The 63,063-nt window shown below is 36.1% G+C and overlaps 12 protein-coding genes across 17 annotated transcripts in view; 9 read left to right on the top strand and 3 right to left on the bottom strand.

The window, feature by feature from the left end:
* The first annotated feature begins 6,575 nt into the window (after window positions 1-6,575).
* Window positions 6,576-7,458, top strand: LOC126756576 (protein Fer3). Its single transcript, XM_050469767.1, has 2 exons — window positions 6,576-6,826; window positions 6,902-7,458. Exons 1-2 carry the CDS (start codon window positions 6,694-6,696, stop codon window positions 7,354-7,356), a joined length of 588 nt encoding a protein of 195 aa, XP_050325724.1. The 5' UTR covers window positions 6,576-6,693; the 3' UTR covers window positions 7,357-7,458.
* A 4,859-nt stretch (window positions 7,459-12,317) lies between these two features.
* Window positions 12,318-13,853, top strand: LOC126757315 (uncharacterized). Its single transcript, XM_050471120.1, has 4 exons — window positions 12,318-12,477; window positions 12,534-13,042; window positions 13,110-13,473; window positions 13,541-13,853. The coding sequence occupies exons 1-4, from the start codon at window positions 12,321-12,323 to the stop codon at window positions 13,738-13,740; spliced, it is 1,230 nt and encodes a 409-aa protein (XP_050327077.1). The 5' UTR covers window positions 12,318-12,320; the 3' UTR covers window positions 13,741-13,853.
* A 1,079-nt stretch (window positions 13,854-14,932) lies between these two features.
* LOC126767782 (uncharacterized) lies at window positions 14,933-17,493 on the top strand. The gene is made up of 4 exons (XM_050485410.1): window positions 14,933-15,153; window positions 15,258-15,787; window positions 16,114-16,486; window positions 16,551-17,493. The coding sequence occupies exons 1-4, from the start codon at window positions 14,982-14,984 to the stop codon at window positions 16,757-16,759; spliced, it is 1,284 nt and encodes a 427-aa protein (XP_050341367.1). The 5' UTR covers window positions 14,933-14,981; the 3' UTR covers window positions 16,760-17,493.
* Window positions 17,494-21,858: 4,365 nt separating this feature from the next.
* Window positions 21,859-28,614, top strand: LOC126768099 (uncharacterized). The gene is made up of 8 exons (XM_050485991.1): window positions 21,859-22,191; window positions 22,280-22,776; window positions 22,854-23,220; window positions 23,320-23,507; window positions 26,803-27,043; window positions 27,138-27,628; window positions 27,849-28,215; window positions 28,281-28,614. The coding sequence occupies exons 1-8, from the start codon at window positions 21,966-21,968 to the stop codon at window positions 28,469-28,471; spliced, it is 2,568 nt and encodes an 855-aa protein (XP_050341948.1). The 5' UTR covers window positions 21,859-21,965; the 3' UTR covers window positions 28,472-28,614.
* A 1,663-nt stretch (window positions 28,615-30,277) lies between these two features.
* On the top strand, window positions 30,278-32,259 carry LOC126767783 (uncharacterized). Of its 3 annotated transcripts, none has more exons than XM_050485412.1 (4): window positions 30,278-30,580; window positions 30,914-31,410; window positions 31,496-31,859; window positions 31,922-32,033. In XM_050485412.1, exons 1-4 carry the CDS (start codon window positions 30,376-30,378, stop codon window positions 31,945-31,947), a joined length of 1,092 nt encoding a protein of 363 aa, XP_050341369.1. In that variant the 5' UTR covers window positions 30,278-30,375; the 3' UTR covers window positions 31,948-32,033. The 3 variants fall into 3 exon arrangements, with proteins under 3 accessions (XP_050341369.1, XP_050341368.1, XP_050341370.1); XM_050485411.1 differs by having other exon boundaries at window positions 30,281-30,580; window positions 31,941-32,259; XM_050485413.1 differs by having other exon boundaries at window positions 30,490-30,580; window positions 30,931-31,410; window positions 31,941-32,259.
* Window positions 32,260-32,740: 481 nt separating this feature from the next.
* Window positions 32,741-42,510, top strand: LOC126768098 (uncharacterized). Its single transcript, XM_050485990.1, has 7 exons — window positions 32,741-32,911; window positions 32,971-33,202; window positions 33,271-33,882; window positions 33,939-34,155; window positions 34,221-34,411; window positions 40,567-41,743; window positions 41,815-42,510. Exons 2-7 carry the CDS (start codon window positions 32,972-32,974, stop codon window positions 42,018-42,020), a joined length of 2,634 nt encoding a protein of 877 aa, XP_050341947.1. The 5' UTR covers window positions 32,741-32,911; window position 32,971; the 3' UTR covers window positions 42,021-42,510.
* Window positions 37,566-39,500, bottom strand: LOC126767781 (uncharacterized). The gene is made up of 2 exons (XM_050485409.1): window positions 38,168-39,500; window positions 37,566-38,100 (listed from the first exon to the last, which is right to left on the bottom strand). Exons 1-2 carry the CDS (start codon window positions 39,303-39,305, stop codon window positions 37,901-37,903), a joined length of 1,338 nt encoding a protein of 445 aa, XP_050341366.1. The 5' UTR covers window positions 39,306-39,500; the 3' UTR covers window positions 37,566-37,900.
* A 2,107-nt stretch (window positions 42,511-44,617) lies between the features above and the next one.
* On the top strand, window positions 44,618-50,979 carry LOC126768097 (uncharacterized). The gene is made up of 4 exons (XM_050485989.1): window positions 44,618-45,835; window positions 45,913-46,109; window positions 49,538-50,651; window positions 50,718-50,979. Exons 1-4 carry the CDS (start codon window positions 44,758-44,760, stop codon window positions 50,915-50,917), a joined length of 2,589 nt encoding a protein of 862 aa, XP_050341946.1. The 5' UTR covers window positions 44,618-44,757; the 3' UTR covers window positions 50,918-50,979.
* Window positions 50,980-51,457: 478 nt separating this feature from the next.
* On the bottom strand, window positions 51,458-53,556 carry LOC126767780 (uncharacterized). Its single transcript, XM_050485408.1, has 6 exons — window positions 53,411-53,556; window positions 53,213-53,354; window positions 52,776-53,154; window positions 52,520-52,711; window positions 52,286-52,457; window positions 51,458-52,225 (listed from the first exon to the last, which is right to left on the bottom strand). The coding sequence occupies exons 1-6, from the start codon at window positions 53,474-53,476 to the stop codon at window positions 51,527-51,529; spliced, it is 1,650 nt and encodes a 549-aa protein (XP_050341365.1). The 5' UTR covers window positions 53,477-53,556; the 3' UTR covers window positions 51,458-51,526.
* Window positions 53,557-53,702: 146 nt separating this feature from the next.
* On the bottom strand, window positions 53,703-58,507 carry LOC126767778 (uncharacterized). The gene is made up of 7 exons (XM_050485404.1): window positions 58,362-58,507; window positions 58,143-58,278; window positions 55,363-58,080; window positions 54,997-55,293; window positions 54,815-54,936; window positions 54,094-54,752; window positions 53,703-54,020 (listed from the first exon to the last, which is right to left on the bottom strand). The coding sequence occupies exons 1-7, from the start codon at window positions 58,395-58,397 to the stop codon at window positions 53,822-53,824; spliced, it is 4,167 nt and encodes a 1,388-aa protein (XP_050341361.1). The 5' UTR covers window positions 58,398-58,507; the 3' UTR covers window positions 53,703-53,821.
* A 453-nt stretch (window positions 58,508-58,960) lies between these two features.
* Window positions 58,961-60,732, top strand: LOC126767786 (uncharacterized). The gene is made up of 2 exons (XM_050485420.1): window positions 58,961-59,159; window positions 59,705-60,732. Exons 1-2 carry the CDS (start codon window positions 59,103-59,105, stop codon window positions 60,488-60,490), a joined length of 843 nt encoding a protein of 280 aa, XP_050341377.1. The 5' UTR covers window positions 58,961-59,102; the 3' UTR covers window positions 60,491-60,732.
* An 850-nt stretch (window positions 60,733-61,582) lies between these two features.
* Window positions 61,583-63,063, top strand: part of LOC126767785 (FAM172 family protein homolog CG10038) — a 1,913-nt gene continuing 432 nt past the window's right edge. Inside the window, exons 1-6 of one of the 4 annotated variants that reach the window (XM_050485414.1) lie at window positions 61,583-61,677; window positions 61,965-62,070; window positions 62,135-62,250; window positions 62,308-62,495; window positions 62,581-62,839; window positions 62,904-63,063. The exon at window positions 62,904-63,063 is cut by the window's right edge and continues 432 nt beyond it. In XM_050485414.1, coding sequence (XP_050341371.1) covers window positions 61,618-61,677; window positions 61,965-62,070; window positions 62,135-62,250; window positions 62,308-62,495; window positions 62,581-62,839; window positions 62,904-63,063 — 889 coding nt within the window. In that variant the 5' untranslated portion in view covers window positions 61,583-61,617. Of the gene's footprint in view, window positions 61,678-61,703; window positions 62,071-62,130; window positions 62,251-62,307; window positions 62,496-62,580; window positions 62,840-62,903 lie in introns of those variants that run through there. The other 3 variants (XM_050485415.1, XM_050485416.1, XM_050485417.1) reach the window with 3 other exon arrangements.

Raw genomic sequence — 63,063 nt, 5'->3', positions numbered from 1 at the left:
ATGCGCCTACACATACATACATATATACACATAAAGGTAAAGATTTGCTTCGATTGCCATGGCAATTACCCATAAAGAAGCCTTAAGTGGTAGTGGTATGCCAATTATACCAGAGAAGCCTTCATTGGAGATCTACTCCTGCTGAGGGAAGTATGTATGTAGTCTAAGTACACACATGCATGTATCATTTTAAGTGATGAGTTTTGCAATAAATGTCAGCAATCAATATTATGGTTTACCATGAGTTCGGCATACTCATAAGCCGAGCAATATTGCAGGGTTATGCATGGCAGATATTTGCATGGAAAATTATTTGATTGCTTTTATATGTAGAATGTAATGAAGTCTATTTCTACTCCATTTACCATGTCAAATTTTCAACTTGTAATTAATGCACTATTCCATCAGCTGCAACATAAGCTCCTTGAGCTACTTAAACTTTCACTCCATTGTTGTTGTGTCAGCTGCAAGATGAAGTTGTTGTTTTGCTTAGATGTTGGCGGGAAAGTCGAAGTTTTATACGCGTACGAAATTTCGTTTGGAGCAAAGCAGGGCAGCACCAGTGCACTGCGTAAGAAGGATTTCTGCTTATATGCCTCTCTGACTCGACACCACAACAATAATGTTTTGTCGAGCAGGGTTGAATGCGGCAACCACGCATGAAGCATGAATTAGTGGGATTACTGGGTCAAGATGTTTGCGTGCACCTTAACTGCTAGGCTGCAGAGCTGTGACTCTGCTGATTTACGGGTCTACGGGCCTGCAGCTCTACATTCTTACCATTTCGTTTGCAGCAAATCGGAGTAAGTGCATTTACACTTCTACTATTCTTCTGTTCGCTTATGTAAATGTGCTGGTTATTATAACACTCCTCAAATACAGAGCGAACACTAAATCAGCAATTTATTTTAAGTGTCGCTTTATGCGTATGTTGGACCTTTTCTTATTCCCTGAACAAGGTAACGATGTTTGTAACATCGGAAACGAAATATCGGAGACCCAATAAAGTTTATTGATCAGCGTGACGAGCTGAGTCGATTTATCCATGTCTGTCTGTCCGTCCTTCTGTTTATATATATGCAAACTATTTAGAATAAAGTGTTTGTATGGAAGAGGTATTTTCACCACGGCAGCTGTGCAATCTCCGAAAGAATTGTTTAGATCGAGTAATTATAACATTTAGCCGCCAAACCAACTGGCAGATCGAAGTTCTTTTGTATTTGGGAAGGGTATTACAGCTTCAGTGCAACCGAAGTTACGGTTTTCCTTGTTAAGCCTTAAATGAACACATATATGTATTTATAGAAATGACGCAAGTTGAAACGCCTGTCAAGTCATGCGAGTCCTTTGCGTATACTTACTTGTGAATGCGCCACTCAGCCATTCAATTCATCAACTCCGCAATACAAATGTGGAGGCGCGAGTTTTCTCTAATGTGGAATGACAGTTTTTAAAAAAACTGACCTGTTCGGTAATTACGTTCTAGTTTTCCGAAAGTATACTTTGGAATACAACAATTACAACTGATTAATCAGCTCTACAAAAAACTTTGTTGCTCTGGATATACATATGTAAGTAGTATGTATGTATATGTAGTTATCACCAAATTTTGATGTTTTCAGAGCCGAGTTTACATATTCATTAAAATGTTCAATGCGTTGTTTGTTGTTTTGTTGCATATCTTATATTTCGATCAACTATCAGCTTCTAGGTAATACGATTTATTTTTTCTGCTATAGTTAGGGTTCTGCGCAGCTTTTTCACGAATACGAACATCACTTGTGATCACTACTTTCACCTAAAGCTGTTTACTGCAAATATTAGAGTAATTATGTGGAGGGTATTAATAAAGATCTAGCGCGGAGATATGTCGTATTACATCTACTGTTTTACTCAATGAAAGTCTCCCTCTGTGTTCTAAAATTAATAGGATATGAACTCAATATAATACGCGATCGAGTTAAGAATGAGCAATTTGTCCAAGTTTTGAACGCGGAGGGAGATTGTTTAACTATGGTTGTCGAAAAATTCCAAAGCTTAGTAAGGAAACGTTGGAAGGTGGAAAAATGTTATGGTTCTTAGATCCGGCAATTTTGAAAGATACAAGTTACGACTGTTCTGGAAATCGAAGCTTGGATATGTTTTATGCTGATACTCGAAAAAATTCTTAACTTGCCATAAAGCACCAAATCATGAAGAAATGGTGAAAAATTTGCTGACTAACTGTCAGACTCTAGCAGCAAATATGAGTATCAAGTTAGACTACTTCCGCAATCATTCGAAAAATTAAGGAAATTATTTTAATGAATCGGGAGAGCCGTTCCACCAGTATCTATAATTCATAAAGGCCATTTTATTCAAATATAAAATATGTTTTCGTTATTTGTCTCTCTGTTAACTTCGTGTACTCTTATTTTTCGAAAAAAAAAACTAACATTATAAATATACATACATATGTATATGTTATTTTGTTTCTGTTATTTGATTTTTGTAATGTAAAATGGAAATAAGGATTTAAAGCAAATCGATAGTCAACTCTGCAAACCCTTCTTGTTTTCATGATTTTTGAGGACAAATGCTATATATCCAAAACCAATCTTATATCCAGGATAACAAAACCACTGTAGACTAGTGTAGACAAGTTCTTTCATGAAAGAATATACTATACAAATAGAAGTAATCGAACATATTTCGCTTAGCCTTATGTTATGCGGTACCAAATATGAGTAACATTGATCCTTATTTCACTATGTAATAATATGAAGACTATTTCAGTTAGTTAGATTTATTACGCTTTTGCATCATAGAGTACATATAAGAGTTTTGTTCACCTAACGGCTGTTTGTATCATCTAAAAATAATCGAGTTAGAGATAGGGTTATGTATATATGTTATTAATGATCAGGATAATGAGTCGAGTTTAAATCCGAGTGACTGTTTGTCGCCTGTCAGTCAGTGCAAGCGATAACTTGACTAAACGCGGATTGCTTTACAGAAATGAGAGGATGACTTCGTAGATGCGCATAATTCTATAACTAAGCACCAAATGAAGGTGTAGAACTGCAGCAAGGGGCCCCTGTGGCCTAAAAGTCTTGAAAAAGTGGGTGTGACCCCCTCCCTAATAGTACATATCTCCAAATCATCCAAATTCGATCAACAGAATAAAACTTAGACCATGGGCGTGGCACCGCCCACTTTCGGGTGAAAATACGTTGTTTTAAAATTCCTATATCACAGTGCGAAAAATCAAGAAACAATTAATCTAACAAGGTAAAACTTTGCAGAAATAGTATTGAACATCTCTGTGGCATATTAATTGTACCGCCAATATGAGTCAAAAATATACCAAATTTTATTGTAATTTTCCTTGTCATACAACTGATTGTTAGCTCAACAAAAAGTCTAAAAGCTGCTTTACTGCACAATTGGAACAAATTTCCATCTAGACCATTGCCATATTCCGCCTATGCAAGACAATATATACAAGTGGGGAGTTATTGGAGACCTCAAGACGGCGTATTTTTTTTAGTGGAATGCAAGATGGGTGTCCTAAATGTTCCGGTTATCTTGCCTGAGGGATAGTATAAATCCTCACTGTCGCCAAAAATATTGGCCGGTAGAAATTGTCGATCTCAAGACTATATTTGTATTATTGTTGTCAAAGCATATTAAATTATCTTCCGAAGCTTTCAAATATTTGAAGAGTTTTTCTCCAAAGCTTTCAGAGACATCTATAAATATGCACAAGTTAAATTCTCATTTGATAAATTTAAAAACAATATAGGGGCTTATTCGGAAGAATAAGAAGATATTATGTAATTTGAAAAGCGTTAGGGGGCTATATTTGTGGGTTAAGGAAAAGTAAAACTGTTCATTTGTAAACATTTGGAGTCTATTTTAAAATGCCTATTGTAAGAATGAATCTTAAATGGATAGGCGACATCTTCTAATAAAAAGGTAAATTTTTATTTAAATTTTTTGTGAACTTTTATTGAGTTGAAATTTAAATTTTTATTCATAAAAACAAATTAAGAGCTATTTTTATACTCTCGCAACAATGTTGCTAAGGAGAGTATTATAGTTTTGTTCACATAACGGTTGTTTGTAAGTCCTAAAACTAAAAGAGTCAGATATAGGGTTATATATACCAAAGTGATCAGGGTGACGAGTAGAGTCGAAATCCGGATGTCTGTCTGTCCGTCTGTCCGTCCGTCCGTGCAAGCTGTAACTTGAGTAAAAATTGAGATACCATGATGAAACTTGGTACACGTATTCCTTGGCTCTATAAGAAGGTTAAGTTCGAAGATGGGCAAAATCGGCCCACTGCCACGCCCACAAAATGGCGGAAACCGAAAACCTATAAAGTGTCATAACTAAGCCATAAATAAAGATATTAAAGTGAAATTTGGCACAAAGGATCGCATTAGGGAGGGGCATATTTGGACGTAATTTTTTTGGAAAAGTAGGCGTGGCCCCGCCCCCTACTAAGTTTTTTGTACATATCTCGGAAACTGCTATAGCTATGTCAACCAAACTCTACAGAGTCGTTTCCTTCAGGCATTTCCATATACAGTTTAAAAATGGAAGAAATCGGATAATAACCACGCCCACCTCCCATACAAAGGTTATGTTGAAAATCACTAAAAGTCCGTTAATCGACTAACAAAAAACGGCAGAAACACTAAATTTTACGGAAGAAATTGCAGAAGGAAGCTGCACCCAGGCTTTTTGTGAAAATTGAAAATGGGCGTGGCCTCGCCCACTTATGGATCAAAAACCATATCTCAGGAACTACTAGACCGATTTCAATGAAATTCGGTATATAATATTTTCTTATCACCCTGATGACATGTACGAAATATGGGTGAAATCGGTTCACAACCACGCCTTCTTCCAACATAACGCTATTTTGAATTCCATTTGATGCCTTCTCTGTATAATATACATATACATTTGGAACCAATGATGATAGCGGAATAAAACTTTACAAAAATACGGTATTTGAAAAATATGTAAATGACGTATAATGAAATCTCGATTATCACTTTATCATGCGAGAGTATAAAATGTTCGGTGACACCCGAACTTAGCCCTTCCTTTATAGAAAAGTGGGCGTGGCCCCGCCCCCTACTAAGTTTTTTGTACATATCTCGGAAACTACTATAGCTGTGTCAACCAAACTCTATAGAATCGTTTCCTTCAGGCATTTCCATATACAGTTCAAAAATGGAAGAAATCGGATAATAACCACGCCCACCTCCCATACAAAGGTTATATTGAAAATCACTAAAAGTGCGTTAACCGACTAACCAAAAACATCAGAAACACTAAATTTTACGGAAGAAATGGCAGAAGGAAGCTGCACCCAGGCTTTTTTTTTAAATTGAAAATGGGCGTGGCGTCGCCCACTTATGGACCAAAAACCATATCTCAGGAACTACTAATCTAATTAATTTTTACAGCAAAATAAAAAAAATATGTAAAGGACGGATAATGAAATCTCGATTATCACTTTATCATGCGAGAGTATAAAATGTTCGGTGGCACCCGAACTTAGCTCTTCCTTACTTGTTTCCCCTAGGTTGGTGCAAATGTCCTTAATTATGATGCCAAAAATTAGCACAATTTGTCAACCAGTGTGTTCACAGTAGCTGTTTATGTCAGTCGACCTCAGTAGTATTTGTCGAATTTTACAAAATTTTTTAAAGTTTTTTTGTTAAATTTTGGCTAAACACTCAACAAATATCACTGAGCAATCACCATTAGCTCCATGTGACTTCTGACTATTCTTGTAACTCAAGTAACCGCTCCGGGGAAACTGTTTTGAGTTAATTGAAGACATCAAAACAAATTCGACGCGAGAGCTGAGGTCGACTGACATCGACAGCTTTTGTGAACACACTTGTTGACTGATTGCGCTGATTTTTGGCATCATAATTAAGGACAGTTGTACCAACCTAAAAAAAAATAATTTACCTGTCTTCCATATAAGCGGGAGATTTAAATGAAGAATTCCCGATACTTTCTGGACAGGTTGTATGTACATTAATATCCGATTAATAAATTTAATTAATACTTGTATAACTTAAATAGAACTAACAGCTGTTGATTGTTTTCTGACCACTTCCGATTCTTAACTTTGACTTCAGCCATCCGAAATGGTTTCGCAAGTTCAAAATCCCCACTTTCTTAATTATATTTCAACTATTCTTCTCACAATATTCTCAAATAATATTGGCAAACATTAATATTGGCATCTGGTAACTCTAAAATTCTCAAAAGAATCACCAGACCATATTTAGCGAGTTCACTTACTTAACTTTCAGTCTGTTCAACAACCATTTTCCGCCACCTGTGTGCCATATTTCTTCGACTGAGGTAGTCTCAATTTTTTTTTTCATCCGCTCTTTCTAAATTTCTACCCTTAATAGAGAAGTGAACATTTCCACCAATCAGAGAGATGAAAACTGTTGCCTGAATAAAAATGGCTGCCACATTAGGATATAGTTGAGGCTCTGTTAATTTTTATATTAAATAGAAGAGACATTGCCTTTGCGACATTTCAACTTCAGCTTCCAAATAGAACTGTGCAAGAGGATTTTAGTCTGATAAGATTTAGTGAATTTTGGATTTTCTTTAACATTAATTTATAACGTGTGATAGAAATTTACGGAAATCGTGGAGTTGTTTAGAATGCAACATCATCCCGAACCGTCTTATATGCCGGAAGTGCCGTTTCAGCCTTTGTGGGGGCAGGAAGCCCCTCCTCCGCCCCCAATTGTGCCATATCAAGAATTAATCGCTGGCTTTCCCTGTACCGATTTAGGTGTGTAAAATTTGGGAAGACTCTTTAACTGTTACATATCGCTTTTGTGGAAATTTTAATGTTTGCTCTCCACAGCTCTTTGGCAACGCTCACAGGTAAGCAATTTGGTAAGTAATCACCGATCCACAAACAGTCGCAGCAATAATTCGGAATCGACCAATGGAAGCCTAACGAAAAAGACTCGTCGACGAGTGGCATCGATGGCTCAACGACGGGCGGCAAATATTCGCGAACGCCGTAGGATGTTTAACCTAAATGAAGCCTTTGACAAATTGCGACGAAAAGTACCAACATTTGCATACGAAAAGAGACTGTCTCGCATCGAAACTCTACGCCTGGCAATCACATACATAGGGTTCATGACCGAACTTTTGACTGGTGCCCCGATGTCGACGCACAAACCGCGTTCGAATGATCTTTATGCGGGAATGAATGGGCACCATCATCCCGGCCCGATCGGTCACCACCATCTTCATCCGGCGGCATTTCAAAGGGATTTCGTATCGCCCTATAGTCACAGCTTAAGCTAAGTTGTAAAGCTAACTTACATAAATGGAAAAAGGGCGGGGTGAAAAATAGCTTAATAGTTCTGTTGATAAATGTGCATTGTTTTTATTTTACGTAAGCAATAAAAGAAGCAACCCAAACTTTATTGTTAATTCATTAGCCGCCGTCATTAGCAGACATAAATGAAAATATCTCTGACTCACCAATAATAAATACAGGAGTTATGCATTCATATGGGTACAGTCTTCACAACGAGGGCTATATATCGCCTCAACGATTTTATCCCAGTATATCGAGTATCTAATTATTCTCACAAGGGCCATGTGTAAAACAAATTCCGATTTTTTTCTTGCTGATTATCCGAAGTGGGAAGTTGACATATTGCTCATGAAAATATGGGCATGCGCAAGCTTTCGTGGGATGGCAAATAATCTAGACAATACATATACCGTGACACAAATCATTTAATATGATAACTGATGCTAAAACGACTATTATTAATATGGAATATTCTATTAGCACAGGATCAACTTGATACTGTTATCATAACCTTTCTTAGTTCGGAAAATATCTTTCAGGCTACACTGCATTTCCTATTATTGCAGAATTGCACTTACGTAATATACTACATAATAATGCGGTAACGAAAATATAATATTAATTTATGTTTAAAGTAAGCTTCTATTTTCATTAAATTTATAGAGGAAGTCGAAAGGTCTTTAACACAAGCTTCTAGCCGTTTTAGTTGATGAGTAGCCTCCGCATTCCTTAGTTCGTTTGCCATGGTCGTCATCAAGAGAAGGGTCTCTCATCCGATACCGTTGACGCTTTTTCATTGGTAACGTTTTTTACGTGGCGGATCCCAAACCCAGCGCACAACCCTATGTAGGGGATGTTTCGCCTTCTCACTTTAGCTCGCCTTCGAACGGATGTTCTTAGGCTACCCAGAGGATACTTGGACAAAGACCGCAAGTCGTGAGCTACTTGAGCCATATGTAAAAGAATCGTTTCTGGTCACTCCCAAGTGAATGGCAATCAGAGAACTTTCCTCACTTGCGTGAACTTACATATACACATGACTCCAACCTCCGAGCAGGCACAATCTTCAATAAGAGTGTACAGCTGCTGGGGTATGCCGATGATATTGATATCATTGGCCTCAACACCCGCGCCATTAGTTCTGCTTTCTCCAAACTGGATAAGGAAGCGAAGTAGATGGGTCTGGCAGTTAAAGCGGGCAAGACGAAATATTTCCTGTTATCAAACAAACATTCGTCGCACTCGCGACTAGGCTCCCACGTTACTGTTGACAGTCTTTGACAGACTTCGAAGTTGTAGATAATTTCATCTATTTTGGAACCAGCATTAACAGCAACAACAATGACAGCCTCGAAATACAACGCAGAATAACTCTTGCCAACAGGTTCTACTTTGGACTGAGTAGGCAATTGAGAAGTCAATTCCTCTCTCGACGAACAAAAACCAAACTCTACAAGTCGCTCATTATTCACGTCCTGCTATATGGTGCAGAGGCATGGACGATGACAGCATCTGATGGGTAGGCCTTAGGAGTTTTCGAGAGAAAGGTTCTGTGAAAGATTTATGGTCCTTTGCGCGTTAGCCACGGCGAATATCGCATTCGATGGAACGATGAGCTGTATGTAATTGCCAGGCTAGGTAATGTTGTCCGAATGGACGAAAACACTCCCGCCGGGGGAAGCAGAGGAAGGAAGACCTCCACTAAGTTTAAAAAGATCAGGTGGAGAAGGACCTGGCTTCGCTTGGCATTTCCAATTGGCGCCACGTAGCGAAAAGATGAAACGACTGGCGGCTGTTGCTAACTCGGCTATAATCGCGTATCTACGCCAGTAAAGAAGAACACAAAAAAGTTATAATGTATTATACGAACAATAAACTCCTAATACAAGCAAATGAGTTTTCATAAAAACATTCATACTTCTGCATGTATGGACTCGTAAATAGGTACGATTATTTTATTTGATCTGGCGATATATAGTAGAAAACGGTCGCAGAACACACGCCAACGGAACGTTTTTTACTTGTTCGTAAAGAACCAAAATATACCTGATAATCCCGCTACGTAATTGCCATTGATAAAAGGAATTATACACTTGTTAGTAAACAATGCGCCCTAACCACAAATAGTAAGAAGTCAGCCGGATGAGAATCGCTGCACCTGACCGTGAGCAAACAGGAGGAGGAAAGCGAGGAGAGACATGTTAGCAAAGCGTAAAATTATAATTAAATTAAATGTAACAGATTGAGCAATATTTTGACGAATGTGTGGTAGTGTGTGGCAAACGAGACAAGGGATGCGTCCAAAACCAACCCTCTAGTAATAGCTAATAGAGCGAAACCAAAGAAATGCCATAGAACTTACGTTTTGCTAAAAGGTATATACATACATGTATATAAATATGTATAGTATATGTAAAGCATATGTATCGTAACCAAATTCAAACACTTACATACATACATATGTACATATATTTAGTTATGAACTACATATATGAGCGCATTTACGTGAACGAAAGAATCAATATATTTTATATTTAATTTATATTTTTCTTAATTGAATCCAAATTGGCAGATATTACTTGAAAGCTCCTTACAAAAATGCTTAATAAATCCTTCACAGTATTTCCATTGCCAATTTTAATAGGGTTGTTGCGTAATATTCGAATGCAACATTTGTTTCAAATCTTCTAAGCAATAAGGGAATGTGTATGCGCCTCAAAAAGGCGTGAAATATGTTTTGTGGAATTAGTGACACTTCATGCATAAAAGTGAGCACCCCGCCAGGCCAAACACTTGTGCGTCCGTGTATGCATGTCGAACAATGATCAGTCCCTAAGTAGAGTAGCAACGCTCGGCCGCGCCAGCGAGCAAGTGAGTGATGAGTGCACCCTCATTCTGCCAATTATGAAGGGCGGATTATCGTGCGCATTTGGCTTTCGTGTGCGCGCCGCAGTGAAGGACGTTCACGTGCCACCGATTAGCACATGGGGAAAACATGACTTTTGATAGTCTTATTAAAACATTATTAAGTAAAACTGTAGCAGTTTTGAGAACTCCGGCGTAGGAATGTCGCAATATGGACGGAACTTCCAGCAGTGAAGAATGATACGGAGTTGTGAAAATTGTAAACGATTATTTGTTGGCACTTACACGCCTCGAAAGGCTATGCATGAAACAAATTACGCTCATATTGAATTAAATATGCCACCGAGGCGCTATGTTGTCTAATTCGTTCATATCAATCGTATGTTTTCCCTGTTTTCCCTCCCATAACAAATTAATCAGATTAGCACTACGAGGCCTCCGAGTATGTTCATTGATCTAAAGCACCCTGACTCTACCCAGACTTAATGGCACTCCGTGACAACTTGATTGCACTTGCAATTTTGTGCAGATTTTATTACATTTAGCACAAAAGCAGTAGAAAAATGTGAAGTAAATTAAACCGATATGATGAATTGCTTTAGCTTTATCTATTGAACAGGCGTACATCATCTTTATATGTTTTTCCTCATAAGTATTTTAAGCTATGGCTTGAGTGATTTTGAACAAATAAGGGAGCACTAAGTTCGGGTGTAACCGATCATTTCATACTCTTGCAACTTGCCAAGATCAAAGACTAACAAATACCTTTAGGTGTTTGCAAAACTTTATTTTAAATGTGTTGCGAAGGAGTTCAACATTATTTGTTCTACGAAATCGATGTTATATGAAGTTTTGGGCAAGCTTTCACCCAATCGTACCCATTTCAAATTTTGGTCATAAGTCAGCACACCTCAGAGGCACTAATCGCGTTTTATCCCAACACATTGATTGGCATCGCTCAATTTCGCACTGCACTGTAGGAGTGTCAGGACAATATTACCTATCAAATCTGGTTGAAATCGCTTCTGCAGGTCCCGACATATGAATTTTCATCTAAATGCGCCCACCGTCCAAATTTGGCACCGGCCCTTATAAAACCCTTTCGTAACATCTCGGGTGTAAAATTTAATGTCCCTGGCGGATTCAGTTGTTGATTTATCGAACAGTAGTTTATATTATATATGTATAGAAGTTTTAAACTAAACGTTATACGCGAGGCGGACGGTGTTATCAACCGATTTCTGCTATTTTTGCAAAATTTGGGCGATATATTTGTATTGGTTTGAAAGATTTATAAATTAAACTTATTGGGGGTGGGACCACGTCAACTTTGTTTAAGGTTTTCCAACCACAGGTGCCCTTAATGTGATGCGTTGTGCCAAATTTGTATTCCGTATCTTAGTTTACGGTTTTGTTATGAGGCATCGGTCCGATTGCGACCATCAACAAACTCTTCTTTACGTTTTTGCCAAGGAACATGTTCTCCGAGTTTAATAAAGATATCTTAACTTTTATTCAATTTACAGCTTGCACGTACAAACGGTCACCTGGATTTCCACTGAAATATCTATATATAACCTTAGATCTATCTCGATTGATTGATACAAACTGTCGTTAGGTGAACAAATTATGTATATTCTGTAATAACACGTTACAAGAGTATAAAAATGGGGTAAATCATCTCTTCCCCTTCTTCACCTTCTTTCCATCATTTAACGAATTTATTGTTCACTAAAGCAAACTGATTAGATATTTGGGCAAATTTATGGAAAGTTTAGGATAATCATGGAAAATGTTGAGAGCGATTGAAATGATATTAGGAATAAGTTGCTGTATGAACTCAAAATTCCGTATTCACGAGCAACAACAGCATAATTCGACACCTACAACTGTTATGGTAAAAATTTCCTACGGGTAACGGTAGAACAGCCTGAAGAGAAATACCTACTTTATCTAATCACGTTGAACGATACTATAAATTGCGATATATGTAGATGATAAGCTGATATTCTCAATAAATTCGAATTATGTCAGTTAATAAGTTGAATGCTCGTGCCATTGAATGTAGTTTAAAGCATTCGTCATGTCCACAGTACAATCGATTTGGTTAAATGAGACATTCTTAACTCGTCTGCTACAGCAAAATGTAAAAGGTTTTCGCAAAATTTCAAATTTCAATTGCCAATGGAGGAACCCACGTAACTTTTCCTACTCCATTAAAATCGAAATTCAGTTAGAAGGTGAGACGATAATACTCCTGACTATATATTCGTAGTACTATTTTAGATTTTCGTAGATGGAAAATTACGAACAGGTCAATACGTGCTCAAGGCTCAACCGTCTGAGGAAATGAATAGTTCAGACGCATTAACTAGAGAATTTTTCATGTATACCGAGTTGACGCCAGCCTTTGAGCAGCTCTATGCAAAAGTTTTTAGGGACGTTAAATTTTCACAAACTGTACAATCATTTTACCAGGGATTAAATGAAGGATCTATAAAAGAATGTATTCTATTAGAAGACGCACTTTCAAAGGGTTACCGGAATGCCAGCAGCCCTGAGGGGCTTGATGTTATGCACATTGAATCTGCTTTGAAAAAACTGGCTGCTTTCCATGCAGCATCTGCTGTTTATGCATCCAATCATCACGTCGCTTTATTTAGACAGTTTAGACAACGTTTTCAAACTAGCACTTCTGACCAGAACCATGGAAGCGCTTTGCTCATTGAGCGCGATGTAGTACTAAATCGTAAATTTATTGAAGGACTTCGCTTTTACGACATGCGTGAATACCAGGATAAGATTGTGAGTACTATCTAATGTGCACCGAGTTCAAAAAAGTTATTCCGTTAGAATAATTTCGCTTTTGTAGAGGTCTTTCGCAAAATCCCTCGAGCAGCAGAAGCAGTTAAGCGCTCCTTATGATGTCAGCGACTTCAATGTTCTATTGTACGGCAATTGTTGGCCAAACAATTTTCTCTTCAGCTACGACGCTTTTGGCAATATAAAAGATGTATTATTCACTAACTTTACAAACTGTCAGTGGGGCTCACCTGCGATTGACCTGCTCGCTCTGCTGCTATCAGCTTGCTTGGCAAATAAGATAAGCAAATTTGATTATTTCGTCAAAGTGTATCACGATGAGTTGTGCTTAAACTTGAAGTTACTGGGGTATAATAAAGACCCGCCAACGTTAACGGGCCTACATCTGGCTATATTAAAGTTCTATTGGTGGGGTAAATGCGGTTACAACTGGTATGTCCGAATATATACAACTATCATTAAAACGGTTTTACTTGACAGGTTTTGAAGTGATCCAAAAAATTCTGCCAGCTGTGATGCTGTCGTTTGGCGTTAGCGAGTTCCACTTAAATGAAGCCATAATATGCAACCAAGAGCTAAATAGGGTATTTATCAATGAAGCTTATGCGAATCCCCGGTATGCCAAGGAAATTGCTGCGATTTTGCCTTGGATGGAAAATCGAGGCTTCCTAGAGGAATGACAGCGATTTAATTATACGGAATTCCTCTGACTTCTGCATGATTTGTGTCTCTGACCATCGATTATATGAACATATAAAGTTAATATATCCCAAACATGGAGTAAAAACTTTAAGGCAATGTTTTATTAGGAGGGAGTTTTTATTTTCGTAAATTATCCACAAACTCGCTTTTTCACGAATGTTCAAGGGCCAAAAAAGGAACCGAAACATACAACTTTATTAAACAGAAAATACTAATATTTAACAGCAATTTGTAGTTTCGGGTGATAATTACGTTTCGATTAGTTGTGTAGGTTAGGTGAGGTATCATTTTGTCCTATTGTTATTGAATCATAGAATTTAGAAAATATATAATTGTACTTAAATCCCTAGGTTTTGCTAACATCTAAAGTTTTGTAAAATATATTTTTAGATAGTACTTGCACCTATAGCTAAGTAAAAGGCATTGCTTTCAAGAATCCCATTCGCAAATATCACACTTTAATGTTCACAACAGCGTTGTGGTTTTGGCCGATCGGACCAAATTACTTTCTTCTTTACTATTCATACTAACTAAAAAATAATCATGAATGGAAATCATCAGCTCAAAGTGTGGAAAATGAGAGACCTAACTATAGTTGAAACTATGAAATAGAACCGGAAAGTATTATGAATTTGATATACTCGCGCATTTCTTCAACTTCATTCATCGAATGAAAGATAAAGGGGCTTGTAAATACTTCGGTTTGACCATGGGGTTTCGGTATAGCAATGAAGTACATGAAACCTGCGCAGTAAACAAACTAAATTAGATCGATGCCAGGTAAATGAAGACTTAAACTTTTCGACATGTCAATTAACAAGTTGGTGATCTTATGTAGTGATGATTTGCTTGAAGAAAATTAAGAAAATGTAGCTAAATTTAAATGACCTCTAATGTTTATTTGTATGTACATACATATTTTTCGAAATGTGAAGTGAAATGAAACTCAAAGCTTTGATGATAAGAAAATTTAATAGTTTTAAAACATATTTGGTGGGCCTATGATACCCAAAGTTTTTCTCAAGTGGCAACTCTGGTTAACTCTAATAAGTAGGCGTCGCTGAGAAGATTTCTCTTTCTGAGAACAATAGTTCGTGAACGTCGAAGCTTTGGTTTTTGTCTGTATGCACTCTTGTCGGTACGTATGGGGCAGTAGGTATTTCATCTCGATCAGTCAGTGTCGTGCATGCATTGCGAGTGAATATAAATGTGAGCTAAGATGAGCAAACAAACTGCAGCTTTGGTGACATGTGAACAATTTAAACTTTTTCTCCGTGAGAATTTCCAAGATTTTGATGATCTTATAAACTTTTCTGCAGTTCGAGCCTTAGATGACGGCGAAAACTATATTACTACGATTATAAGAATTTGTGCCGATATAAAGCTGAAAGGTGAGATAAGATTTTCACATACGAGCGCAATTCACACTGAAATTGTTTACATTACAGTTTTTACTCTGATTTTATTTACTTTTATGGTGTGCTTTCGTTTTTAGATACAAGCCTCCAACGGGTGCAACTCATACTAAAAATTCCGCTGAAGGTTAATGAAACAAAGGAGAACGAAAACAACGAAGAGAAAGTGCCATCGTCAGCTGATGATTATCATGAATTATTTGTCACCGAATCGGATATGTACGACAACATCGTGCCAGAGCTAGAGGAGTTATGTGCAAATTTCGATAACAAATTGCATTTCAAACCAAAACAATATCGTTTTGCTCACGAACTAACTTGCAATTATATTCTTCTGGAAGATCTTCAGGAGAGAGGATTCGAAAATGCACCAAGGCGAGAGGGTCTCAACGAAGAGCATACTAAAGCGGTGCTTGCAAAGTTGGCGCAGTGGCATGCTGCTTCCGCTAAGAGAGTTGAAATAAGAGGCGATTACCCAGAAGAGTATGTAAACAGCTACTTCTCACAGCAGAATTTGCCCTTTATTGAAAATATGAATGCTGCATTCAATGAGCCGTTTGCTCAATGTTTGGAGAGCTATGATTTGCTGCTTCCTGAAAAGGAGGTCATTGTAAGTAATTCAGTGTTTTACGAAAACCGAAAATTTCACACTTTTAAGGTTTTTGATTGTTTTTGTTTAATGAATAATATTTGAAGAATATTTTGTCATAAATTCAAGTATATTGGAGCAAAAATGACGAAGTTACGAGTATTTTTATGCCTGTCTTATGAACGTTTTACATCAGTTTTGAAAACTTAAAAGCGTTTTCCTCACAACCACGTTTTCAAAGTCAGTGGTCCTCATAACTTCAAATCTACTGCGCCAATTCGTTTGAAATTTTGAACACTATTGTCCGAATTAATAATTTATAATTTAATTTTTTGTTGTCTCCATAGTTGAGTTACATGAAAAACATGAATGAATTATATTTAAAATTTGGCAATATCGATGCACAAGCCTTTAATGTTCTTAACCACGGCGACTTTTGGATAAATAACATAATGTTTCGACACAGCGAAGATGACGAAGAGACAGTTCAGGAGGTGCTTTTCGTTGATTTTCAGCTACCCAAGTATGGAAGTTTCGCAATGGATGTATTTTGCTTTTTGATGACTTCGCCACAATGGAACATTAAATTGAAAAATTTTGACAATTTCATAAATTTCTATCATACCGAGCTGATTCGAAACTTGAAAACCTTAAATTACATGAGACCAATACCTACACTCGAGCAGATAAATGCTCAACTGGAAAAGTATGGTTTGTGGGGTATGTATCAAATATAAAAGTTTGTATTTACTTTCATATGAACTTTTATTATTTACCCTAACAGCTTTTGTTTGTGTTCAACGGATGCTTGCAGTGGCTTTACTAGATCCCCATGAAAATTCCAACATTGAAACTTTCATGAGCAATAATGAGGCGGGAAAAGCTTTTAAAAAACGCATGTTTTATAATCCCAAATATGTTCAGCAAGTGAAAGAAATCTTGCCGTGGCTAATAGAGAAGAATTACATGCATTATATGACACAGATCTCATAATTGAATAGTATTTTACGATGAAACACCTATGTACACCCGCGGCCAAGCGTAACTTACCACTTGATATTTTCTCACTATCTTAAATTTTTTCGTTCTTTGGGTAACTTTTTTATGGATTTAATAAAATACGGGGAATATATAGATGGCTCGAATATATTTGTTTAACTGTTGACTTAAATCTTTGTAAAATTAAATTGAGACAACTTTTTTTTATTTGCACAAAAGTCTTTGATTTCATTATTACTAATTCTTGTAATAACTTAACAACATTTTTTGTTTCAATTGAAAATGGAATTACAACATATTCAAAAAGAATAACGGGAAATCTAATATGGCGTCGGTCCACCTCTAGCGGATATTACAGCTTCGATACGAGCAGGCATTGACCCAACAAGTTTCTCCAAAACACTGCTTGAAATTTCCTCCTCCCAAACACTTTCTAACATTTTTTTTAGTTCTGGTTTACTTTTACTTTTTTGACAGAACTTATTTTTTTTTTAATATTTTATATTTGTGTAAGTCAGAGATCACTTCGTTAAAACTTAACGGAAAAATTCCTTTACCGCAACAAGTACCGTTACAATGAGTGATAGAACACGTTTTCGCTAGAAATTTATTAATGGTAAGTTACGCTTGGCCGCGGGTGTACCTAGAATAGTAAGTAGGTATGTATTTTGTGGAGAACAATTTAGGTATACTAAATAAAACGCTTTAAAATCGTATTAAATTTCAAATCACTCAGTTTATTTATTAATGTAGTAAGTAAAATATGAAAATTGATTTGATTGATGCATTTGGCAGTTTATATAGGCTTAAGTTAATTTATTGAAGTAGTTATGATCATGCTGTCATCAAAGAAACAGTCGTCGCATTCGTAACTTGGCTCACAAGTCACGTGTTCGACAGAAAGGTTTTGTGGAAGATTTATGGTCCTTCACGCAATGGCGCTGCTGTTAACTTGGCTATAACCGCGTAAGCTGTTTTACACCAGTAAAGAAGAAGAAAAAGAGGTTTGATCATGAATATTATATTAAATCTTGGAGTCCACCATTAAAACTGTTTATTTCCTTGAGAAAAATGGAAAAATTTAAAATATGTCGTTTTAAAAAGGTATTTTTCCAAATGTCAGAATAAAGATGTAAGTTCAAGCGAACAGTTCAGTTTTTCCTGCCATGTTTCGTAGAAGTTTCTCATATTAACCGCCAATTATATGGGCGCGAAAATCAAAAATGGTCAAATCGCTATAATTGCCTCAAAAGCAAATTCTTTCGATTTGTAATCATCCTTTCCGATATATTTTTGATTATATAACCAGAATATATTAATAAAAAAGGAACGTAGCTTTGAAGATATTCCAAATGAAATATATCACTTTGAGATTAAATATTTTCATCTAATTATAGTTTTATATTATCAAAGCCGAAAAATTAGTTTAAAAAATTTTAACTGTTAAATAACTAAACTAAATCAAGCGTCTGTGGTTGAACTCTGGAAAGCGATAATCTCAATCTTCATATATACATACATATATGTATATATAATTTGTGCAGGCAATGAGCTCTTATCTCTAAGAGTACGCTTTTAAGCTCTTAAAATCTCGACTAAGCATTTCATTTAAAGCTTCGAATTGTTGCTCGCTCCCTTAAAGTTGACTAGTTAGGCGTTATTTATCACGAGTGCCACATATTAATTCTAAAAAGAATTAATCACGAAAATGCCGATGACAAAAGGAAACGCTCAAAGAAGTAAGTAGTATCTGATCGGCGACGAAAACGTCAATACCAATGATGCTAAGGATAGTGTTGGGCTTTTAATACCCTTTTGGGCAAACGCCGCTCTGTTCGTAGACTTATTGAAAACGAGACAAAGTTTCAGGAAGTGAAGAATTTTAAAATGAAACCTACGATAGCGCCGGCAAGAATTACGCCACAATCAGGTTGTACTGCCGAGTAGAAAGTACTATCCTATATGATGAAAATACCAATTGCTTCGATGCAAAGCATTTTGGAGAAGCACAACGTATTTGACATTGAGTCCATCATGTACCGTTCAGTGGAATCGTGAATATATTACAATTAAAGCGAAAATTATACTAAATCATCCTTAATCGATTTCATTTATTTTAGCCAATACCACATACATATGTACTATGAACATGCTGTTTATAATTAAATGCTCGCTCTGTTTCATTAAGGTACCTTTACACACCATCACCAATTTATATGGGGGAAGGTCAGCCGGATACTCGAAAATTCTGAAATTAGTTATATAGGGGTTTAGCCAAGTTTTCACCCAATTCTATCAATTTTTGGCCCAAAGATATACTGTTATTAGTAAAATATGCTCTCTCATTTTTATATATTGGTACGTGGTATAAAGTTACCCGGAAATCTGAAAATCTTTATGTTAGGTATGTATATGGGGCTAAGAGAAGTATTGACCCGATTTAACCCATTTTTGGCATTAAGGCATATTGCTATCATGAAAGGGTTCTCTTCGAATTTCAATTATATATCTCACACATTGATCGATATTTTCGTCAAAAAGCCCACTTATTCGGTTCCTAAGTGTTTGAATAGTTTTGGTTCCTATCGAGAAGGTTTGATGGTCGATTTTTTTCAAATGAGCGCTTTGGAATTATGAAGCATATACATATGTACATATGTATGTACATATATGAAAATTTAAACAACATTTTTTTAGGATGTGCCAAGCTGTTTAAAGATAATGAGAAATATATTGGTTCGATCACAACACAGTTTTCTGTAATGAGTTTATCGAATTCCATATTTTTAAATTATTAATAAAAGGGTAAGAATATAATTATTTTGTTTGTCGTCTTACTATTCGAAAGCAAATGAGTATCTGTTGTCAGCTTTGGAACGAGGGATTCGAAATTATACCGGCTTGAAACAAGTCATCAAGTAGAATGGAATAATAGTAATTATTTGTGGAATTCATGCGGAAACCTATGCAAGCATACTTTTATTGCGCTCTTATACTAATTGAATTTTGTTTGTTTTTGTTGTTAACTAAATAAAACAAATAAAATTGTCACTATTAAGTGGTATTCATGTTTTTTGGCAAATGTGTTTAGTTTTCAGGTAACGCTTGCTTGGTATATCTGTCACTTTGGCTCTTAGCCATAGCATTTATGAACACAATACTTGTATGTACATACTTATATGAAAGTGTATAAGAGTATTCGTGTACTTTATATTCGCAAATACCTTTCTTTCGGTCATAAAGTTGATATGATATTCTTATTACGAGCTACTTAGTGACTATTTACTATCTACTCATATCGTTAACGAATTTTAATTCATGTACACACATATGTATGTATGTATATATGTATATGTATGCTATTGAAATATATATGTATACATTAAACTGATTGGCATCACAAGGTATTCGGAACTCAGATATGTAGTATATGTACATACACTCCGAGAAAAAAAACCAACGCAGTAGAAAATTTTACAATATTAAATTTTTAAACTGTCGCCATTGGCTCAAAATACACTATTTCTCGTGTTTGGCTTTTTTGTTAGGTAACTATATACATTAGCTTATCGTTATTTCTGAAACCGTTAGTCTCTGCACTTGCGGTATTTTCTTTTGGGTCAGTTGCAAAAATAAGTGAAGTTGGACATGGTGTTAGAATAGAGAAGAAAGTACATATCTTAGCTTCAAGTCAAAATAAATTATCCTCAAATAGCTCGTGAAATGGGCAAAAGTGATATCATTAAAAATTATACGAGTTTTAATTCTTTAAATCGGAAAAGGATAGGGGACATCCGAAAAAGTAAAACCTGGTTATGAACGACAAATTAAATGGAATTGTATTACTATACTATGTGAACATGCTGGAATAATCAATTCAATTTTTTACGAAACTATAAACAAATATAAGTATAAATAAGCCGTTCAGCCAAAAAGCCATAACCCGAATGACGGAACAGCAGCTAGAGTGGGTAAAATCACACACAACTTGGACTACACTAGACTGGGGAAATGTTATATACTTCCGGCGAATCCAAATTTAATTTGTTTGGATCTGACGGAAATTCTACAGTACGTCGCAGGAAAGGAGAGCGTTTTTTTGGAAAGCTGTGTTTTATAATCCGTAAAGCATTCGCCTTATTTAATGGTGCGTGTTGGCTATAACTAAGTTTGGTGTTGGGCAGCAAAAATACATCGCGATTTTGAAAGAAGTCGCTTTGCCAACTATTGAACAGCTGTTCGAACAGACTATAAAAGTTTATTTTCAGGATGATTCAGCTCTTTGCCACAGAGGAACGGTAATTAAAGCATAAAAATACTGAAATATATTTTTCAATAATTCATTACAAGCATTTACATATTACAAACCAAAAACATTTTATGAAATTGAGTCTCTCACGTAGCCAGGAAACAGTCCAGATTTCAATCCAATGATTTAATAGTTTTATTTTGGTTTGTTATGGTTCTATTGTTAAATACAGAACATATGAAATGCAAAATATTTAAATAACTTGTTTTAAAGTTATATTATTGTTCATAACAAATTTTAGTTGTAAGGTTTGTTATGTGTGTGTGTGTTTGCATTTCTCACTAAAACAAGTGCTAAACTATAAGTTTATTATATGATTTTCATATGCTTTAAACATGAAGTAAATAAAAGACTGTTTATCTTTAGATAACATGAACCTTATACCTATTTATTCATAGTCATTCTATTAAGTGCGTGGGTTTTTTCGCCGAGTGTACATAAGTATGCATACGTAGTACTTAACTACTGAACTTGCAGAACACTTATGTATGTACATATATTCCAACTCGCAATGAAAAATTCAAAAATATAGCAGGCGTACATATGTATGTATGTAAAATGTGACGAGTGTTTTACAATGTTAAGCACCCAATTATTAAATTATTCCTTACAATGAAATGCAATGTGGTGTTTATGACAACAAACTTCGTAGATAATATTTCACAATTATTTTTAATTTGTATCAGTACTTAATGATTAAAATGTTTGCTGATGCGCTCTCTATACAAAGAGAGAGGCGAGCGATCCGATCTGATGCGGTACAAATAGTGAGGCAAGTGATTGGCAAAATTTGAAATAGTCGTGAACGAACCGTTGAACAGCATAAACGCTGTTTATTAACAAGAATATAAAAGTTTATTGTTATAATACATACTATATAAAGAGTTTAGGATGTCATCCGTAACCGATCAAAATCAGAATGAAGCGTCAGAAATAAAACCAGGTACAGGTTTCGAAATTCCAAAATGGTTAACGGCAGAACTATTTGAAAATGTTCTTATCGAGTCCATTCCGAAATTTCGAAAAATCACACATTTTGAGGCTAAGCCCGCATTGGCTGCTGGAGAAAACTATGCCACTGTCATGCTACGTATTCATATAGACATTGAATTAACAGGTTAATGAGTATTTGTGAAAGATGTAAAATATACAATTTACTAAATTATATACTTTTACTGCATTCGATTCCGCCATTTGAAGTGCAGATGCCTTAACGGATTCGATTTCGCTCATGATGAAGCTGCCGCAGGAAAATGAAATTCTTAAAGATATGATGCGCAAGCATAACATTTTCGAAATCGAGTACAAGATGTACCATGAAGTTCTACCCGAGTTCAAGAAGATGTACGTAAATGCCGGAGTCAATGCAATGTTTTCCGCCAGTTGTTATAACATCGATACACCTTCCGAATTTGGAGTAATATTGCTGGAAGACCTTCGACCACTTGGTTATAAGAACGCCAATCGATTGGAGGGACTCAACTTGGTGCATACAAAGGCAGTGCTTGAGCGTTTATCGCAGTGGCATGCTGCTTCGGCCACACGTGTCGAGACTAAAGGTATATTCCCGGAGATGTTCATTAAAGGTATATTCAGCGAATCCCAGCGACAAAATATGGAAAATTTCAGTGCAACAATTGAATCACAATTTTTATCCTCTGTAAAAACAATTAAGGGTAGCGAAGATTACATGGACGACTTGGTAAGTGACTCACTAGAAGCTTTAGCTGCTATTTACTTCCAAACTTTCTAATCGGCTTGAATCATTTGAATACTCAGGTTAATGTTTTCGATTATATTACCGATTTATTGTTCGATACATCAAAGTATGATCCAAATGAATTTAATGTTTTGAACCATGGTGACTGCTGGAGCAACAACATCATGTTTAAATACGATGCAGAAGGCAAAATTGTAGACACGGTCCTCATCGACTACCAAATGGTGAATTATGGCTCTCCTGCGAAGGACTTGCTGTACTTCTTGGTATCGTCTACCGCATATGATTTAAAAGTCAATAAATTCAACTATCTTATTAAATTCTATCACGAAAACTTAGTGAAAAACTTAACAATTTTGAAGTACCCCAAAAAATTGCCGACATTGAAAGAAATTCATTATGCAATTATAAAATATGGAATATGGGGTAAGTAGTTTCAGAACAATTTGGCTTATTGCAATTATGTGATGTCAAAGCTAATTTATTCATATTATTATGTTTGTATATATTTCACCATATCAATAGGATTATCGACGTCTTTCGGTGTTATGGCAGTGGCTTTATTGGAATCTAATGACGATTCTAATATAGATAGCTTCATTAATGATTCGGATGCTGGTGATCGGTTTAGAAATTTGATGTTCTCCAACCCCAGGTACCGCAAACATTTGGAAATTTTGCTGCCCTGGATGAGCAATCGCGGAGTTTTCGAAGTATAAGTGTTAATTACCTCAATCCTTGCGTATCGAATGGGAAACACCGAGTGGTTTTGTAAATACAAATAGATTGTTTAGGCATTAATGCCATTCAAATAATCCATTGGAGTACTAAACGCTCTTCTGTGATGCAGCGGTGGGCCAACTCTTGTCTCTATATCTGCTTATTGTATCTCCGCACAAATATCAACGGAAATATGAATGTTAAATCAAGCTCACATAATAAAAGTTTTCGTATTTTTTATAAATGTATAACATTGTAAGTCAAAATTACAATTGTAATAAAAAGTAACTTTCCAAAACTAATTTATAATTTTGTACTTCCTTACTAACTGCTAGCAGAAGCTTAGTTTGCAACTCTGCTGAATTGCATTGCCATGACCTCATTTACGATCAAAATATGCACTTTCAATGCTTCATATTGTGGGATGTTCACGATGCTTTAATTTTTAAAGAAACACACAAAAGTTTATATTTCACTGATACTCATCCAAGATATTACTTACGAGCTATCGAAGTTTTAAGAGTAAATTTTTGTAGGATCTCTTAAAAAAGAGATCAAGTACATGAGTACCTTAAAGTTAGCTGAAGAATACACAACATGTGCTTGGATGCGAAAGCTTTGGCGCAAAAGCTCTTTTTGAGCAAAAAAATATACAAACTCGTATTTTTAAATGTTTTGTTTATCAACTCATCGCTTCAATTCAATGTCGTCGTTAGGCCGGATTAACGAAGCATTCTGAATTACCCAGGAAGAAATCGAACGAAGCTGGATAGTGAAAATACAAGTAAAATTATAGTAAAATACAAAGAATACAAATTAATATTCCAGACACCGTTGTATTTACTACTTTGTATTCTTTTTTAGAACCGGATGTGATTTTGGACGTTTTGAAGTCATACTGACTGTAACTTTTGCGAACATATTATATTTCGATAGCTTCGTTCTTTTCATATAATTAGTAAAATTACATTTCCACGCCTGCCCAAAGAACTTTTTTTAGTAATTGAAATTTTCAACTAAAATCTTTTAAATAATTTGCAATCTTTTCTTCAAGAAAGATTTGTTATTTCAGTTTAATGGAGGCCAATTCAATAAATAACAAGATAAAAGGTTAACTTCGTTCGTACCGAAGCTAGAATATCCTTCACAAGTACAAAAGTTCCTATACAAGCACTTGATTCCGATCGGAGCAGCTATATGCCATAGTGATCCGATATTGGCTGTTCCGACACATTATCAGCTTTTTGGTGAGAGAAGAACGTGTGCAAAAGATCGATATCTTAAAAACTCAGGAACTCGCGTATATACAGACAAACGTACATGGCTAAATCAACTCAGCTCATCGCTAAAGATCTCCGATGCTTTTGGTCTGTTACATTTACATTGAGGATATGAAGATACGTATTTATACATAGCTTACGAAGTTTACTCAAGTATTGTGTAAAAACCGTTTTAAAATTCAAGCCACATATTTTAAATGCTTTAGTGTCATACCTAGTGGCGCACATCAATTAACACCAATTAAAACTAAATTGAAAAGCAAACGAATAAATCTAAAATGTTCTTCTAAGTTGAAAGTGAATCACAACCTGGAACGCACACATCGCAGCAGCAGGGGATTTCTACTTTTCATATTCGAAACAGTTTCAGAGACATATGTATGTATGTGTGTGTGTTAAGAAATCGCATCACATGTCCCGGTAATAAGCAGGCATTCAATGTACATATGTATAAATATATGCCAAATTTATAACGCAAACAGGCCACAGTTCTAATCAGCCAAGTACGCTCACAAAACAGACTTATCAATCAAGCATTATTAGTGGCACTCACGGTTCTTGTGATATGGTCACTTTGCCTATCGCATAGTGATAATGATACTCGTACCATACATAGCAAGTGTCGATAGTGGCCCAGGTAGGGGGGAGTGCAGTTGGTTGCGGAGGCATGATGAATGATTGTTGTTGCTGTATTTTTATTCACCGGCTATAATTCAGAGAATAATCAATTGGTGTGTGGTATTATTTTTCAACGAATATAATTCGACTTATGCGAATTCGGAGCATTCCTAACCGAACCAACCACATTTCATACCAGAACCAGCAATCTTTCGGCAAACATTGGGTGCGACCGCTGCAATTGGGCAAATAATATTCAGCTCTATCTTTATAGCAAGAGGTAAATGTTAATTATCAAGTTTGTCCAATTTATACCGATACTTTTAATTTATTTTTCACCATAAATGAAATGTAAGCAAACATGCTATGTATGTTTCTTTTGATATAAAATAAAGGAAATGTGCTGAGAAATTATCAGTACCAAAAACGCCATTGGGGTGTGAATTGTGATTGATAAAATAGTAAAACTTGTTTAGTTTCCATGTATGGACAACGTAAAAATAAAATAAGTTCTGATTTACTACAATCGTTAATAATAGTAATTTAAGTTTAAAAGATAGTGAAAAGCGATTATTATCTGCCATCATCAAGTACAAATATTAAATGGACTTAATTGCCGACACTTGTGACGACATTACCTGAACGTGCTACTTAACGCAGAGTGTGATAGCATCGGATAGAAAGTTATCAATAATTTTGACTTTTTTAAAATAAAATACGAAAATTTTAAATTTCATTTAATTGGAATATAATAACATAGTGAATGTGAATATAACGAAATACATAAACCAAAAAAAATTGCTTACTTGACGCTTTCTCCATATTTGTGGTAGATATTATCCTCCAGCCAGCTTCAAATATTGAACTCTAAGAACTGAGCCTAAAAAATTAACTCTTTTCAAATGAGACATTGGGTAGATACATACATACATATATAAGGTATGTAGTATATTATCACAAGTGAAAATAAAAAAAAAAAACACTTAAAACAATTTAGGCGTACATTTATGGTATTTAGCCTTTCTATAACGGGTTTTTCCTACATCCGCATAAGATACCAAAAATACCATATACGTAATGAGTTCAAAGTTACTTACTAACGCACGAATTGTGAGGGTATACAATGTTCCACACATTGTTAGTCACCTGTTACATTTTTTTTTGGCGAATTAGAAGTTGTACGAGGGTGGGATTTTAATATTCGTTTATGTATACATACTCATGTATTTTTAGGGATGACACGCTAAGGTGTTTTGCAAGGAGGGCTGTATAGCTCCACCCACAAACTCAAGCGACATCTGTCTTTCGTTGATCCAAAAACGTTACCATCAAAAAACTACTTTTCCAATTTACAACTTCAAATGTGTTTAATTAATAATATGCATATGTTTACATGTATTCTTCTAAGGTTTACCAAATTACAATGAACAACACACCAAACGGAAATGTCGAGAATGATGTTGGCAAAGTACCTGAGTGGTTGGAAGCAGTCACTTTTGAAAATGCCGCACGCACCCATATTGGAGAAGATTTTAGCAAAATTGTCAACGCTCGATGTGATATTGACCCGAGTAGCAACGCCAACTATTCATCTTTGCTGATGCGTCTCCATCTGGATGTAGAGCTTACAGGTTTTTATGCGCATATAATATTAGATCTTGTGCTCTTTACATAGTCTCTTCTTAGAAATGTTTTATCTTAACACTTTAACAATTTCACATACAGATGGCAGCTTAAAAACTGATACTTTCGTCCTTAAAGTACCGCATAGCAACGAAATGATGTCAAAAATAATAAATCTGCTAAAACTGTTCCCGAAGGAGGAAAAAACGTACCACAGTATTATACCGAAATTCGAAGCGCTTTACAAGCAAGCGGGCAGTGATATTAAATTTGCTCCGAAGGCGTATCAAGTCGATCGCGACATAGGTGTCGATTATGTTTTGCTGGAAGATCTACGCCCAAGAGGTTATAAAAATGCTAATCGAGTCAAAGGTTTAGACTTGGAACATACCAAACATGTGCTCCAGAAACTGGCTGAATTCCATGCTGCATCCGCGTGCTACGTGGAACACTTTGGAATGTTTCCCGAGGAATTCACTGTTGGAATTTATTCAAAGAATAATACAGAACTACTGAAGCAATTCAATTCGTCTAGTGCATTCTTAGCCCAATTGAAAAAGTGGAATAATGGTCAAGCGTACTATGAAAAGTTGGTAAGTGGCACGTTATACATTTGCATTAAGGACATCTAATTGGACTCGTTAAATTCTCGAAAATTGTTGCTATACGATTGTAGTATGCACCTAAAAATCTACTTGACTAATTCTTAGAATGAGCAAATCACAATTTCGCTAATAAGCAGATTACTTATAATATTGTATAGGATGCCTTTAGAAAAAACTTATACTTATATATTCACATCTTAATTTTTAGGCTGACAGCGACAGCTACCTGGTGGATCGCCTGCTGCAGAATCAGACTTATAATCCAAGTGAATTCAACGTACTCAACCACGGCGATTGCTGGGTGAATAACATTTTATTTAAGTATAGTGCGTTCGGCACAATTATGGATACTCGTTTTATTGACTTTCAAGTGGGCAAATACGGCTCGCCAGCTAATGATCTGTATTACTTCATCCTATCCTCCACTGCCGCAGACATCAAAATAGCACATTTTGACTACTTGGTTCGTTACTATTTCGATAACCTGGTTGAGAATTTAAAACTTCTTCAATATCACAGGCCTTTACCGAAACTTCGTAACCTCCACTCCGTGTTATTGAAACATGGTCTAACAGGTAAGAAAGTAGATAAAATCTATTTGTGCCCCTTTAAATTATAGACATGAATTCATATTTTTTAGCCTATTTGGCGGTCGCTAAAATATTGCCCGTCGTGATGTTGGAGAAAAGTGGTGATGAAACCAACAAAAATGGAACGCAAAACGAGGATAAACTTAAATTTGCCATGTATACTAATCCAAAATATGTTGAGTCTGTATCGAAGCTTTTACCATGGTTGGATAATCGTGGTTTGTTGGACTGGAAGGTCTAGCAACTTTTAAATTCACCGAGCTTTACATAGATGGTATCATATATCTCTCATGTACTTGTATAACCTTCTACGCTGTACATATAAAGTGTATTAAAACAACAAAGAGTGTTAAAAATAAATTCACCTTGTCATTATGAAAATTACCAACTTGTCTATTTATTGTCTTCAATAGAGCTGGCACTCTCCGCATATTTGAAAATGCAAAAAAATCGGATTTACGAAGATCCAGTAAATATTTGTGGTTTCTAGTATTTTGAATAATATGACACATTCATTATACCCGGAACAGGGTAGGTATATAAAGTTTCTTTTATTACAACATCTCCTTAACCAAATGATATTTACGACATAAACCCACCATTTCCAGAAGAAAGAAAGTGGCGTAAACGAAGAGTAGCTTAGTAATGTTCTTCTTGCGCCTTGTTGCAAATGCTTTAATTTATCCCGTCATATGAAGAGTTGAAAAACTGAGGTCTGAAATTAACAGTCTTAATGTATGTATGTTGCGCTCATAAGGTTAATGATTGGATCCTACAAAATTTGAATATGGAGCAAATGAATACACCTTCAACGCGCTATTTAGAATTAGAGGGTGTTACGGGAAATTCTACAAGAACAATTATCACGAAAGCAAACCGTCGCCTATATCTACATTTACAAAGAGCCAGAGGTCTTTTATTGAAAAATGTGATGCGGAAGTGGCCACTCGATGATTCTGAAGAATACGTATGTATGTATATTGAGAGCCTTCTTGTAGGGGAACAAATTTTTAACGAGGGCCCGCGCCTAAACTATGCGAGCCCTAATGAATTAAATGTCTTAAACCATGATTTAAGGACAAATAATATTTAGATATGTGTCCTGCTCACATCCTAGTCATGATGATGTCCTATTCGTTGATTTTCAAATACGCAAATGAGGTACATCTGCCATGGACCTTCGGTTATCAACTCAGCAGCATAAATGCATCAAAATAATTGACTAGTTAATGTATTTATCAACAGCAATTGACAAAGAGGTTGAATTGATGCTGGCAAGATAGTTTCGCTGATAATACGCTTACATTAAATTTTTCTTATCTTCTTTAACAATGTACACGATTTAAAATAATTCACTTTAATAAGCTCAGGCGAGGCTGATCAGCGCTTTTGGATAAAGAGTTTCACAAACCCTTACTTTAAAGAGGCTATTTTAGATATCTTTACATTTTATCATAATTGCAGATAATTAAATTTTATAAAATAATTGCTAGTGTCTTACTTAATTCTCATGAACATTGTGATACTTGTATATTAAACGTAATCTATTGATTCAAACTTGCTATAGGAGTCCCAATAGCACAAGATATCTTAATGAAACTGAGTAGACTGTGAGTTATTGCAAGTAAAGAAGCGCGATTTCAAATGCTAAATTTCTTCGGAAACTCTGTTATCCTCACTTATTTCTTTAAAATAATTTTGTAGATACTCAGTTGCCCTTTGAAAGGCAAAGAATGAAAGTTTAAACTAACGATAACTGAAAACAGAGCGTAGTTGAATAATAGAGAAATTATTATAAAGTCATTAGGAATCAATTAGGCAACTAGTAGAGTAATAACTGTTATTATGCTCTCTATGTGAATATTAATTAACTCTCTGAGCTTTTTGCAAGCTTATTTGTGCCATATAAACAACAAGTGTACACAACTGACGCACGCTCAACTTCAGTGGTTTTGCGAGACAAGTTAAATAATGTATACAAATATGTACAAATACATGGCTACGAGCGTTTGCTTGCATCTAACTGCGGTAATTGAAAGCTAGCCAGAACTCACTTTGTACGAGCATCTAGTTGCCGCTCAACATTAGGTTACGAAAGAGCTCTCAAAGGTTTTAATATAAAAGTCAAAAACAGAGAATAAAATAATGCCCGACAATAGCAACAAATTCAATAACAATATACAGTTTGATATTCCTAAATGGATAAATGCTAAATATTTCGAGAAGGTATTGCTCCGGGAAGATTCAAATTTTCACAAAATATTGAAATTGACCCCTATCCCGGCTACACCGCCGGGTGAGAATTACACATCGCTCATGATGCGCATTTTAATGGACATTGAACTAAAAGGTACGTGTTTTCGTAGTCGGATAAATATTAACCGAAATTCAGAAGATCAGGGTATTTTAGAAAAGCCGATTCCATGAAAACGTGAAATGAACTTGAAACAAAAAGCAACAATAAAAATATAATTCAAGACAATATCGGCTATTCACAAAGTCTTATGAAACGAAACTTAGAAAATATTGACAGTCGTGATAACGGTGGCAATTATTTAATCACTTTTACGCCCCACACCCAACTGCTAATAAGAAGACTTTAAAATATTAATAATTATACAAAGATTATAATATATTGTTTTTATATTACTTTGTTTTCTTTTATTTTCTAACTATATTCGAGATGGTTACACACAACAGAAGTCGTATATCGTTAAAACAATGCTGGATGATGACAAGGGCGGAACACTTATCAATTCACTGAATCTCTTTCCGAAGGAAAGACTTATGTATGAACAAATTCTTCCTCAACTGGAACAATTTTATCATGATCTCGGCAAGAAAGTTAAATTCGCACCCAAGTGTCAATGGATCGAGCAAAAATCCAGTCGCATTACTATCGTTCTCGAAGATTTAAATACAAAGAAATTTCGAAACATTAATAGACTCAAAGGATTCGATATGCCGCATATGAAACGTGTTCTAGAGAAGTTAGCTGAGTTCCACGCTGCCAGTGTTATGTGGCATGAAAAGTACGGTGCATACCCAGATGACTTCCAAAAAAGCTATCTACCCGCCAATTATGAAAAGTCGAAATCTTATCAAGCGCGTATACAAAGCTACAAAGTAGCAATGACGACATGGGGCTTAGAAGATTATGACAAATATATGGAATGTATTGTGAGTATAACTAAAAATAGACACCGTCGATTGCAAGTTGATGGCAAATTATTGGTAAGCACCTCTTTCTACCTTTTAACTTCAGCCAAATGCTGAACAATTTGTTAATGCAGCCATGGGCTGTTTCAACACAGATCCCGCCGAGTTTAAGGTACTGAATCATGGAGATTTTTGGTCTAGCAATATTATGCTAAATTACACCTCAAATGGTGAGGTGAATCAAATACGCTTCGTAGACTTTCAACTATGCAAATGGGGCAGCCCGGCACAGGATCTATGGGAACTAATAATATGCTCCGTTGAGAGCAACTTGCGCATTTTTGAATTTGACCACTTCATACGAATTTATCATACACATCTGCTTAAATGTTTAAGACTATTACATTATGCCAAACCAACTCCGAAACTCTCCGACCTACATATTAGCATGCTGAAATACGGATTTTGGGGTGAGAGTTATTGTCTATATACATATACGCTATGTTGGGATATATTCTATTTTATCTAACAGATATGTATATCTTTCACAGGGTATAGTACAACATTTACACATCTGGTTTTGATACTCATGCCTTCAGATAAGGACGCCAGTTTATTAAAGCTTATACAGCCAGGGGACGAAGGCAACAAATTCCGACACAAGGCCTATACCAACCCGCTCTATGTGCGTGCTATGTTGGATATTTTACCGTTTTTGTATAGACGTGGTATTTTGGATTTTTAATAGATTAGAAGACAATATGTGAGAAACAAAAGCCGGTACACCTATTTATCAGGTCATGCATTCAAACAAGGAATATTCATTGAGTGATAAAAAAGAGTTTAGTGCATAATAGCTTTTTCAATTTATTTTCGCTTTTTATTTAAAATAGTTAAGGTTTGCCGATATATGTTACAAATATTTACACGTGATAAGAACTTATCTACAAACTTTTACATATACTACATACTTATGGATATATAAGTATGTATATGCAAGCTTTGTATAGCCGATGCCGATTAAAAAAGCTTGAAATTATTTTATGTATATTCTGCTATGAATACACCAAAGCGCCAAAACAAGATACTTATCGGCGCACACACTTTTGGTTTTGAAAGTATTTTCTGATTAACATTAGACTTTCAAAGCTGCATTTTCATTTTCTATCACTTCAAAAGAGCTTTCTGCTGCTATCAAAATCAGCTGTTTACGCGTAGGCCGTAATAAAATGTACTATATACATACATGGATTTCTTATAAATTTCATTCAGCATAGAGAGAAGTTATAATAAAATACAGAAATACAATCGTAAGTAAAATAAATGTGTGTGAACAACCAAATATTCAATGGGAATGAACAAAAAGCTAACTGCTGAAGCACGTGAGAGCCAGCAACTCTCACTCACTATCAAAGGCAGGTTTTCAGAAGCACAGTACTATTCTGACCGTCACTAAGTTATAAGCAGTAACAGATCTAGACGTAGCGCGCCAGTATTAACAAATTGAGTCAACTTCAGTCAGGTGACAATTAAAACAATTATAAAAGTGATTTTATGAAAATTTTACCGGAATTTTGTTAGAATGGGGACAGGTGCCAAAAACTACCAGCCACCGGAATGGATCAATGCTGAATTCTTGCAAGATGTGTTGAAGGAATATTTCAAAGATGAAACCATAGAAGTGCAGGAGATAGTGGTGAAAGACGCGTTGCTGACAGGTGATAATGGCAGTGGCTTTGCGAGCGAAATGCATCGGGTGACATTTAATTTGGCGCGGAAAGACGGTACCGGTCGCTTCTCGGTCATAATTAAAGTAAGTTTGAGCTTATTATGATTGTTGTGCATATTTGTCACAGTTAAATTAATCAATTTTTGTGTTAGGATCATCCGAAAGGCTACACTGGGGTTGTTGCGCACAAAAGTAAATTATTTAAACGCGAAATTCTGGCTTATAAAGAAATTCTGCCACGGGTGGAGGAGTTGCTGGCCTCCATTGGTGACAAAACGAAAATTGCGCCTGCATGCTATTATACCACCGAAACACCTGAGCCCTTCCTTGTGCTGGAGGATATGCAACTAACGGGTTATGAAAACTTTGAAAGATGTCGTTTGCTTAATCTAGACTATACTCTGCCGACCATCGAAAGGCTGGCAAAGTTACACGCTTGTTCCGCGGTCATTGCCAAAGATACACCGGAAATCTTCGAATTTTTTAAAGAAGCCCCCATTTCCAGGAATCCAGACCGCAAGGAATTTCTTTCATTCTTTCCTGTAAATATAAGATGTATTGCCGAGGAATTGACACACTGGAAGGGTTATGAAGAGATCACAGAGAAAATGTTCAAATTGGCTGAAAATGTGCTTCAAAATGCACTTAAAATGTATGAGTCACATGATCAGGGCTTCCGAGTTTTTAACTTGGCCGATTTGTGGATTGACAACTTAATGTTCCATATAAATAATGACACAAAGAATCCCGATGATGTAGTCATGGTGAGAATTCAGTACGTCGTATATTTGATAAATGGAATTGACATTTTTTTTTGCAGTTAGACTTCCAGCTATCTTACTACGGCTCACCGGCGGTGGATCTAAATTATTTCCTTTTTGGTTCATTAAATGAGAATGTGCGGAAAGTACATTTTAAATTCATCGTGCGCGAATATCATCGGATATTAAAAGAAACATTAGAAAAGCTTCAATATGACGGTTATATACCAACGTTGAAGGACATAAATATCGAGCTTATTAAGAATAGCCTTCAAGGTACACATATGAGTTACGAGTATAAATTCAGCGTATGCCCGATATTGTTCATATTTTAATTCCAGGTGTCATCGCTGCCACATGCCTCACACCACTTATTTTCATGGAGTCCACAGGAGATGAGAAACTGGAGAATCTTACCTCACGAACGGAAGAAGGCGATGAAATGAGACGACAAAATGTTGAAAATCCCAAATATCGGGCATTTCTGCAGCGCACTGTCAAGGAGTTCGAGTTGTGCGGTTTTTTGGACAATTAAAAATTGTATATCCATATGTTGTGCATCAAATATAGAAATAGAATATACAGAAAGTTGCAGAAATCAAATATACTATACAATACGATAAAAAGGCAAGGCAGAATTCCTATGTATTGTATTTAAAAAAAAATATAGTTGTCTAATTTCGACCAGGATAACAACATATTTTAATGTCTTAATCACTAAAAACTTTAAATCCACACTATTGACAAACTTAAATCACTGAATTATCAAAAAATAAATAAATGAGAAATTCCAAGTCAGGGTGATGGTACTAGGTCAGTGTAGTAAAACCCTCAAAGGGTTTGGCGTTCGTATGTGTCAGTTCTTTTTTATGACCTTTTAAATTTTTTCTTATGTTATAGTGAACGAAAATTGGGTACCAAATATAATGTGTAAAAGCTGCTACAACCGTCTAATCTGGGTAGCCTAAGAACATCCGTTCGAAGGCGAGTTAAAGTGAGAAGGCGAAACATCCCCTACATAGGGTTGTGCGCTGGGGTTGGGACCCACCACGTAAAAAAAACACTCCCAATGCAAAGGAACAACAAGCCTCGGATGAGAGACCCCCCTTTTGATGACGACCATGGCAAACGAAATAAGGACTACGATTGCAGAGGCTTGGACGATGACATCAACCGATGAGTCGACGTTACGAGTTTTCGAGAGAAAGGTTCTGCGAAAGATTTATGGTCCTTTGCGCATTGGCCACGGCGAATATCGCATTCGATGGAACGATGAGCTGTACGAGATATACGACGACATTGACATAGTCGTCCGGATGGACGAAAACACTCCAGCTCTGAAAGTATTCGACGCAGTACCCGCCGGGGGAAGCAGAGGAAGAGGAAGACCTCCACTCCGTTGGAAGGACCAAGTGGAGAAGCACCTGGCTTCGCTTGGAATATCCAATTGGCGCCACGTAGCGAAAAGAAGAAACGGCTGGCGCGCTGTTGTCAACTCGGCTATAATCGCGTAAGCGGTGTCTACGCCAATTAAGAAGAAGAAGAAGTATAATAATCGAGAAGTATACCAATTAAAGCAAGTAAGGATGGGCTAAGTTCGGGTGCAACCGAACATTTTATATTTCTGGGAAGATGTAAAACGTGAACCAGAGGATCGAAATCCAATCAATTTTATATGTATGTATGTATATACTATTTTTCCCATTACCACATACTACGAGTATTAACATGTCACATCCTAAAAGCCAGAAGTTCAAAAATCTTAAGGCACTAAAGGCATTATTCTTGCAAAGTTTATCCCGTTATACTAATTACTTCTTGATTTGTGTACTGGAGAGTGAAAGAATCAAGTGGAATATAAAATTGTGCTCTATGGGAAATAGGCGTGGTTGCTGTCCAATTTCATCCATTTTAACACTGTCGCTAGGAGTTCTTGTAATATTCGAGCATAGCATTGGTTGTTGGAGTTTTAGTGTTTTAGAAGATATGTACATTAAACATATTAGAGGGCGTGGCCACACCCTCTTTTTAAAAATGATAGCCCACCACGATCCTCTGTGCCAAATTACAGTTTCATATCTTAATTTAGTGCTCAATTATAACACTTTATAGGTTTTGGGTTAATGCGTTTTGTGGGCGTGGCAGTGGTGCGATTACGCCCATCTACGAACTTATAATTTTTTTTGTACTAAGGAACCTGCATACCAAGTTTCATTAAGATATCTCAATTTACAGCTTGCACAGACGGACAGACAGTCACCCAGATTTCAACTTTTTTCATCATCCTGATCATTTATATAGTAAAACCCATATCCGCTTAATTTTAGGTGATAGGTAAAAAGGTTAGGTGAACAAAACTACTATACTCTGTAGCAACAAGTTACAAGTGTATAAAAGTGTACTAAGATAGCTAACACATTGACCGATTAAGTTACAAAGTAAACTAGAATAGTTATTTAAGATTTTAACGGCAACAGTTATTTGAGAGATATTTTATACAAAATATGCATATATGTACATACAAGTACTATATACATATATTTTTTCCATGCCATGCCATAGTTAATTAGGCAACATAATATAAATTAACGAAAAATTAGTTTTGCTTATAGTATAATAGAAATAAATTAATGGTGCTCCGGGTATAGATTGCATAAGGTGATGCGGTGATGCGGCTTTTTTAAACTCTTGCAACATGTTGCTATAGAGAGTAATCGGTTAATAACAATACAGAATTTTTGTTCACAATTATTTAAACTTTAAAGAAAACGTCTAATGGATCAAATTATATAGTAAAAATGGTACAGCAGGGCTGCATGTGACTAGGTGTGAAACCATCTAGCACCACCCAATTTTAAGTCAAAACCCACATCACAGCAACTGTTTAACCAAAAACTGACCGAAATCGGACTATATTCACGCATAAATTCTATAGAAATAAAATAATTTGGAATTCCAACAGATTATTTACTTTACAACAAATAAATCAAACGTTAAAATCGGAACGAAAATTTTTCACAAATGGTGTCAGCATGGATTTGCACTTCTCATGTGTGTGTGGCTGACTTTATAAATTAATCTAATTGAGAGGTCATCCTTTCCCGGTGATAATGTGTCTTGGGACCAAAACTTAATTAAATCGGTTCATTGTTCCTTCACGTCATAATATAATTAAACTTTCTACCGATTATTAATACATAATTTAGAAAAACTATTATCTTGGATGTACTGTAGTTTAAGTCTGAAAAATGTTGATATCAGTCGACGAATTATAATACAATAGATACATTGATTTTCGTTATTTTAGTACAAACTACACAAGGACGAAAGATATCGAATAAAATAATGTTCCATATCTCGATTAATTTAAAGAGACAATTTTTCCGGGTCACAAGGGGTTTGGCGTTAACCACGATTATAATAGGTATAAAATTCTAAGCCAAAACCACATATATGTTATTTTAAGAATTCCTCTATTCTATTCCATCCGGAATGTATCGCTAAATATAGAATATATTTTCATGAAAACTTAGTGTGGTTTGGTGGTAAAAGGGGCCTCTTACTTGAACATCGACAGTAAGTTCTCAGTTTCTACGCCAATTTGTGACAAAGTTTGAGTCCTCAAATCTGCAGCCTGCTGAATAGTACAAACCTTCCATCGCTCCTGAAAATACAAGACAACTAGCTGAACACTTGATATTACCAACATTGGCTTTATTGAGAACAAAAGAAGCTATAAATCGGTTGTTTTATGATGACGTCCTACACTAGAAGAAACGAACAAATAGGTGTTGAACCGCACTGGAAACAGTTTGTAAAAACTTATTCATTGAAACTTTGTATCTCTTCACGGCTCTACGGTCATTTTCAAATTATATACTGTAAGATTTGGTAAATATTGCCATGTATGGAACATTTTTACATTTTTATTGATCTTAAAATATTTCATTATTCGTAGAATGTATCTTTATTTTCTTATTTTATAACAAAAGGATTAGGTATCACAAGAAAACAAATTAAACTATTGCTCAAGATCTAGTAAACCACGTCGTTCATATATGGGTAGAAGAGTTTTTATTATATGTTGAACATAAATATTTCTAAAGCATGTGTCTTTGAAGCGAGTAGCTCGCTGGTCGTTCTGCATAATCGCTTTAAAATCTGCGTCTTCGGTATCTTCGTTTCGCTGAACCGCTAAAATAACGCAAGTTGAGTGAAACGCTATAAAATAAATATTAAAGTTAAATATTTGAACGGCAAAGTTAATTGTACAAAAATTACAACTCACCGTAAAATGCTTTTTCTTCAAGCTGCAAATGAAACTGATGTAAGCTTGGAATTTTAACTCGGTACTGCAATTTGTTTAATGTGTCCGAAAAAGTTTCATAATAACATTGAATGAGCTCATCTTGATGATTCAAATGCATAGCCTCCTCCAATGAAGTATTGAGAAAATAGTGGAGATCTAATGCCGGTGATCCCCAAGCAGCATATTGAAAATCGATAATCGTCACATCCAAAGGTTCGCCAGTATTCTTGTCGTATTTAACCATTATATTGTTTGTCCACAGATCACCATGCGCCAATACATTCACATGACCTGGAATAGGATCAAATACTTGTTTTCCCAATTCGGCATACTTAGATTTCAAAGCCATTAACTTATTCGCGTAATACTGATAGCTGTCCCACTGGGCAACACGTCGACTGCAAGCCATCAATAGGCCTTCAAAGCCAGGCATATAATTGTCTGTATGCCTATTGAAGAAACCACGATCAAAGGTTTCAAGACAGCCATTTTCTCGCTCGTTCAATACTGTGGAAGAAGCGTGCATTTTTGCTATTTTGCGCAGCACCATCTTTGACAAATTCATATTCAGCCCAGCTAAGCGGTTCGGCATTACAAATTCCCGTACATTCAAGTCTTCGAATATGAGGGCAGAACGTTCACGATCAACAGCTATAGTCTCAGCAAAGATTTTGTCGTGGTCACCTATTTCTCCCAACAAGGCATTCAGCCGTGGCAACACATTTTCGTAGATAGACATTTCACGATTGAAAATATCGTACGGTTCCATAGTTTTTCGTGCAAACTCATCAGCTTCGAAAGATGTTTTCACGACATAGTGTCCAGAGACTACGGCGCCCAAGTGTGTTTGACATTCGGCACGAATGCGAGTTAAAACCCCACCATAATTTTCACCTTTTCCCAGCGCTGGACGAACGTCCCATCTGAGAATTTTTAGCTTTTTATCCTTGTAGTGCTTACGTAGACACTGTTCCAAATAGTCTTTTGTTAGCCAAGTAGGCGTATCTGACTGCTGGAGATCTTCGCTACTTTTAACGAAGGGAGCGCTGAAGGACTCCTTGGATATATTTAGTAAATTCTCTGAAGAATTTATTATACTAACGTCAGACGTCGACATATTGCACACTAATTGAAACACAACAAATAAACAGTAGACACTATAGAAATCGTTTAACCCACTCAAGGCCGTACATTCAAATAACGATGGAAATACTGGAGTTGTAACCTTTTATATTTCATATTTGCCTGCCCGAGCTGAGACGACACGACTTAGCCAATTTTTATGACCGCCCTGATTTACAACATTGTGGAGGAAAGTATAATTCGTTTGTTAGGAAAATGGATATATACAGACACTTGTGCATTAAAGTAAAGCAGCGAGCAGTCACAAGTGTGTAAAACAGAATTAGATTTCATATAAATATTTCTAAAGCGTAAATTAGCATTTAAAGCAATAAGTTCTTATGTATTAGTACGTACATTCATACCTACACATTCGCATATCTCATGAATTCGCGAATTCAATGAAAGAACCTCGCCGGAAATTTAATAGCAAATGTTCTGACAAGCGGTGCGAATAGAATTAAATAAAATAACGAACACAATGATTAAAATGAAATAAAAGTTATATTTTTTCCTGTTTCAAAAGTACCGAGTCGGACTAGTGCCACTCCTTACAGAGAGGATTGTGGCCCCCTTTCACCTTTACTAGACTTCATACCTTATGTATTTTTCGATAACAAAGTACTGGCAAGGTCTCATAACATGATGTGTACTAATTGAACGTTTCATTGTATGAAGAATTGCTGAATGCAAACTCTATTTATAGAGCAAATATTAGTGCAAATTAATCCAAAGGCGGGCTGTCGGTCTGGGATTAAAAATTATTGTACTGTTATCCAATGCGCAAACTTATAAAGAAAAGTTGTGTATTTATTTTGCAATGTTTGGCTATGCCGGCTTAACCCTCTAAATGACACCATAATGATTATACATAAACTGCGCCAAACCATACAAATTAACATTCAAAAATGAACTTAGTTCTAATAGACAGTTGTACAGCAGATCTTTAGCTCTCAATTTTGGTTATATTTGGTTATTTGTCTAAAAATATTATATTTTTATTTAAATTTACTGTTGTGTATAAAAGTAATATTTTTATTTGTGTAAGTAATTCCGTCTGGTTATAAGACTTTCATCGTCATTCAAAGGCGGACGTCAAGCTCCTACAAATACGTGCTACGACAGCGAGTACTTCCAAAAGTTAATCGAGCTTGTACATGAAGGAATGCAAATATAATTAACTGTACCAATTCTCGTGCAGTAAATTGTTTAAATCTCTTTTGCAGTTTTTTGTTCAAATTAAAACACTTATTTAAACAAATGTAGCCCGAAGTGTTAAAAGACTAGCGCAACATTATGTTATCATTGTGCGGAAAAATTTTACACTCTGGGATTTAGTATATAAAGGTGTGTGCATGAGAAAGCTTTACAAAATTCAAATGGCATATCAGAGGCTGAATTCGCCTGAGTGGCTGACAGAGAATTATGTACAGGAGGCGTTACGTGTTCACCACAAGGATCCCAGTCTTCACCTATACTCCATACACGCCCAACCGGCTATGGGGAAGGGTGAGAATTTTGGTGGAGTTTTGACTCGCGTCATAGCAAAATATCAACTTAGCAGAAGCCAACAGCGACTCGAGAAGAGTTTAATTGTGAAGACTTCTTACGAAAGCGATCCTATTGCAAGCGCTATCATGGCTCCTTATGATATATTCAATCGTGAAATGTCCATTTATGAGGAAGTGCTGCCTAAGTTAACTGCGCTGCTTCGCGAGATCGATGATTCTGATGAGTTGTTTTCTACAGCCATCCATGTAGATCACAAACGCCAATTGCTGATTTTCGAGGATCTCAAGGAGAAGGGCTTTATCATGGCGAATCGCTTGCAAGGCCTAGATATGACACATACAAAACTAATATTGCAGAAGTTGGCTAAATTGCATGCCACATCGGCGGTGCTTAATGAGCGTGAGAATGGTTACTTGGAAAAATACGATCGCGGCTTCTTTAATCGCTACACCGATAATTATAGTACCTATTTTGTTGGATCCCTGTTGTTATGTGCTGAGTTTATATTGAAAAATATGCCCGACCTTGCGTTCTATGGGGATAAACTAAAAAGACTGGCACCGCATTACATGGAAATCGGAAAACGTTGCTTCACACCCACACCGGGGCAGGTAAATGTGTTGGCCCATGGCGATGTCTGGATCAACAATGTTATGTTCAAATACGACCCGAAGACAGGTGAACCAGTAGATGTGCGCATCATCGACTTTCAGTACTCATTTTGGGGCTCGCCAGCACTAGATCTGCACCATCTCTTCAACACCTCGCTGCAAGAGCCATTGCGCCTTCACAAACAGGATATACTATTTCAGTATTACCATGGTATTTTCAGCGATGTGCTGAGAAGACTGAGCTATAGTTCACTCCCAGTACCTTCGTTAAATCATTTCCGTCAACAAGTTGAACAGAAACGTTTTTTCGGTAATTGGTTTAACATAAATATTTTATATTCACACACACATATGTATGTAAATACTTTTTCATTCTTGTAGCTTTTCATTCGGCGTGTGTCATACAACCGGTGATGATAAATGAAGACACAGCTGATGCAGATTTTAATTCTTTGGTAGGCGAGGATGAGCGTGCAATTAAATTCAAATACAACTTGTACCGCAACAAGAAGGTTCAGAGAAACCTTTCCAACTTACTACCAGTATTCCATAGACGAGGACTTTTGGAAGTGAATCAGACAGACTAACAATTTCAACATAGTACCTTAAATATAACTGATAATACCAAAAACGAATCATTACAATATATTTACTACAGCTCTTACGGAGAAAATCTGTTTTTTTTTTTTTAACTTAAGTAACCGAAGTCTTTCCACTTAGAAAATATTAACACATTTAGTGTACTTGCAGCCGATTCGAATAAAATACTTATTAGGAAAAAAAGTTGTAATTCAGCAGATCGCACCAAATGTTTTACTCAACAGCTGCAAATGGAATGACATGGGAGCATTTACACGACTTGTAAAACAGATTTAAACAATAATAATTTCATTTAATATTTGTGAAATGTGTTTGTAGCCAAATGTTTATTTCTCAAGGAAATAATGTGATCTTAGCAAAATTATAAATTGATTTAAGTAACGATGTTTTTGGAACACCACCTACAAGGGTGGTCCTTAAGTACATAGTCTACAAATTATTTGATTATTTTGGAAAAATAAAGGATTTATTTCTGGACGTGGTCTCAGTAGTCTGATGACGGCTCTGAAGTTTGCAAACAAAAATAAGTCTTTGCGAGGTCAAAGCTAAAGAAAAGGTTGATGGGCACATGTTTGTAGTTTAATTCGAATTTTTTGTCCGGGTTGAGTAAACGCGGTTTTTTAATATGCATACTCACATTACGTACATTTTCAATCGGAGTTCTGCCAATACTACATGGTGGATTTTTGTCACGTGATTTTACATAGTTTTGTTTGTGGCAAAAGATAGGGTCACATTAGAAAATCATATTGGCAGTTGTATACCCAGTCATTGTGGCTACTTTTCTAGACGGTGGTTGAACGACACAACAGCATTCATGCTTCCATTAGACATTCATAACAAAGCAATAACTAGCGCAAGAATTTTCCGACAGACATTTTCAAAAATCACGTTTGGGCAACAAAAATCACCGGAAGTCTTCTTGAAGGAACCATTTTGACTGGAAACCTTCATGGAGAAATTCTTCAGATGCAACGTATTTCTATGACCACGTGGGAATATACGTTGCTTTGAGAAGGCTACAGTTGGCTCACATTGGTTTAGGTTTCGCCAGTCTATAAACAAGTATCAAAGCAAAAGAATGTTCATTTACAGTTAAGATTTGGAAAATTCATAGTTTTTTCCATGGACCAAGCAATGAACGTTTTCGTCTTTAATTGCAAATCATATTTCACTGTTTGAATACTTTAGTAAGCTACTAAAGGGCTAGCATATAGTATACCCTCCCCGCAATGCCTACATACGTATGTATGCAGGTACTTGTGTATGTACCGCATATGAAACAGCGGTATATGTGCATATGTATGTATGTATATTACACTCGTGGCCACGCAAACCTTACCACTATACTTTCTTAATTTTTTTCGGACTTTTTCGTTCATTCATTATTTTCACCAATTTTGTATTTTTTATTTTTTTAGTAAGCATAAGTAAACTAAATTATATTATCATATTATAATTATAGTTTTTAATTTATTTCGTTTAATGAGTAAAACACAAATTAGCTTTTCTGTGCTTATACAAAAGCGGCCGATTTTATTGTTTTTAAAGTGTTACACCTACTAAACTTCGTGTTTCAATTAAAAAAATATATAATATTAATTTCAAGTATAGTGTAAATGAAATTATATTAAAGAAATAAAAAATATAATTTTTTGATCACATGTCAGTCTCTTACACTTCGAGCTCATTTTGTAAAGCTCACTATCATTCAATTGATTTATCTATAGTTGAATGTGTTTTGTTTTCAATTTTTAATATTTTGATTAATAACAAGTCATTAAGTTATTTTTAAATAAAAAAATTTCTATACCGCATAAAGTATCGATATAAAATGTAGTTAAATATGCACAATACTTGAAAATTTTGCGTGGCCACGAGTGTATACATATGTATATGGTATCTACACATATTTAAGATTTTGTAGGAATAAAAGGCATTTACATTAAATTATTATACACGAAGCGAAGGAATAGAGCCGGAGCTCCTATTCCACTACAAAATAATCTGAACATGACTGATTGTGCGGCGACAAAAGCTATTATTTATTTCAGTTATTTAATGTATTTACCGATGAACATATGGGTTGGGATATAATTAAACTAGCTCAATGGACGGCAGGGGTCGACGATTATATACATACTATATGGTCATTGCCGAACATTAATCCATTCTACCCTACTTACTTTAAGTTATCTGATATTGTACAGAAGTACGAACAGATCAAGTGAAAGTACAAAAATATTTGAACTATCTATTGAGCAAAATGTTGCTAGAGTATTTCGTATGGGTGAGATCTCTATTCTCTTCCCTTTTACTTAAGTAGGTGCATACTTACACACATATATACATATATACATATGTAGTAATATAGTAATAATAAAAATACTATCTACAAAAATTACAAACTTATCTTTTCGAATATTACAACGGAACAGAGGTAAGTGGGTACTTAGCTATTTCAAAGTTGGCATTCGCAATTTTAGTTATTACTTGCTGAATTGGCACACACATAAACACACACACATGTTAAAGCCTATGGGTTTTTCATTTCTATTAGTTCACTCTCAGACGGCAGATATAATTGATAATATATGTTTGTAAAGTGCGGCCAGCTAGTTATAAATGCCAGTGTCCGATTGAAGAAAGCTTCCAGACTTGAAGAAAAACTTGCTGAGTGAAGACAAACAATAGAATATAAATTAATTTTAATTTCTTTAAACAATGAAGGACATAAAATACCAGACAGCCCCACTTTGGTTAACAACGGAGTACGTCGAGTCTTTTCTACGAAAGTATAAAAAGGATGAAGGACTTTCAATCACAAAACTGGACATAAAACCAGCCACAAAAAAGGGTGACAACTATGCCAGTGTGATGACACGAATCAGCGTCGATTTCAAGTTAAGCACCAAGGAAACCGAACATGGTTTATATATCGTGAAGACCTCACATGAAAGTGATCCCTTCACAGCAAGTATCATGAGTCAATATGATATCTATAATACGGAAATGTTAATGTACGAAAAAGTCTTACCAAAACTGACCGAGTTGCTAAAGGAAATCGGTGACACAGATAAACTATTTGCCGACACCATTTATGTGGACTACAAGCATTCAGCTATAATTTTTGAAGACCTTGCAGTGTTAAAATTTGTTATTCCCGATCGGTTAGTTGGGATGGATGAAGCGCAGACCATGTTGACACTTAAAAAACTAGCAAAAATGCATGCAACCGCGGCCGTACTAAATGAGCGTGAGCCTGGCATTCTAACTAAATTGCAAAGGGGGATATTTAATCGTGAGACAAGTGGGTTTGCACCGTTTTTCGAGGGCGTTCTAGAAGCTTGTGCGGATTTTGCTGGAGAGTGCGCGAGTTTGGGATCTTATTACAAGAACAAACTGCACAAGTTAAAGTCACATGTGATGGAATATGGTACGCGTGCCTTTGATCCCCGTCAGGATGACTTTTTAACACTTAATCATGGTGATATGTGGACCAATAATGTAATGTTAAGATATGAATATTGTGACGGTAGTGATGAACGATCAACAACTGGAAGGGTAATTAAAGATATCCTGCTGATCGATTTTCAATTCAGTGCATGGACGTCGCCGGCGCTCGACCTTCACTATTTCTTTCAAACTTCATTGCCTTTAGAATTTAAGCTGCACCGAGAGGATGAACTTGTCAAGTATTATCATGGTTTTTTGTCTGAAACTTTGCGTCTACTCCATTATAAAGGACACATACCTAGTTTACATGAATTTACTGTGCAAATGGAGTCTCACCGATTTTACGGTACGTAAATACATACGCATACATATTTCTGGTATTTGAAATTTGCATTGACAATACATTTTCTGTTCTCTCCGTAGCGGTTGCTTCGTCGCTGACATGTCAGGCTCTCCTTATTAATGACAAAACTGATGAAGCCGATTTCAACATTATGATGGGAACTGGGGAACGTTCGCATGCATTTCATAGGCTTTTATACACAAATAAGAGAATACAAGATAACGCTATAGCATTACTGCCTTACTTCGATCGCAAAGGACTACTTGATGTAACTAAATAAAATATAATAGTAAAGGTCTTTGGATTGTATATACGTATGTACCATATATACATATGTAAATATACGCAATTTTATCAATATGTGAATAAAAGAAATGTTCCTAAATAAATACAATATCGTTTCGTTCTTTATCCCCAAGGTATTATGGCAGTAAGTATTTAGTAGAATAACTGAATAATATGTTTTGTAGTTATGTTTGTAATGTTTGTAATGTTTATATTTTTTATGTTTTAATGTGTGAATTCTAACATATTCATTTATACAAATTGTATAACGACTATTCAAATTGAGTCAATTTTAAACATCAATTACATACGCATTCTATTATTATACTACCTTTACCCGGTGCTTCGATCGCATGAATTTCTTAAAATAATCAAAGATCATAAACAACAGCAAATAACTAAATATAGTATGTACCCGTATACTTTACCGCGCCGATCATCTTCGTGCCGGAGGTGGTTACCAGAAAACTCCAATTTTGTCTGATTTTTAGAAATACTAGCTTTGCCCGCGGCTTTGTGGACATTTGACACTCGCGAACAGGCTAACCTTGAGCTTAAAGAAGGATAGCTTTTCTGAATGCACCCCTGCCTCCTGTAATGTCTGCCCTTACGCTTTGCTGACAGTAACACCAAATCTGAGCTTAACCGGAAACTGAACAGATTTTTATTTTTTTCTTTAACTGGAACTTCGGCACTAATATTTTGTCGATTTGTATGGGTAGTAGCTTCTATCATTTCTTTAAAAACAAAATTTAACAATTTTCCAAAAGCATCAAATATATATTTTTTAATTTTTCAAAATGTCACTTTTGTTTACAAACCATAACATCTGCAAAAAGAGATTTTTTCTCAGTCCGTAAAAAATATACTTTTTTTTAAGTTATAAGTATTTTATGTCCTTTCGAAGGCCATTATGGGTACTAAGTTTCATGATGATACGGTTAAGCGGTTTCGGCGTGAAAGCCTAACAAACAAATTTACATTCACATTTATAATTACAAATATTATTAAAGTTATCTGTATGGATATACACATGTATGTCAGTATGTATGTGTGCACAATGTACGTATAAAATTCGTTATCGAACTTCAGAATTTCACCACAAATGAGCAAACAACTTTTACACGGTTTACAACGCTCAACATTACTACACTTACACTCGCATATGCATGTGTGTCGGACAGAGTTAACAGTAAATCGCACAAGGCTTGCTTTAAGTGGAAACGAAAATGAAGACGAGTTCTTCGACCCTGTCCCGACCAGTTCAGTACATCCTTTCAGCTGAAATCAGGCAGACCACTACGCCCTGCGGCTCGTTACTTAGCATGACTGGTTTTAGTTTAAACCATAAATGCAAAACGTATAAATTTCTAAGATATTGTTTCATATAAAACTGTTGCTTTAACTTTAGGCCGACTCTAAATTTTGACTCTAATCTAACTCCGCTATGAGAATTTTGAAGAATAACTTAAATTAAGGGACAAATATGCTCCAACTAATTTAGAAGCGTCTTTAATATGAGTACGATAATTAGAAGTTGAGTACTTAGATCTGTCGTTAAGATAAGTCTATTTCACAATATTCTGTGCAAAAAATTGCGCACAGATACTTACGATAATAAATATAAATTGTGCGGAATCCCAAAATTCATGAACAAATACAGAGAATGTAAGGTGGAATTAACGCGTTTGCGGGTAATATATGGTTATTATGTCGTAAAATGTTAGCATTGTTTAATACATATGTATGTAGGCATATCTCAATCTCATCTTTACGTAGAGTACAGAAGTAAATGATAATCATTGCAATGGTCTTGAAAATTCGCCTTCTTATACCCAGAACAAAAGATTTTTTTGTACACGACAGACAACTTAAACATCGTTTTATATTTAACCATAAAGTATATATGTTAGCGCTGTCCCCTTGGTTTTTAATGTTTCGATCGGATTGATGTATATTTCGGTTGGTGCTGGGCACCATAATTTTATTAAATATTCCCCTAATCCGGTGCAGAGGCTTGGACGATGACAATAACTGATGAGTCGACGTTGCGAGTTTTCGAGAGAAAGGTTCTGCGAAAGATTTATGGTTGTTTGCGCCTTGGCCACGGCGAATATCGCATTCGATTACTACAAGGTAATAACATACTTTTGTTCACCTAAAATCAATCGAGTTAGATATACATAAGTAAAATCGGATGACAGCCACGCCTAATATATGGAAAGTAAAATCCATCTGATTCTTTCACTTTACAGCATACAAATCAAACATGAATGAGGTTATCAAAATACAACTTTGTACAAACAATGCCCTCAAGATATCGGATTTAAATTGAAGTTCGGGGAGAATATTTTTGTGATGACAGTATTCTTTGTGCCAAAAATCGGGTCTATACTCCCCTTAACGTCCATGTATCTAACAAGAACATTTTCGAACTTCGGGTTGACATTATACCGCATCTATAGGTTAATACTAATGTTGTTTCATTTGATCTATCATAATCTCAACCTGGGGAGGCCAAATTAGTATGCACTTTTGCTTTCGCAGCGACTTTCATTGTAAATTTAACATGATCACGATATCTAATAAATAGTAGTGAGTACGAAAAAATATTTATTTAAGTGATGATTACAATACCAACTACTATCAAAACGTATAGGAGACAGCTCCTTGACAATGCACTTATTTCTTATATACATATGTACATATGTATGTATATGTAAGATAAGGCTATATGCAAGTGCCCAGCGGAATAGCAATAACAATTTGTAATACGCTTCGAAACATCTCTGTGTTATTTCGATTTAATAAAACTTAACAAATAGTTAATCTGTCATATATTTGTACAGAAGTTTTTCAATGTAGTATATGTACAAGTGGTTACTATGATTAAACAAATAAGTGTACATGGGTATTAGGGGATTGTGCACATAGCTAACTTCACTCGTTTAAATGAGTGTAAATCGTAAGAAGTAAGCAACAAGGTCTAAATTTATTTTAAAAACTTCCTCTTTACGGACGTAATTTGGGAAATCTTCAATAATGTTATAATTGAGTAGAGCTTAGAAAATTTCATCAAAATTATTCGTCTAAAAAAGCTTTATTGTCATCAAAAGTACCTTTTAAAATGGTGTTCCTTAGTCAAAATTCATTCTTGATATTTGGATGAGTCTAGAGATGAAGAGCTATGATATTCTACAATTTTCGCACTTTATTAAAATTGTTACTCTTGAAAGATCGGAAAAGTTAAGCACAACTGCGAACAATTCTCAAAGTTACTACCTTTTGTTACCACCATAATGTGAAGAAATTACTGCTCTCATTGCACCCATTTCTATTCTTATCAGCTCACTGTAAAACTAGGTAAATTATAAGAGGCATCTTATATAAAAGATTCATCAAATATTTTGTTGTCTCTAGAACTCGGTTGTGCTTAGCAGTGATCGCATTGAATTTGATTTAATTAAAATGAAGGAAACAACTGAGTCAGTTTTAACTTGGTTAACAAAGGAATACTTCGAGACAATTTTGCGTGAATACAAAAAAGACAAAGGACTCATTGTAACAAATCTTAGTGACTCTAGCGGAACATCAAAAGGTGATAGTTTCATTAGTACTTTAACGCGTTTTAAAGTAGAGTTCCTGGAGTCAAACTGCAAGGAGCCGCGTCAGGCATTTTACATCGCAAAAACTAATTATGAGGGTGATCCAGTCATTGCTAGATTTATGAATGATTTCGATGTTTACAACAGAGAAATGCTTATGTATAAACAGATTCTACCACAAATGACCGCATTATTGGTAGAAATAGGGGATGATGAGAAGCTCTTTGCCGATACAATACATGTGGATTTCGAACGATCAGCTATAATTTTTGAGGATTTGTCGGCGTCGGACTTTATCGTAGGTGATCGTATAGCCGGGCTGGATGAGTCGCAAGCTCGGCTAATCTTGAGGAAACTGGCTAAATTTCATGCTACTGCCGCTGTGCTTAACGAACGCACGCCAAAGATTTTGACAAATTTACAAGGTGGGTATCTCAGACGTTCAAATCACGCCTTTGAACCTTTCCACGAAGGCATGGTTGAGGTATGTGCAAATTTCGCTGACAATTGTGAGGAATTGGGACATTACTACAAAGAGAAATTACTCAAACTGAAGCCCTATATATTCGAGTATTCTGTGCGGAGTTTTGATCCTAAAGAGGGACATTTCCTCACGCTCATTCATGGCGACGTTTGGACCACTAATATAATGTTCTCATTTGAAGAGCATGGCGACAATAATCGCACAAAGCACGTTAAGGATGCACGCTTAATTGATTTTCAATTTAGTAATTGGTCATCGCCAGCCGGGGACTTACATTATCTAATTAACACTTCATTTGAAAACCAACTGCGTTTGCATCGTCAGGATGAATTAATTCAATATTACCATGAGGTTTTAAGTAGCACACTACACAAGCTCACATATGGTGGGCATATTCCTTCCTTACACGAGCTCTGTATTCAATTGGAAGATCGACGTTTCTATGGTATTTTTTTACATTTTTTACTCTTTTTTTATATAAATGATACATTAAAATCTTCTTACTTTCCAGCATTAACATCTACGATAGTAAACCAACCGCTCCAGATCAGTGAAAATAGTGACGATTCAGACCTTAATAGCTTAACCGAGGTTAATGAGCGTTCCAAAAATTTTTACAAAAGATTGTATACCAATAAAAAGGTGCAAAGTATAATCAAAGCACTACTACCATATTTCGATCGAAAAGGACTTCTAGATGTATCTGATTAGATTTGAATGTAAGAATGATAGATTGCTCTGTACAAATAAAATAATCTTAAAGAAACCTTCAATGCGACTTTAGTATTTTTATTGATTCGCAAACGCTTCACATTGATCATTTTGCATCAACTCATGTCCAAAAACTTTCGGAAAATAAATTATTGATTAGTACCTTATAGCAAGTCTGTCCCAATACTGATTACAAAAAGCATCTGATGAGCAATAATACTCAAATCCACATAACAACTAAAGGTATATGCTGTTTATATGATAAATAACATTTAAGTAGATTTGAAAGCAACAGTTTTCATGGATCGGCTTTCTTTAAGGTAGTTAGGTAGGTGGATCCATGAATGGTGATGCCCTCCACTAATAAAATCATCCGTAGCCTGATATTAAAATATTAAAAAAGTACTTACATCAAGTGACATCCATATTAAAGAAAGTGTTCATTGAAATATGTATGTATGTATATAAAATATTTGATTGGTGAATAGAGCAACTTGGAAATTATATTTTTAACGAAGCAAATATCAAAAGAGCGATGTCTGTTTTTTTTAATTTCGTTAGTTCGTTTATTTATCACTCATTCGTTTGGAAATACAAAATGGAAGCTCTTCAAAAGTCCCATCCAGCATACTCTTTAACCACATCCTTATTTTCTTTGCGATGCCTGTGCACTGCACTGGCCTCGCCTTTCGCCACACAATGCTTACGCATTTCACGTTTTTCTTTTGCGCCCATATTTTTTCGAATACGATCAGTTATAACTGATGGCGCTATAGTACTAGCAGTGGTTGAATAAGATCGCTGACTGCGTGTATCATTCAAAAGCTTTTCCACCAATTTTAAACGATACATTCGGGAATTTGGATCCATGTCGTGCAGTTCGGGAACGTTATCGGTTTCCAAATCATTAGAACTCATTGATGCAGCATCTGAATCATTAGCGTTGACACACACATTAGATCCGTTATCTTTTAAAACTTCAGCTAAATTTTGGCTTGGATGAATGTTGTTGGTTTTACCTTCGTTTGAGTTAGTGAGCATTATTTGGGAGGGCTCATTTGTCAGTTCGGATAATGGATCTAGATCTATATTCGCCAGATATTGCGAGCATGATTCAATATAACGTCGTATAGAATCGTCGGTTTTCTGCGTGTTTTTCATTTCGCTGAAATTCACTTCGTTTTGAAGCTGAAGACGATACTCTTTAAGAGTATCCTTGGGATAATTATCAACTGGCGTTTCTTCCAGCTCAGAATCATCGCTTTCAAGAATTGTTTCATCGGCGTCCTCGGGGATCATGCCATATTCCTAGAAATTCATCAAAATTATGTTACCATAGAGTTATCTTTACGCATTTAATCAAATTACCTGCAAAATGTCTCTCTCCATTTCCTTGGTAACACCGTAACCTGTGCAATGTACTTCTGCATCCAAGTTGTCTTCGCGTTTTAAGTCTGCAAACTTAGGAAAGTCTACACTTTCGTAACCAAATTTTCTACGGAACATTTCGCGGACGCAATTCACATCCCGATCGAAGAAACTAATTAACACAAATAATAATTAATAACTGATCGTCAATAAGTATAAAAGTATATATCTTACAATTCAGCATTTTCATGTGAGGTTGACATCATTTGTGGAAAATCAATTAAAATTGGCGTTCCATCGTCTGTGAGCATTAAATTGAATTCATTGAAGTCCCCATGGATAACCCCAGCATTACCAAGACGAACGATTAAATTCATAAGATCATCATAAACTTGTTCAACATCTGTTAATTCTTGAACCTGTGTCCTTTGTAGAGATTTAATTGAATTAAAATTTTTGTTCATATGCTTTTCATTCTCATATAACTTACATTGGCCATCCGTTGACAAGCTCCATTAACACGCAATGTCGATTGAAGTCTATTGGTTTAGGCACTGGGAACCCACGATCGTGCAAGGCACTCATATAAGCAAATTCTCTAGTTGCCGATATACGTGATAAATATAGCCACGAGGCTTTGTGTCGACGACCATGATAATCTCGCTTTGATTTAATATTTCTGAAACAGGTCCTACCTAGTCGATGAAGCTTTAAGCATATAGATTTACCGTCTTCGTCAGCAACCACGTATATATTTGATTCCTTGCCCACACCTATTTGGTTACCAAATGACGATACAGAACCGCGCAACGTAAGAGATTTCAAAGCCAAATAGTCATACCCCGTGTTTGTTAGGCGATATCCATCATCTGTGCGAAAAACTTATTATAATAGGCGTATTGTTTAGCATTTTTCTCGTTTCCTCACATTTTTTTCCACGTTCGTATGAAACCAGTTTATGTTTACATAGCTCCCTCAGTAATTTATGGACGCCGCCAGCCTTTAAATTAGCAATAGATGCAGCTAATTGTCCAGGTACAAGCTCATGATTCTTCATTCCCATTTCGATCTAAAATATAAACAAAATTAATCGAATTGTACATTATTACATTAGGGAAAACAAACCGCTGTAAGCACACGAAAATCTTCCTTGGTTAAATATCGTAACACGGTAACATCGAGCTTTCCCATTATAAGATTTTATGAAAAATTAAAACAATATACAAATTTTTACAAAATACTACCAAACACGTTGCATCAAAAGGCAAACAATAGGTATATATTTTTTACAGGGATGCTTTCTCAGAAAACAGCTGCGCAAACTGACATACTAGTTACGGCGTCATCTGTTTGCCAGATATGCGTTCATATTCTATAAGGAAAGGAATCGGAAACGAGTGAATAAAACGAACCCGTGAAATATATTAAAAAATTCTTTATCGTAATTTTATTTTATATTGCAGAAAAAGAGCGAGAGCAGAAGTTATCACAAATACAATTTCACTTATAAATACCATTTTTTTAATTTTTATTGGTCTAAGTTTTGCAATCTTCCTTCTTGTATATATCTTTGTCTTCCTCCGTACATCTTATTACAACTTTTTTATTACCAATATTTGATTCATGTAACGCCTTTCGAAAAGCCTGCTCAACTTTACGCCATTGAAAGACGTTTGCAATTAGTCGACCAATAGGTGCTTTACCCCCATCAATCAACTGTAGCGCAGTTGGAAACCTAAACAGGTAACAAAAGTTCAAACGACATGTAAACGCTTTGCAGATGAGTGAATATTGAGGCAATGACTTACATATTAATTGAACGGAAGCTCGGAATCAGTTTCAGATTTTTCATAAGAACGTCCATTGCATTGAAACACGCACACTCCGCATCACACTCCGCTAGGATGCATATGCCGCATGGCTTCAGTGCCATTACTGATAAATTCATTGACTTCTCTGACACGGCACAGTTTATAACAGCATCCGGCCAATCATGTAACGCGCTATACAAACACTCAAGTATCATGCAATACTGCATGTCCGCATCATAGTGCATGCATTTAAAGTGGAAGGTTTTCTCAATTGTTTCGAGGGGTTCCTTTATTGTGGACGCTACACAGATGTTACCCACCCCGATCGCGCGGGCGCACAATGCCGCGGAAATGGCAGTGGGACCCGCTCCGATGATTAGGACATTGGTCGTGGGTAGAACTTGTGCTTTGAAACAAGCCTGACATCCAAGCGCCAACGTTTGCGTAAGAGTTGCTTCGATCATATCGACATCGCCTGGGATTTTGTGGCATAAATCAGCGGGGTGAACTTGGTATTTGCGTAGAAATCCATTGAATATTAAATTGTTACAGATGTTGTAACAACCTTTCTTGCAATAGTCGCAAATGCCACATGCTAAGCCCGATTCAACAACAACACGGTCGCCTGGTCGAATTTTCGTTATTGAGCAACCAACCTAAAAAAGGCAGAAGAAGTTCGTGTCCTACAATTTCCAGAAATATAAATTAGTGAGCATACTTCTTGAACTATTCCAGATGCATCATGACCTAGAGTCATGCCGGGATAGGATTTCCCTCCGGTTTCATAGTAATGGAGATCAGATCCTGAAAGCGCAACTGCTTCGGTGCGTATCAGTACATCTATTGGATAGATTATTCTTCGAAATCACAAATTCCTATATAAATAGTGGATTTTTTTACCATACTCATTAAACTTTGGTAATGCTTCTAAACACCGTTCGACTGTACACGGTTCCAGTATTCTTATCACTTCGTTTCTTGTCTTGTTTATAAGATATGAATCGGTATTGTCTTCATCAGTATATTCCTCAATTTTCTGCTCTTTTTCGGATTCATAATTTTTTGTACCTTCTTCGTAACATCGGGCTCGATTTTCATTACAGGAATCCGTTCCATAATTTCTTTTGTGAAGGACAGGGAAGCGATTAGTCATATGCAAACACGTTCTAAAGCTGAGAGGTGAGGGATTCTCATTTTCTGCCTTATTTTAAAAATTCAAATGTAAGTTTATATTTTGCAATATCTTTTCAGTATTTTTGCTCTTACCCTTTTTGCTATTGGCACAGCTTGATTTCATAGGATCCTTACAGGCTTGTTCTTGGCACTCATCAGGATCGCTATAACAGTCTAATTTCGGTTTCCTCCGTTCGAGTTTATCAATGCGTTTGATCTTTGGTTTTGATTGATACTGCATGCACATTCCGTCATCCTTGCTGCCTTTCTTTTTCCCTTTACCACTTTTCTTCGAACTGAATTGTCTCCATGAAATGAGTCCACGTGGAATAGAGTATACGGGAATAGTGCTGAAGTAACGTTTAATGGGAGACATTTCCATAAATGACTTATTATTCGCCAAAGTGTTGTACTTCCTTGCAGAAGAACCAGGTTTGGTTTTGCAATTGGGTTTCGTTGACTTTTTCTTCGTCTGACAATGATCTTTCGAATCACTCTTAGGCGACGACGATTTTGCTTTCTTGCAGTCAGCCGATTTGCTAGAAGACTTTTTGTCTGAAGATGCTGATTTCTTTGCATCGCATAGACTTTTAATGGGTTTGCATTTTGAAGCACCCTTCGGCACACTTTCAGACTTGCAATCGGGCTTTTTGTCCGATTTAGATTTCTTTGCATCACACAGACTTTTAATCGGTTTACATTTCGATTCTGATTTATCTGCATTTGATTTTTTACATGGGTCTTTATCAGATGAGGAGGTTTTCGAATCTTTGCTTTTGCAGAAGCCTTCATAACGTTTACATTCTTTGTTTGTGGCTGATTTAGATGGTGGTTTCTTTACGTCGCAAAGGTTTTTTGCTTTTCCACCTGATTTTCCGCCTGATTCACATTTTGACTTATTGCTATCTTTAGAGCTAGCACTATTAAATGGCTTGCATTTACTTTTGGAGGATACGGATTTTTTCGCTTTTGAGGATTCGCATTTGCTATCAGTTTTTTTTACGTCGGTGGTGCTCTTAGATTTCTTCGCTGCCTTATCGCTAGCACAAGTCGAAGATGGGGATTTTTTCATATCACATAAACTCTTTACCATCTTACATTTGTCATCTTTTCCAGAGGAGAATTCCTTTTTGTTCTTGTCAGATTTTTCATTGATGTTAAGACACGGATCCTTACAAGGGTCACCTAAATCACATTTCTTCTTCTTTGGTTTTGGCCGCTTTTTCTCCTGTTGGCATACATCAGTTTCGCTATTACATCTATTTCCTTTCTTCGAATTTCCACATATGTCTTTTTTCCCCTTATCCTTGGTCGGCTTCTTTTTACGCTTTCCGGCACAGGGTTTCGGTACACCCGGTGTGGTACAAGATCCTTCGTCTTTACCAGCCGCCTTTTTACAAGGATCACTCTTGCAAGGGTCCTTCTTCTTATCTTTCTTTTTCCTAGTTGGACAATTCTTTTTTAATTCGTTACCACATTCGTCTATCAGAGGTTTGGTACAAGGATTGTTTTTAGTGTCGCCACACTTATCTTTCTTCTTGAATGCTTCTTTTTTCACAGATTTCTTATCATCACATTGTACAGAACTTTTGTTAGCAATGTCAGCACGCCGTTTGGTTGCTTCAATTAGCGCTCTGGCATAAGCTTTACAACTCATTAGACCACGTGAGTTATAAGCGTCAATTATTTCCGAAGACGAGAGTAGGGAGATTTCTGACGATATACTAGCTTTGTTCGCCTTTTCTTTGGCTTGTTGCGTATTTGTGGTTATGTCTTGAGGTTTGAATTTTGGATAAGAGGCGTTGCCTGGTGAAACGCATCCTTTGGAACCATCGCGAACACAAACAATGTGTGGGTCTCGATTTGTGCTTTTGATTTTGGCTGGAGACTTTGTCGAATACGCCATTCGGCTAAGATCCGCGGGAAATCCCTTCTGCAACGCTGTACTACATATATTAGCCGCTATGGTTGTGACACAATCATTGAACTCCGGCACTTTGATCTCACCTAGAACGCTGGGTGTGTATTTTGATGGATCAATTTCGACCGTACCCTGGATCATTGCATTGAAGTCAAGAGGAATAGTGCTTTCAGTTTTATCCCTTCCTAGATCCAAATTAGCTTCTATTTTCACTGTGGGATCTTCCAAAGCTTTCGGTGTTGGAGGTTTAAACATGTTAATTTTCTCTAAGGCCGCACTTCTGAAGATAGCATCACGAATATTACTCATATCCATTTCAAATATCAACTGCATAGATGCTATTGCCATTTGTTGCAATTTCTGCTCTAAATTCTCGGGTACATACACAACCATGTCACGTTTGGAACTATTCCAGGCCGCTACCTCATAACAGTCATGAGTCTCGATACGATTTCGTTCTTGTTCGGCCATGGCACGCTCAAGTTTTTCGTAAAGTGATATGTGGTTGCTCTTGATCGTCTCTTCAGATGGCTGTAATGCATGTGAATTGGATATTTCCTCATCATGTGTCCATAGAGTAACATCGTCTTTCCCTGAACATTGATCCATCAAGGCTCCAGCGTTATTACTTGCCAATGGTACACCATAATGTGTTGATTCTGCTGTGCCCATTACATTTTCAGTAAAAGCTTCAATTTGTCGTGCATGTTCTCGAATAATAGATAAAGTGTTCATGGTGTTTTTGCTGGCATCATCGTCACCATCAAACAAGTTAAGCGGAATCAACATGATTTTTGTGGAAGTGGTCGCAGACTTAGACTGTATCAGAGCCACTGGCAGTATGTTAGTTAGGCTAGTCTTGCTTATATCATTTCCTTTGTTTGAAGAATCTGCATTTAGGTACACACTTAAATTAGACTTTTCTTCCCATAGCTATAGAGTACCCATTTACCTGACTTTGCCGCCATTGATCGCATAGATCCATGTTTTGCATTGCGGTTATGAAGATTTGTGCGTCGCCCGCTGTTATGGGAGCACAAGATCGAAGAGTAGCGACGTGGTTTGAAGTTCGGTTGTCGCCTAGACAGCTAAGAAGAAATATATACATGTATACATATGCATTCAGCACAGTGGCAACGGCACTAAGAGGGTGTACTAGTTGTCAACTCACCCGCAAAGTCTGCAGGACTTTCCCAAATATTCGCATAGTTTTCAATTAAAATTTTATTTACACAAGAAATTTTGCTAAAAACCAGAAGAAATGACACAAGTTTTTCGTATTTTTAAATTTTCATTGAAAATTTTTTGACGAAAGGTTCAGATGTTTGCAGATTACTGAAAAAATCAGATTTTTCGTAAAGTATTTTTATAAAAGGGTGAAGCACCACAGTAAGCAAATCGCATACAAACAGCAAAAATCTCTGAAGCATATAGTGTCCCACACCCCACATGTATGCAGGGGCGTTGTAGGTGTGTGCGAAATAATTCAGAGCTATTGGCATCGGTGCAAGGCGTTCTAAACATTGTCAATACTATTAAACGTATATCGTAGATTTGTATGTGCGCTTGTGTGCTATTAACTTCCAGCAAGTCCAAACGCAGTTAATTACAAGTAAGTTTCCATGTGCGCCGCGATATAAATCCATGTGAGTAATGCAGCGAAACATAAAAGTATTGAAATGTGCTGTGCATACTAATCATTGAATTTGTGCATGGATCAGTTTGTTTGACTTCGAAAATTTGAATTCATACCTTCGATTTATTGGCTAAGTGTGTAGCGGTTAGTTCGGGCTCAGCTGTCTGTTGGGTTGCTTGGAGCAAAACTGTATCCCGCGGAATATATTCTTACTGAAGTTCAAGAACGTTGCATTAAATCAAATATTTAATTTTTTTTCAATCTGAATCGGCCATAATGCTGGGAGTACATGGTTCCTTGTGGCATTCCACCTGTGTGTTTGTGTTCGCGACAGTAAGTGCATAATTTACATGCGTATTTACAATTAACCATTCCTCTGCAGAGGTGCAATATCTATATTGTATATGTTTGAATTTTACTTTATAGAGAATTAAGTGGGCTTGTGATATTAAAAACGTGACAATTATCTGGTGAATCTGGTGAGAATAATTTAGACGAAAACTTCCAATATTTTAGCAACTAAAGACAAATCTTTTGAGAAACGGCAGAACCCGGTCTAGGCCTTGAACACGGTTCCACCATTAGCGATGAGTTAGGCGGTTATATCTCTATGTATTGTATTTTGTAATGAAACGTACGCTCATCGAGTGCAAGAGTTGAGTGTGTGTGTGTGTGTATGTCGTTATGAATGCCATAACATATTTGTGCGTAATTTTGATGAGCTACGAACCTTTTCAGTGTTTCCACTAGAATAATTGCCCGCCATTTGCGTGGTATCGCGCGTGTGTTGCATTAGCAAGTTTCAATTAAATTTACGAATCGATTTATGAGGTTTCTCACTTCTACTGTTCAATAAATATTGCATTTTCTGCTTTCAGTGCTCAATTTTGGAGATTGCAGCGTTGCCGGCGTCTACTCCCCTACCTCAAACCACCCACATTGTCAGCTATGTACACCAAGGCAGAGCCGGTGCTAAGATTGCTGAAATCAGGGAATTTGACTACGAGAAAGTTCACAGCGTGGATCATGAACGCAATGCTGCCATACGTGTAACGGAGCGATCAACACCCATTTCCCAGTTATATGGGGCATTTATTGAGCAGCTGGACACGAGTCTAGATAATGGCTTCTCACGCACTCATACAACTGAAACAATTGACGTTTCCACAACGGAGTCGATGAGTCATACTGACGACTTACTTGTAACAAAACAAAACACATTGGAGGACGCGGATGACATTTTTGGACGCAATGAACAGCATGAGTCACCTAAATCTGTGAATAACAAGAGTCATCCCCATGTCGGCGGTATGATGTGGAGTCGCACGAAACAAAGCATTCCGGTTTTGGAACCTGTGCGTATTCTTCTGAATACGGTACGCGACCAGCACAACCAAACGGTACATGCGGCTAGGCAACATCATCAACTGTTGAGCTCGATGATGGGTGGAATGGCCGATCACATGTCCGCGAATGAATCATCAGCAATAGAGACAGAGGAGGACCGTGAATCCGCCAACGAGAGCACAGAATTCAAGTTACTTGACTTTGCTGGCAGCCTTGTTAGTATGCTATGGGGCTTTTTCGGTAATCTGCAGCGCGCCTTTGCGGCTAGCAGTGGTAATGCTCTGGCTTCCACCTCGTCCAGTTCTGGTGGCCAGTAGGTATGATTGTGTATTACTTTGTAGAGAATGTAATTGATTTACTCAACTGTGATTAACCAGAAATTTCGGGTATTACACACAATATAGATCATACATACATACATATACATATATGTATGTATGTGTATGCATAGATATTTTAGCACATTTAGTGTAATTTAAACGATATCGAGATAAAAGTTAATACATATTAACACCATTTTTGTTGTAATAAATTTAAATTTGCTATATGGAACTTTAAATCTACTAAGGCTTGTTCATTTGCGGCAACACAAACATATAGACATACGAATTCATTGTATGTGCGCATTTCTTATATTTCCTTAAGTTCGTTTCTTTAGTCTTTGGTGTGTGCATAGGTAATATAAAGATTTGACTTTGGATACTTTTGGCATTCTTTAAACTATTTAATCGGTTTTAAATAAAATATTGGCATATTGACAGGAAGAAAGGTCGAAAAGTTGCTTTTCGCTCTAAATACCAAATCCCTCCCAAATCCCTCTATCATCCATTAAATTTCACTGAGAATAAATTTTTATAATGTACCATATATTCACTTATCGGCGCTGTCAGTCTTAATAACTCAGACCACTTTATGGTTAGAACCAATTCTGCATTTTTAACATTGCGATTTTTTGAACTCATCAAATTGCATGACAAATTGACGGAGTTGCTTCCAGAAATATTTGTCAATAAAAGCAATCTATCGCTCTTTTTTAAAAATTATTCAGTAGCAGGCACATCCGCATTTTAATTAAACTAGCATATAATAACAACAACATAATTGGTAATACACTTGGCACAAATACTAAGGATATTGCAATTCGTTAGGTTGGTACCGAACAGCGACATCTGTACCTGAAATTTTCGCTTAAGAATTCTGTGAAACAATGCCATTAGTCGATACATATATGTGAAAAAGATGTTAATAAGTACCTTCACTCATTAAGAGAATACAAAACGCACAAGCAGCACAAAAAGAAACAAATGAAAAATTTATTTTATATTTAATTATTGTTCTTGCTTTTTAAAACATACCCAAAGGATTTTGGAAATTTGACAGCTAGGAAATTGGTAATTGGTCAAAATAAAAAAATATCAGGTGGCAACTGCGGCTTAAATAGAAAATGTCAAAATTCGTGAGAAGATTCTGCAAAGTAGCATTATTTTGGCGCTACATACGAAAGGTAAATAAACAATTGCCGCGTTGCTACCATAAAATTAAGTCTATCAGGGAAAAACATTAGAATTTGTAGGTTTATTGACCTTGAGTTTTTAATTGTGATGCAAGAGCTAACCTTCAAGCTGGACTAAGGTCTAACAAAATTCAACGCAAATACATACATATAGAACAAATCAACAAACTAAAGACAAAAGATTTATTGTATCAAAGTATTTGTATAATATGTATATTTATTTCTATGCATATCGTTTTTGATACAATAGCGCTTTAATTGCTGTTGTACTTTTATAGTCAGCACAACCGATCCGCGGGGGTGAGTGCAAAAGTATGTCTTCAGCTGAAAAAAGTGGTCTGGCTATAAAGAAGTTACGTGAATTCGGCTATGCATTCAATGCAGGTAATGTTTATTGTATCAAGTGGTTCTACAATTATAAATATACACATTTATATTAATAAGATAGATGGACAATTGCGCAAAATTGATGACATTACTGGAGAGCCAGGTGAAGAGCCATTCAAATTCAGCATATCTGACGATCACAAAAAAAATCAGGAGCATTATGAACAATTAGCTGATGTAAGTTTAAAATTCATAATGAATATTTTGATGAACAAGTAATATAAATTTTCGCAGCAAATTCCTGAAATAGTCTATGATTTATTGGAGCAAAATGGTTTATGTCGCACTTACGTTCCGGAGGATATACCGCAGGAGCAAGCCACATTCATTTTTACTAACCCTCAAAAGCTCGTAGAACCCAAAAAATTGATTGTGTTAATCCACGGTAGTGGTTATGTTAGAGCGGGACAGTGGGCCAGAAGGTAAGTAAAATTGTTTATACTGCGGTAACGCTGCTTCTTTCCTTTGTGCATAATATGTATATATCTATTTATATTGCTAATATAGCCTCATAATTAACAATTCTATTGACCATGGTACTCAGATCCCTTATATAAAACGCGCTCAGTCTCTTGGCTATGATATTTTGGTGACAAATACAAATGACAATTCTCGCAACATTAACGGGGAAAATCATCCAATACCACGTCTTGGTCATGCAACAGCACACGCTAGATATGTATGGGAAAAATATGTAATGGGTTGTAATCCTGAGAGTGTAGCTATTGTAGCTCACAGTTATGGTGGGGCAATTGCGATGGATTTAGTAAGTTCTATTATAAAATACTAATTAAGTTATACGAATAATAACAAATGCTCTTCCATTTTAGGCAAATCGTTTTACTAAATTTTTCGATGATAAAGTGTTTGCGATTGCGCTAACAGACTCCGCTCATTTCCAAATACCAGTAAAAGCAAAACACGTTGTTTTGGATATTGCATGCAATTGGGTATCTAGTTCCGCCCCACTCGATACGGAAATTTATACGG

The sequence above is a fragment of the Bactrocera neohumeralis genome, chromosome 2 (assembly GCF_024586455.1).
Source record: "Bactrocera neohumeralis isolate Rockhampton chromosome 2, APGP_CSIRO_Bneo_wtdbg2-racon-allhic-juicebox.fasta_v2, whole genome shotgun sequence".
Taxonomy (NCBI): domain Eukaryota; kingdom Metazoa; phylum Arthropoda; class Insecta; order Diptera; family Tephritidae; genus Bactrocera; species Bactrocera neohumeralis.
Note: the sequence above shows the minus strand (reverse complement) of the source record. Positions and strands in the feature narration are given on the sequence as shown.

What these genes read in the sequence shown, in the direction of transcription:
- LOC126756576 (XM_050469767.1), top strand. Translation starts at nt 6,694, where the DNA reads ATGCAACATCATCCCGAACCGTCTTATATGCCGGAAGTGCCGTTTCAG. An exon ending in CTTTCCCTGTACCGATTTAG is followed by an intron (nt 6,827 to 6,901) that starts GTGTGTAAAATT and finishes TGCTCTCCACAG; the next exon opens with CTCTTTGGCAACGCTCACAG.
- LOC126757315 (XM_050471120.1), top strand. Translation starts at nt 12,321, where the DNA reads ATGTCCACAGTACAATCGATTTGGTTAAATGAGACATTCTTAACTCGT. An exon ending in AATCGAAATTCAGTTAGAAG is followed by an intron (nt 12,478 to 12,533) that starts GTGAGACGATAA and finishes AGATTTTCGTAG; the next exon opens with ATGGAAAATTACGAACAGGT. An exon ending in ATTAAAGTTCTATTGGTGGG is followed by an intron (nt 13,474 to 13,540) that starts GTAAATGCGGTT and finishes TTTACTTGACAG; the next exon opens with GTTTTGAAGTGATCCAAAAA.
- LOC126767782 (XM_050485410.1), top strand. Translation starts at nt 14,982, where the DNA reads ATGAGCAAACAAACTGCAGCTTTGGTGACATGTGAACAATTTAAACTT. An exon ending in TGCCGATATAAAGCTGAAAG is followed by an intron (nt 15,154 to 15,257) that starts GTGAGATAAGAT and finishes TTTCGTTTTTAG; the next exon opens with ATACAAGCCTCCAACGGGTG. An exon ending in GGAAAAGTATGGTTTGTGGG is followed by an intron (nt 16,487 to 16,550) that starts GTATGTATCAAA and finishes TTACCCTAACAG; the next exon opens with CTTTTGTTTGTGTTCAACGG.
- LOC126768099 (XM_050485991.1), top strand. Translation starts at nt 21,966, where the DNA reads ATGTCATCCGTAACCGATCAAAATCAGAATGAAGCGTCAGAAATAAAA. An exon ending in TCTGGATGTAGAGCTTACAG is followed by an intron (nt 27,044 to 27,137) that starts GTTTTTATGCGC and finishes TTTCACATACAG; the next exon opens with ATGGCAGCTTAAAAACTGAT. An exon ending in ATTGAAACATGGTCTAACAG is followed by an intron (nt 28,216 to 28,280) that starts GTAAGAAAGTAG and finishes CATATTTTTTAG; the next exon opens with CCTATTTGGCGGTCGCTAAA.
- LOC126767783 (XM_050485411.1), top strand. Translation starts at nt 30,376, where the DNA reads ATGCCCGACAATAGCAACAAATTCAATAACAATATACAGTTTGATATT. An exon ending in AATGGACATTGAACTAAAAG is followed by an intron (nt 30,581 to 30,913) that starts GTACGTGTTTTC and finishes ACTATATTCGAG; the next exon opens with ATGGTTACACACAACAGAAG. An exon ending in ACAAATATATGGAATGTATT is followed by an intron (nt 31,411 to 31,495) that starts GTGAGTATAACT and finishes TTTTAACTTCAG; the next exon opens with CCAAATGCTGAACAATTTGT.
- LOC126768098 (XM_050485990.1), top strand. Translation starts at nt 32,972, where the DNA reads ATGGGGACAGGTGCCAAAAACTACCAGCCACCGGAATGGATCAATGCT. An exon ending in ATCCCGATGATGTAGTCATG is followed by an intron (nt 33,883 to 33,938) that starts GTGAGAATTCAG and finishes TTTTTTTTGCAG; the next exon opens with TTAGACTTCCAGCTATCTTA. An exon ending in TGTGCGGTTTTTTGGACAAT is followed by an intron (nt 34,412 to 40,566) that starts TAAAAATTGTAT and finishes ACACTTATTTAA; the next exon opens with ACAAATGTAGCCCGAAGTGT.
- LOC126767781 (XM_050485409.1), bottom strand. Translation starts at nt 39,305, where the DNA reads ATGTCGACGTCTGACGTTAGTATAATAAATTCTTCAGAGAATTTACTA. An exon ending in TGAAGAAAAAGCATTTTACG is followed by an intron (nt 38,101 to 38,167) that starts GTGAGTTGTAAT and finishes TTTATTTTATAG; the next exon opens with CGTTTCACTCAACTTGCGTT.
- LOC126768097 (XM_050485989.1), top strand. Translation starts at nt 44,758, where the DNA reads ATGAAGGACATAAAATACCAGACAGCCCCACTTTGGTTAACAACGGAG. An exon ending in GGAGTCTCACCGATTTTACG is followed by an intron (nt 45,836 to 45,912) that starts GTACGTAAATAC and finishes TTCTCTCCGTAG; the next exon opens with CGGTTGCTTCGTCGCTGACA. An exon ending in GACTACTTGATGTAACTAAA is followed by an intron (nt 46,110 to 49,537) that starts TAAAATATAATA and finishes TGTTGTCTCTAG; the next exon opens with AACTCGGTTGTGCTTAGCAG.
- LOC126767780 (XM_050485408.1), bottom strand. Translation starts at nt 53,476, where the DNA reads ATGGGAAAGCTCGATGTTACCGTGTTACGATATTTAACCAAGGAAGAT. An exon ending in CTTGTCAACGGATGGCCAAT is followed by an intron (nt 52,712 to 52,775) that starts GTAAGTTATATG and finishes ATCTCTACAAAG; the next exon opens with GACACAGGTTCAAGAATTAA. An exon ending in TGGAGAGAGACATTTTGCAG is followed by an intron (nt 52,226 to 52,285) that starts GTAATTTGATTA and finishes ATGAATTTCTAG; the next exon opens with GAATATGGCATGATCCCCGA.
- LOC126767778 (XM_050485404.1), bottom strand. Translation starts at nt 58,397, where the DNA reads ATGCGAATATTTGGGAAAGTCCTGCAGACTTTGCGG. An exon ending in AAGTCCTGCAGACTTTGCGG is followed by an intron (nt 58,279 to 58,361) that starts GTGAGTTGACAA and finishes ATTTCTTCTTAG; the next exon opens with CTGTCTAGGCGACAACCGAA. An exon ending in CATCTGGAATAGTTCAAGAA is followed by an intron (nt 54,753 to 54,814) that starts GTATGCTCACTA and finishes TGCCTTTTTTAG; the next exon opens with GTTGGTTGCTCAATAACGAA.
- LOC126767786 (XM_050485420.1), top strand. Translation starts at nt 59,103, where the DNA reads ATGCTGGGAGTACATGGTTCCTTGTGGCATTCCACCTGTGTGTTTGTG. An exon ending in GTGTGTTTGTGTTCGCGACA is followed by an intron (nt 59,160 to 59,704) that starts GTAAGTGCATAA and finishes TTCTGCTTTCAG; the next exon opens with TGCTCAATTTTGGAGATTGC.